The sequence below is a fragment of the Phoca vitulina genome, unplaced genomic scaffold (genome assembly GCF_004348235.1).
Source record: "Phoca vitulina isolate PV1807 unplaced genomic scaffold, GSC_HSeal_1.0 scaffold83, whole genome shotgun sequence".
Lineage (NCBI taxonomy): Eukaryota > Metazoa > Chordata > Mammalia > Carnivora > Phocidae > Phoca > Phoca vitulina.
This window is the reverse complement of record NW_022589786.1, coordinates 2785389-2856374: the sequence shown is the minus strand read 5'-3', so window position 1 is coordinate 2856374 and position 70986 is coordinate 2785389. Positions and strand designations below refer to the sequence as shown.

Genomic DNA, 70986 nt, shown 5'->3' with positions numbered 1-70986 from the left:
GTGAGGTTTTCAAGGTTCATCCGTGCCCTCGCAGGTGTCAGCAGGCGTCACGCCACGGAAGGTGTCATCCCTTCTTCCTGCACGGTGATACTCTGATGTATGGCTGTACCAACATTTCATGTATCCATCGGCTCACGGACATTTGGGTGGTTTCCGCTTTTTGGCTATTGTGAATAATGCTGCTATGAACATCCGTGCACGGGCTGTTGTGTGAACATATGGTTCCATCCCTCTTGGTTATACATCTAGGAGTGGAATCTCTGGGTCATATGGTAACTCTATGTTTAACCATTTGAGGAACTGTCAGTATGTCTTCCAAAGTGGCTACACCGTTTTATAGTCCCAGAGGCAATGTATGAGGGTTCTAATTTCTCCACAGCCTCGCCAAACTTTGTCATTATCTGGGTTTTTTTTTTTTTTTCCATTATGGGTGTAAAGCAGGATCTCATTGTGGGGCACCTGTGTTTTTAGCCAAATATATTGTTCTGGGATTTAAAAAATTCATTTCTAGAGCTTGGACTTTTCCCCATGTGATTACATGTAGATCTTTGTGCTTGTTAAATGCTATGTAGTATGCCAAGCACAGCTGGAGGCCGGTCCAGCCGATCCCTCTGATGGCTAGCTAGGTTGTCTCCAACTTTTTACCAGTACAAACAACAAAGCAATGAACATTCTCATTGTGTCTCCTCGTGCACAGAGCACACATAGTCTTAGAAGTAGAATTGCTGGGGGGGGCACCTGGGTGGCTCAGTCGGTTGAGTGTCTGCCTTCGGCTCAGGTCATGATCCCAGGGTCTTGCATCCTGGGATCGAGCCCCATGTTGGGCTCTCCGCTCAGCAGAGAGTCTGCTTCTCCCTCTGCCCCTCTCCCTGCTCATGCTCCCTCTCTCTCTCAAATAAATAAATAAAATCTTTAAAAAAAAAAAAAGCGGAATTTCCAGATTAAGGAGTATGCACATTTTTAAAAATTCTTGAAGATCTTATGAATTACCCTCTGCAAAAGCTCCACCAATTTATACTCCAGTATTCATTTCACTACCGCATGCCAGCCCTGGATATTAACCTTTTTATTGGTGCCAAAAGCCTTTTCCTCCCATTTGCATTTCCTTCATCCAGTATCAGGTTGACGAGGAGCCACATCCCAGCACATGGCTGTCCTCCTCTTTGGTGGTAGGGGGCTGCCCTTTTCGTCTCTGTGTCCTCCAGAGCTGAGAGCGGCAGCTGCTGATAAATGTGAGTGAGGCACTGTGATTTTTGCAGTCTTACATGACTAAAGTGTGTGTGTGTGTGTGTTTTAAGATTGTATTTATTTACTTGAGAGAGACAGAGAGAGCGACAGAGATAGTGAGAGAGAACATGAGCAGGGAGGAAAGGGAGAAGCAGGCTTCCCGCTGAGCAGGGAGACCAGCACAGGGCTCGATCCCAGGACCCTGGGATCATGACCTGAGCTGAAGGCAGACGCTTAACCGACTGAGCCACCCAGGCATCTCTAAAGTGTGTTCTGAGACCCTACAAAATTCTATAGTGTCTCAGTTCTCCAAGATTTCATTGTGAATGTTAAAGCTTCTGTCTGAGCTGTGTTGTCTTCTAAGCCTTAAAGAAATCAAAAGTCTTCAACTGGTCTAGGGAGAAATTCTTTAGTAACCAGCAGAATGACTTGAACACCTGGTCAGATTGGAACACTGGCATGTGTTTCAAAACAGGTCCTAGGATCCTGGGAAGCAGGTTCTTCTGCTGGAAAGTTTCTGATACCATCATCCAAATGGAACAACAACAAAAAAAACAAAAAAAAACCTTGGGGCACCTGGGTGGCTCAGTTGGTTAAGCTTAAGTGTCTGTCTTAGGCTCAGGTCATGATCCTAGGGTCCTGGGATCGAGTCCCACATCAGGCTCCCTGCTCAGCAGGGAGTCTGCTTCTCCCTCTCCCTCTGCCCCTCCCCCTGCTCGTGCGCACGCGCGCTCTCTCTCTCTCTCAAATAAATAAATAAAATAAAATCTTTAAAAAACCCAAACAAACAACCCCTAGGGGTCAGCTAAAGCCATCCCATTGTACAGACCGGGAGACGGAGGCTCCAGCTGGGGAGGTGACTTGCTCCAGGTCACACGGCTAACCAGGAGTGGAACTGTGAGTGTAGCTCAGGTTCTGATTCCAGGTCAGTGGTCTTTCTTGAAAACACCTGGAATCCGAGGAGTCCCCTCCAAGCCCTGTCCCAAGCTCAGTAAACCATGCCTGCCATTTTTTCCCTCCAGTTCTCTGCCTCTTGGGTGAATCAGGCAGGCTGGGGTGCGGGGTGGAGGCGTGGTAAAGATTAATTTATCACAGGCAGGGGATTCCCGGTTCAGACTCCATGCAGTTGGCTGGGTCGCATGTCTCCCGAACACTGTTGTTTCACTTGGCTTGGCTTGAGTTCTCACCTCCTGAGTCATTGCTTTAATAAACTGTCGCTCACAGCAGAGGGACTGTCCACATCCTCATTTATTGCCGCTACGGAAGTTAGAAGGAGCTGAGAACAAGAGTTCCTTTGAGCTCAGAGGTTCTTTCAATCTCGGCTATCATTAGAATCACTTGGGGGAACATTTTAAAAACCCCAAGGACTGGACCCCATCCCCTCCCTTATCCTGATCACATTGCTTGGGATGGGGGCCAGGCAGCTTAAAACTCCCTAGGTGATTCTAATCGAAGTCAGGTGCAAGATCCACTGGTCTACATGAGTGGTCTTCAAACTTCACCATGCCTCCAAATCCCCTGGAGGGCTGGGTGCTGTCCATCCCATAGGTCTGGGGTAGGGCCTGTGAATTTGGGTCTCTAACAGATTTCCATGTGATGTCGATGCTGCCAATCTTGGAGTTGGGGGGGAGCACACTTTGATAGCAGCTGATCTAGATGAATCTGAGTGGGCTTCTGGAGGTCCTTTCCTTCCCAGCATTCTTTCCCACTCTAGCAACAGCCCCTGACTTGTCTTTAGTGAACTACCCTACCCTTCTTCACCTCTTAGGCCATAGGTGTGAGTGGTATTCACTTTGCCTCTCAACGTTAGGAGCAGGAACATGACCAAATCTAGCCAATCAGCAGAATCTATACCCTGGCTCCAGTGAGTGAGTGGTTCAGTGATGGGCATGTCATTTAATAGAGTCAGCCCTGTGACTTTTGCTGGAATGCTTGGAAAGAGGCACTAAGTGGGCAAGATGTAAGCCTGGGGCTGCTGCATCTCACCTTTGCAGAGGAAGAGTCTGTCTGACGGTGAAGCAGTCCACGGAGAACAGAAGAGACGAATAGAAGGGCACCTGGGTGGCTCAGTTGGTTGAGTGTCTGCCTTTGGCTCCGTTCATGATCTCAGGGTCCTGGGATCGAGCCCCATGTTTGGCTCCACGCTCAGCTGGGGTCTGCTTCAGATTCTCTTTCCCTCTCCCTCTCTTTCTGCCCCTCCCCCTGCTCCCACATGAGTCTCTCTCTCAAATAAATAAAAAAAATCTTAAAAAAAAAAAAAAAGAAGAGATCAATAGAGACCAGGTGCCATGACACCCATGTACCCCCTGGATCCAGCCAAGCCCAACTCTAGACCTAAGTGTTTCAGCTACAGGAGCCAATCAATTCTTTTTCACTTAAGCTAGTTGGAGGTGGGGGTTTGCCACATGCAGCTCAGGAAGTGCCAAAACATGGGACATCTAAGGAGCCTTCTTGCCCAGAGTGGGATTCCAGCGTTCTTTCCTGGGTGCTGCTTCCATCAGGCAATGACCTTCCACAACGCCCCAGAACTGAACAGCAGAGCTCGTCATTTAGTTCCCATCCTCTGCTTGTTGATGTGGGGTGACCTGGGGGCCAAGACGGGCGGGGACTGGTCCTGAGTCATGCGTACAACAAAGCCAACAGGATATCAGCCCTTGGCTCTGTCAATAAATCCACCCATACCAGGGGGACAATAACAGCCAGCAGTGCCAAGGTGCTGACCGGGTCCCCTGCTCAAGGGCACCCACGCCAGGACAGGGCTCGCTCCTTCAGCACCAGAAGGGGCTTCCTTGCCCTTTGCTCAGGGTCTCGGTTTCTCTGATTGCAATCGAACAAACACACTCATGAGTGTTGTTGTCATGATAAAAACCATAAATGGAGCGTATGGACATAGGAAACAATTTTTCAGGAGACAAAGATGAGCTGAAAGGGGAAAATGAAGCCTCCAGTAATCACCACCCCACACTACCGGCGACAGCATTTGGGGAGCATATTCTTTTGTGTTTGTTTGCTTTTTCTATGAGGATTTCTATGAGGCAAGGTGGGGACCTGCCCTGGGGGACCCAAACTATCCTCTGAGGAAGGAATTGGGGTGAGTCTTGGAAGAGAAAGTCCATTCTTGGGGGTTGTGTCAGACAGGGTTGGTGGAGCAAGCACCAGAATTTAGAGAATAGGGGCTTTTGGGGGGAAGGACGGTGGAAGCTTATACAACAGATGAAAGACTAGAAGAGCAGGTTTGGGTTAGCGGGAATTAAGGGAACTCGGAGGGCCAAGAAGCAGGAGGTAGGAAAAGCGGCCATTGCCTTTCATCGGGACAGGGACATGGATGTTTTCGGCCGCCCCAGCACTGCCTCTGCCCAAGTAAACTATTCCCTTGCCCTTGTCACAGCCAAAGTCCAGAGAAAGAGCATTTTAGATGGTATGTTCCCCACTGATTCACCCAGGTGAGTGAATCCCTTTGACTTTAACTGGAGGAGGCCAATGGTAGGAGGATGGAGCCAAGAATTACCCCTGCCCAAGACAGTCAGGGAGAGACAACTTCCCTTAATGAAACCAGGGAGGGAAAGGGTTTCCCAGTCTCCAGGCTCAGCTACAAACCAAGAGCTACCCTCTAGTGAGCCTAGAGAGGGCAAGAGCCTGGGGCTGTTACTTCTAGGGACAGCTTGTAGCTGAGCCTGGAAACTGGCTCCAATCCGGCCCCCCCAGAGCACTGTTGGCATACTTGGGAAAATAAATCAGTTGTGTTTGAGTATCTGTGTATAAATAAATAGTTGCAACACTGGATGTCCAGGTCTTTGTGTCATGGAGCGGCCATAGGCGTGTGGGAGATGTCTTTTCCCTTCCCCAGTCCCCCTGAGAAACACCAGCAGGACCAGCCAAATGGAATGCACCTTGATCAAGAAAGTGGTCTTGTTAGGGAGTAGGGACTGCATCTGGGGCTGGGCCGATAGTGCCGTGGCCTGTGTTTCCAGGCTCCTGCCGATGGTGGTAGAGCCCTGGCACCCCACCTCAGCAGTAGGGCAAGATTTTTGATTCATGGACTCTTGAAAAGGAGTTGAGGGTGGAGGAGTTCTCCCCAGGTGGGAGACGGTTTGGAGGACTTGAGGGGACTGGGGGAATATAATATAGTGGCAGCATATGATATCCATTTAAATGCAAAACATAATGTGCTGTCACCAAAATGAGTACAATCTCAGGCCGCATTAATAGAAGTAGGTCTTGTGGAAAGAGGGAGGAGAAGTCCTTTGCTCTACTCTGGCCAGCCCATGTCCTATTCCAGGCAATTTAACAGGGATGTAGACACAATTGGTGGCATCCCCAGACCTTCTCAACAGCTGTACTGGGTTTCTCCTCACCCTCATCATCCCTGGCCCCTAGAAGCTGCTGATAATCCTCAACAGTTCCTTTCTTCCAAGCATTTTCAATTATGCAGAACTCTCCCAACTGTCCCCTGGTGAGAGTGTGCCTGGAGGATGAGTCCTGCACAGGTCAGGAATCCTGCTTTATCAGAAGCTGCAAAAACATTAACCTGTTCCCGAGGGCAAAGCTTAGCCTGTTTGGCAACTCCGGGATCACCTGGCCTCGGGAGATCGGGCATCCCCCAGTGGTCGCAGAGACTGGGTGGCCGGTCTCAACGTCTTCAAGCCCCGTGCCATGGTGTCTCTGGCCAAATTTCCCAACTTCATCTCCCATTACTCCCCTTGACACACATATGACTCAGCCAAAGGCAAGCACAGTTCAGCTTTTCAAAAACACATGCTATATTAGCTGTTTTTTTATTACAAGGGGCAGAATGCCCACTGAGACCAGGCTGACCAAGAAAGGAAAGGGAGATGTACAGGGTCGTCTGGCACCAGGCCCAGTTGGATCCAGCAGCTTAGGGTCTCTTGGTCTCCATCTCTTGGCCTTGTGTTAGTTTCATCCTCAGGCCAGCTTTCCCCTAGGAAGTTGCAAAATGGTTGCTGAAAGCTTGCAGCTCAACAACCCTGGTAGAAATAAAATTTCTCTCACCTCAAGGGTTAGAGCCCAAGGCCCAGGAATTGACTTTCTGGAGTTATTGTCCATCCTAAATCAAGTCCTGTGGCAAGAGGCATTGAATACAGTGATTGGACAGGCCTGAGTCTCCTGCCCTAGGGTGCAGGGGAAGAGGTGTCCTAAGAGCTGGAGTTAGCGCAAGGATCAGCGTGGCTTACACCACATAGCTTGGGAGTGGGAGAGGGTGGGTCCCTAAGGAACAATGTGCATTCTGTAATTAGAAGCAGGGGAAACGGGGGATGGGCAGGCAATAGCACTTGCCCACCAGTACACGTGCCCTATCCATCCTCCCAGCAACCCAGCCAACTGGTATCAGTCCAGCAGAAAGCCAGGGAAGTAAAGCCAGGCAGAGCAGCTCTGGGTGTTGGAGGGTAAGTCCTGTGTTTCCTCAGGACGTCTTATTGGCTGTGGGAGAGGACAGGAACAATGGACGGGGAAGCCACGTGGAGGATTTTGAACTTTGAAAATTGACGTTCCTGTAAGGATCATGCCTAATGAAAAGACAGATGCTTCTGGAGCATTCTGGAGCATTCTGGGCTTAGAATCAGGAACGGAGACCCAGCGAGCAGGAGAGGAATTGTGTGGCAAACAGGGCTCAACACCCTTTGTCTCCTTCTTTCCTTCTGGAAGAGCCCTGTATTGTTCAGGTGTCTGCTCAGCCCAGCTTCAGGGTGAATCGTGATTGGTCCACGCCCATTGTGATGCTCCCACCCCTCCCGCCAACCACTGGACTAGCTATAAACATGTGATGCAATTCTGACCAATGATAGGAGGGGTTTTCGGGGAACCATTTTTTCACTGATGAAAGGACCCACAGAAGAAACAGACCATCCACCTGTGCTGGTCATTGTCATGTTGTTTGTTTTTGTTTTTCCTTTTTTGAACATTTTATTTATTTGAGAGAGAGAGAAAGAGCACAAGGGGGGGGAGGGGCAGAGGGAGAAAAAGACTCCCGGATGAACAGGGAGCCCAACCTGGGGCTCGATCCCAGGACCCTGTGAACCTGACCTGAGCTGAAAGTGGCCACTAAACCGACTGAGCCACCCACGCACCCCCCGGCATTGTCATGTCTTCAAGTGTAGCAGCTATCTTGTAAACAAGAAGAAAGCCAGCTTGAAGGACAGTTGACACCCGAAGAGGACAGAGCAGAAAAATGCAAAGAACCTGAATTCTTGATTATGACACTGAGTCACCAAATTAACTTGGATCCATCCTACTTTGGGGCATCTTAGAATGTTGCCTGGGTGGCTCAGTCAGTTAAGCGTCTGCCTTCAGCCCAGGTCATGATCCCAGGATCCTGGGATCGAGCTGTGCATCAGGCTCCCTGCTCAACAGGGAGTTTGCTTCTTCCTCTCCCTCTGCCCCTCCCCCCGGCTCGCGCTCACTCTCTCTCTCTCTCTCATGCTCTCTCTCTCCAATAAGTAAATGAAATCTTAAAAAAAAATGCAGTGTAATAAATTTCCCTTACTGTTTAGGTCAGCCATATTGGAATCCTCTCCTATTGTAGCCATACACTAAGTGACTCAAATAGGCTTTGCTTATAATGAAGAGAGAGGACATTTTCAACACCAGCTGTTGAGGCTCTAGGCAAGCTGAATAACTATTCTGGGAAGTGTGGAATCCTGGATAGAGGATAAGCCTCAGCTGCGTGCCCTTGAACACTTACATTCACCTCTCTCAGCCTCAGTGTTTTCATCTGTAAAATGGGAAGAACGACACATTCATTTGTCACTGAGGTGTGGTGAGGATTGAGACCACATATACTATTCTGACATACAATTACAACGGCTATTTATGGAAGGATCACTTTTATCTGTGCATCACTGGACCAGGATCTCAGTGATGTCCAAACAATGACTTATAAGGTGGTGACACTTATCAGAATTCCTTTAGAAGCCTTTTGAAAAATCTGGATTCCTGGAATCCATCCAGGGAGCTCATGATTCAGTAGATCTGAGATGGGGGTCTAGGTAGTAGTCAGGACTCTCCGTTGCAAGTAGCAGAAAACCCAACTCAAACTGGCTAAAGCAAAAAAAAAAAAAAAAAAAAGAAGCAATGTACTGGCTCATGTATATGAATAGCCCAGGGGGATAAACTTCAGACATGGCTGGATCCAGGTGCTCATAACATGCCACTAGGAATGTTTGTCTGTCTCTCTCTGGTCCCTTGTCATCATGGTCTGCCTCTGTGTTGGCTTTATTCTTAGCCAGGAGTTCCAAGCTGACAGCTACAGCCTAGGGCCTCCGAGAAAAGAGAACATCTCTTCCCCTACGGCTCGGCCAAAATCCTGGGGCTGCCAGAGCAGCCACACTTTGACCTGGGCTGACCACTGTCTGTATTGGCTAGGGAACATGCTCGCCCCTGGAGACCCAGGGGGGTCTCCACCCAAACCACACAGGGTTGCATGTGGGGTAGGGATGGCTCTCTAAGGTGACATCGGGGCTCTCCTTGTGGAAAGAGAGAATGGGTGCTGAGTGGGCAAACACCCGACAAGGCTCAGAATCTGTATTTCTGACCAAATCACCCAGTCGGTTCGGATTCACGGGCAGCTTTGCGAATGACTGCTGGATAGATTGCTGGTTTTAGGCCTTATTAGAGTCACGGAATCCCTTTCTTCCTAGGAACTCTTAAACAGGAGCCAATAAACAAGGTTGACCCAAAAACGGCCCTCTCCTAGTGGAAGGAGGGGTTTAGAAGCCTCCGGTTATTCCCCAAGCAGCCCCTAAGGCACTCCAGGGGCTCCCCTAAGCTCCCCCATTTCTTTGCTCTCTGAGGTCCCTTTGGCTCTGATTCTCCAGCCCTGCATTTGATGCAATGGGGGGATGGGGTTAGGGGAGAGTCTCAAAGAGCTCACCTAATGCAGAGTCCGCCCCTCCAGCCCCTGCACCTGCGTTAGAAGCCCATGCCCGAGGAGCAAATCAGGGCAGGGGAGGCCAGGGGCTGGCTCAGAAGGTGCGTCAGACATGCCACATCGGATGCTTCTGGCTTTGAAAGCGTCTCCTGGCCCGAGGCCAAACAGCCTCCCGGGCTCTGCAGAGTGCTGGGCCCTGGGGCTGTGTGGGCGTGTGGCCCGCCTGCCTGCCCGGGACAGAGGGGCTGCAGACCCTGCCGCACCCGTTGTGGCCGACCGAGATGCCACGGGGACACACTGGCTGGGAGATGTGGTGGAGGATGAAGCCAATTTCACACTTTATTAGTCAGTTTGGGGCCAATTAAGGCCATCCGGAAATGGGGCTGAGGCCCCTTCTCTCCCTCCTCCCTTCGCCAAGAAGAAAGGCCTGGATGGCCTGAAACGCTTCTTGTTGAAGGAGCACTATTTTTTTTTTTTTCCTACTCAAAACCCCACAGTATTCAAACCAGGAGTCAAGATCCCTCTTACTTTGCCAGAGACTGCAAAGCAGGAGAGGTGAACAAATCCAGTGTGTGTTGGGTGCGGGGGGTGGGGGGCGAAGGGGAGAGGAGTTGAGCCGTGTTGTTTATTACTTCATTTATTTGTCTGGCATCCCTTCAACAGATGCGGACTGGGAGCCTACTCTGTGCCAGCAAACTGAGCTTGGCGCTTAGTGGGATCAACCGTAACGTCCTCAGGGAAGCCTCATTCATTCCCCCGCTTTTCACTAAGCACCAGCCCTGTAGGACCCTTTACCAGGCTCCAGGGGTGCGGTGCGAATAGGCGGACACGGCCTCTGCCCTTGTGGAGCTGACCCAGTGGGGGAGACCCTCAAGTAAAGAGGCAATTTCAACAGAGAGGGGGAAGGACCCCAGTTAGAGGTACACATGGGAGAAGCACCTGAACCAAGCCAGGAAGGCTTCATGGAGGAAGTAACGTGTCCCTGAGACTTGAAGAAGGACTTAGCAGGGTGAAGGGGATGGGGAAGGGTGTATCACTCAGATGAAAGAGCGAGTGCAAAGGAGGCCAGAGAGGGCAACGTATCCAGTTCAGGGAGAATGCAGAGGTCAGGGAGGGGAAGGGATAAACAGGGGCCACACCATGAAGCCATGGTTGGGAACCTACCCGGGAAGGACCTTCCAAAGCTTGGCTTCAGGTCTGTGTTTCTGAAAGCTGGCCCCGGCAGTGGCCTTGTGAAGAAGAGAGGGAAGGCAGGAGGAACTGGAGGCGGGAGCCACAGTCAGAGGCTGTTACAAGATGGCAGGTGAGCACGTGGGGGCCCCCCCCAGGGGCAGTGTTCAATGGCAGTGGGGCTGGTGAAAAGTGGGTGACTTTGGGAGATCCATACTCTATGGGGATTCTCGGTAGGTCAGAGGGCGAGTTCAGGGAACAGAGACGGGACTGGGAGTCAGATGAAGCTGGGTATAGAATCTGCTCTGTTCTTAACATCTATGTGGCCCTCAGCAAATCCCTGTACCTTTTCTCTCTTCCCTTCCCAAGCTTCATTCTCATGGAATCATGTTCCCAAGATGTGGGACCATGGGCCTCAAGTAGGGTTACCAGCTAAAACACAGGGCACCTAGTTAAATTTGATGTGCATATAAACATGAATAACTTTTTAGTATAAGAATATCCCATTTGGGACATACTAACACATACTTTGATTTAGGATTGAATAAGACCGATAAAATCCCTACCTTTGAGGAACTTTCTTTTTTTAAGATTTTTTTTTTTAATTTTTAAGTAATCTCTATACGGGGCTCAAACTTACAACCCCGAGATCAAGAGCCGTGGGCTCTACAGACTGAGACAGCTAGGCACCCCAAGGAACTTACTTTCTAATGGGGGGAATCAGACAACAAACAAATAAACCAGAAAATAAGAGGGAGTGATAGAGTCTGTCATGATGGTAAGACGGGGTGATGCAGGAGTGAGTGACGGGGTCGGGGTGGGGACGGCTGGAGGCCCCCCAGAAGGAGTGATCAGCAAAGGTATCACTGAGGAGCTGCCCTTCCTGGCAAGAAGTTAAGCCTGGGGCAGATCTGGGGGAAGAGCGGCCAGAGAAGGGAAGGGCCAGTGCAGAGGCCCTGAGTCAGGAACGAGCTGAGAGTAACTGAGGGATAGAAAGAAGGAGAGCAAGCGCGGCCTTGTGCAGTGACCAAAGGGCAGGGAGGTCCGTGATGCGGTGGGAAGCGGGCAGGGGCCCATCACCCGGGGCCTTTTAGGTCAGAGTAAGGAGTTGGGACTTTGTTCAGTTTTAAGCAGGGGCGTGCCATTCTCTAATTTACTGTTTTGAGGAATCACTCTGACTGCTCCGTGGAGAGTGGGCGGAGGGCAAAGGACAAGGGTGGCAACGGAGTGGCCGTCAGGAGGCCCCTGCAGGGGTCCAGCTCCCGGCGTCACCGGACACTGGAAGTGGAGCGACTGCAGGAAGGTCGCCTGGCCTCGCTGAGGGGTGGAACGTGAGGCGCTGAGAGGAGGGGCAGCAGAGGGAATCCCCGGCACTGGGCGTGAGCAACCGAACGCACGCGGGTGCCATTCCCCGGAGCAGAGGGCCGTGGGCTCTGGGGTGCTGGTGGCAGGCTAGGTACTTGTTGCCGCTGTCCTTCATAAGGAGGCAAAGAAGTATGACAGTCTCGTGGGGAGGAAGTGATATAATTCAAATTCCATATTCAATTTTATTAAAAATAACATGGTACTTGCATACGGTGGTACGTTAACAAAAAGCACACTATCATTGCGTTACGACTGCAGAAAGGAAATTTGCACCAAGAGTTTTTGGCTGGTGGCTGTGACTCTGCGGGTGGGGGTGGGACCCCAGGACTCCCAAGGGGTGTGTCAGTGCTTGGACTCTCTGTCCTGGGAGGTGGCCGGGGTGTGGTGTAAAGGAGAAGATAGATGTTGAGAGATTTTTCCCAAGTGTGTGTGTGTGTGTCATTGTGCTTGTATTTTTATTTTATGCTTGCTGTTCTGTCCCGTAGCTTTTTTGGGGGGGTGAGGGGAGGAGTGTGGGGGGGTTGGGGGGAGGAGTGTGAAAAAGAATTTGAGGTAAAAACATTTAGGAGTTTGAAAAAAAAAAGGGGAAGGCATACTCGCCAGGGCCGGCTGGATCTGCACGGGCACGGCTGTCTGCCGAGGCTCCCACCGGCTGCCGGGAAGCCTCCCCGGCGCATGAGGTAATTCAAGATGGCCGACTCCAATCACCACAGAGTATCTGAGGACGTGGTCCCAGTTACCTTCCCCGGGGAACAACCTTTGGCCTCTTAAGGCATCCACTAGTTTTCAGTTTTGAAAGTGCTCACACGGTGAGGGGATATTTTTCAGAGTTAGAGGTGGTGAAGGGTCAGGAATACAGACATTAGAGGAAAGGTGAAGGCACAGGGGGTGTGAGCCCAGAGAAAAGAAAACTTGGGCGCAAGGTCACTGCCTGCCAAGTTTGGAAGGGATCCCATGGAGGGGGTGGCTGGTGTGCTCAGGGATCCACCACTTATTCAGCACTCAAGACAGTGCATCATCAGATACAGTGCCAGATGCTTCCATGCCTTATCCCATGTCGACATCCCAACAACCCTTTGAGGTAGGACCATTTCCTTATTTGCCCACAAAGAGGAAAGTGAGGTTTTAGAGGGACGGAGTAACTTGTTCGTGGAGGTCACACAGCTGCTAAGTGTTCGAGTCGGGATTTGAACTCGGGCATTTTGCAACAGGAAGCCTGGGCCCCTGACCGCCACCACCTCTTTCTCCTTGGTCCAGTCCACTGTGCTCACTAGGTCCAATTCTGCCCTCCGATAGGGGGGTTTCAAGCAGCTCTAGGCCAGACCCCAGGGTTCAACATCAAGTCCCAGGTGCTGCAATCTTCTGACCTTGAGCCCAGCTCTTAGTCCTGTCTCCTGCCGGGATCTCTGTATCCTTATCTGGCCTGATCCCTGAGTCCCCACAGCCTGGGACTTGAACCTCAACCCAAAGACTGGGCCCCTACTGCCCCCATCTCTGACCTGACCTTGATCTCTTTCCTGCCCGGGCGCTAGAGATCGCTGTCCTCAAGTGCCCCATGGAGGCTCTGAGCGCCTGCTGCACACCTGAGGTCTCCCCCACATCCCCCATGGAGTGTGCCCTCCCACCCTCACAACTCCTTCACCCAATTCAACCCTCTTTCTTGGCCTGGCAGCTGGATCTGTGCTCCAGCCCTGGCTCTGTCCCAGGGGAGGAGCTCGGGGCTCAGTCCTAACTAGGACACCAGTGTGTCTTGTGAAATGCCTACGGAATGAGTTCTTCAGTGCTGGCTGCTGGTGAGATTTGTGTTTGTGTTTGTTTGTTTGTTTGTTTGTATGTTTTTAGCCTGCAGCACTTGAGAGCTTGCTATGTGCCAGGCACTGAATTAATCATGTCAAATGGATTCCCTCCTGGAACCCTCTAGCAGCCCTGTGAGTCGTGAATAGATGCTGCGGTGATTACTATTCATGCCCTGGTCCTTCCCCAGGCCAGAGGCTCTGCCGATATACTCAGAAGCCTTGAGACCCCAGAATCAAGATAAGCAGCCTCTTCCCTGGCCACGAGCCCCACCTCCACTTCCTATCTCCCTGACTTGGGGCTCACTGCCCCTCTTGAGATAGGACCGGACTCCAGGCACTGTGGCTGGAGGGAGGTGACCCTCTCCTGCCCATAGCCTGGCTTTGCTCTCATACAGCCAGCTGCCTTTGGGTCTCTGTCTGCCGAGGGCCCTGCAGGAACACCCTCAGCTGGCCAGGACCGGGGGCGGCCCAGCAGATTCTTATAGCCACTGACCCTGTGCATCACCCACTCAGCTGCTGTCTGCTGCTGAGGACACTCCCAAGAGCTCCAAGTAGGAGGGCCGGACAGCCTCCTGAGCCAGGGAAGGTGCGGCAGGCCTGGTGATGGGCCCCATCCTCCCTGAGGGGCAGGGGCACCTGGGAGCCCAATATTTCCACTGCCCAGTCCCTGCCTGCACCCCTAGCTACTGAGCAACCCATCAGTCACTAGCTGGTCAGAAGGAGAACCACTCTGCATTTTGAACAGAAAAATTTAATATAGGGAGGAGGCTACACAGGTGCAAGCAGACCCAAGAGCACCCCAGAGATTTGCAACAGCAAACAGATGCTCCAGTCCTCAGGCTGGAGAGACACAGTGTTACGAGTGTCCAGTATCAGAAGCTACCTGACAGGACCTGGCCGCATAGCCAGGCCTGTCCAGGGGGACTGCGGACCACCAGGGAGGGCCCTTCTGACTTGTCCGGGTGCAGTGGACAGCAGAAAGCCCTGTTGTGGGAGAGAGGCAGGAGAATCCGGGCCGCGCATGCCCGTGAGCATTGCCCTGGATGGGAAACACGTGCACCCTGACCCAGCCTGGCAGCGCCACGGATGGCAGAGCATGGAAAGTTCCAGCAACGCCTTTGGGGTGTGACAGCAGCTTCTGAGGGAAGGGCTGTGCCCAACCACAGCCAGGCCCTCGGGAGCCAGGGTCAGGGGTCTTCCTCTCCGTAGGCGAGTAGCACGTCTTGTCAGCCTCCCACATACAGGGAGAAAGGCCCTAGGAACTTCCTCCAAATGTCCTGCCATCTCTGCTAAGGTCCCCATCAGAATGAGAACTGTGTTTATTGAGCACTAATGTGCCCCGTGCCGGGGTAAATGATTTTATATCAGTTTCTCATTTATCCTTAGAAGAACTTTGTGGGATAGGTACCATGGAGATCCTCATGGGTGGGTCAGAAAATATGGCCCACATATGGCCCACAATCTAATAAAAGTTTGAAGATGGCAATAGGAACATGAGCATAAAAGGAAGCAGCTCTCCGAGAGACCCAAGGAAGGGGGATTCGTGTCTGAGTAAAGTGGAGAAACATGAAGCATTTCACAGGAAATAGAAAGATATGAAACGAATTCTTCAGAGGAGATTCTCCACCCACAACAGTCCACCCACACTCAGCCAGAAGATACAAAGGGAAGCCTGTCATGGCCCACACAATCCCTACACAGATTTCACATCAAAAAATAAAAACAGGGGCACCTGGGTGGCTCAGTCAGTTGAGCATCTGCCTGGGATCGAGGGTCCTGGGATCGAGCCCCACGTCGGGTTCCCTGCTCAGTGGGGAGTCTACTTCTCCCTCTCCCTGTACCCCTCCCCTGCTTGTACTTTCTCTCTTCCTCTCTCTCAAATAAGTAAATAAAATCTTTAAATAAATAAATAAATACAGACAAAACCCTGGTTTCTGGCTTCTCTTGAAAAATCAGAATGTCTGGCACCACTGGGCCCTCATTCTGATGTGAAATGTTGGTTGGAGCCAGGAAACTACTAGCTCCTTTGGACCGTGGGTGAGTGCTCTTGTCCAACACAGTCCCCACCACTCCCTAATGTCTTTCACCTGGTCCTTCAGCTCAACTGCGCCCCCTGCCCAGCCCCACGGGCACTTCAGGCGGACCCTCAGCGGACTGGTAGAGCCCCGCTGCCACCTGGTGGCCGGAGCTCACACTTTCCGTCATGGCGCAGCAGTGAGGCTCCTGACGTGCCGGGTCACCCATGACCATCCACACTGACTGTTCCATTTAATCCTCTCACCCACCCTGTGAGAACAGGAATTGCACCCATCTTACAGATGAGAAAACAGAAAAGGTAAGTTCAGAAATTACCGATGAGAAAACAGATGAGCAAGGTTAAGTGAACGGATTGTTCAGGTTACCTGTTCTTCCTGATATTGCCAGGAATGGGAATGGAATCCTGCTCTTTCCATAACCCCGGCCCCGGGTCCTTGCGGCTCTGTCCTGCCACAACAGGCCCTACAATGACTTCCACGCTGGAAGGGACGTCCCGGTGAGGGAGCCAGTGGCTCACTGGGATAAGCCAGGACTCTACAAGGAGGACTTTTAGAGGACAAGGCAGGCTGGGGACCCTCATCATACTTCCTTCGCATGCAGAAACCATAATACATGCATTTGCTACCTGTCTCTGGTTAAGTAGGCCTTGAACTCAGGATTTCTAAGGCCAAGGACGGGGCCACCACCATGCTGCCTCCGTAGGCCCGAGAAGGCCTCTTTCCCTTTTGCTTTCCCCAATCCCAATTATCCCAAAGAGCCTAGCACCTGCCCTGCCTCCTCCAGGAAGCCTCCCTGATCACCTCAGCCCCTAAAACTCCCCCTTACCTGAGCATCTACAAGCCTGGTCCATAGTACCACTCTGGGGCTGACAGCATCCTGCCCTGTGGTACCAGGTAACTGCCTGATGCCCGTGTGTCTTGCCTCTCCAGCTGGCGGGGAGATTCCGTCGAGGCAGGGCTTCCCATCCCCTCTGGGATGTTCGTATAAGCAATGTGCATTGAAAATCTATTCCTTGAGCCATGTGACAGAACCTTGGGGAAATTCCAGAATGAACTGGAGCTCACATCCTAAAATACGACCCTGGGCATGTCACTCCTCTACTTCAATCCTTTTGGTGGCTCTCCACTGCCCTCAATACAACTCAGAGCTCCTTCCCATGCGGACATCTCTAAGCCATCTCTCACACCTAGCACTCCTCCACACACCTTGTGTTCTAGCTCTACAGCATGTTGTTTCCCTGATGAAACATGCTTATGCCTACCTCTGGGCCTTTGCATGTGCCCTCTCTCCCACCTTCACCCAACCCAAGTTACCCGTTAAGCCTCAGCTCCCATATTACTTTTTTTTTTTTTAAAGATTTTATTTATTTATTTGAGAGAGAGAGAGAATGAGATAGAGTATGAGGGGGGGAGGGTCAGAGGGAGAAGCAGACTCCCCGCTGAGCAGGGAGCCCGATGCGGGACTCGATCCCGGGACTCCAGGATCATGACCTAAGCCGAAGGCAGTCGCCCAACCAACTGAGCCACCCAGGCGCCCATCCCATATTACTTCTTTCAGGAAGCCTTCCTTAGCTGCCCAGGGTCAGTTAGGGGCTGACCCCTCCACTGGGCTCCAGTGGTACCTGCCATTGCCCTATTCTAACACCTACACTGCATGTAACAGATTACTGGCTTGTCTGTCTCCCTCCCGAGACTGTGGGCTTTGGGAGGACAGGGCCCCCATCTGTCTGACTTCTCTGACTTCTCCCTGTATCCCAGCAGCTGAGGCCAACTCCTAGAGGCGTCAGCAGTGTGTGGGAGACCCTCCTCAAATGAACACATGAGGGGTGCCTGGGGGGCTCAGTCAGTTAAGCATCTGCCTTTGGCTCAGGTCATTATCTCTGGGTCCTGGGATTGAGCCCTGAGTTGTGCTCCCTGCTCAGCGGGGAGTCTGCTTCTCCCTCTGCCTCTCCCCACCCACCCCTCCGCTTGTGTGCACGTGAGCTCTCTCTCAAATAAGTATAGTCTTTTAAAAAAGAAAAAAATGAATGCATGAACAAATGAGGTCCCATTTTTATGAACAGTAGGTGTCCAGTGAGCACCTGTCACACTGGGGCATCTGACTATCCAATGGTTAGAGTTCCGCAAACTCCAGAGACATTTTCATCTTTGAAGTCCTTTATTCTCCGTGGTTCACGTCACTGATTCACCAAGCTAGAGCTCCTCACAGTAAGCAGGCGTTCATTCATCTTTCCTCCATACTGTAACCTTGTCCTCATGTTTAAACCTGGGCTTGGGCCCAAAAGGTTAAAGAGGACGCACCCTGTGGCAGGGAGCAAGGGCCACCCTGGGGATCAGCCTTGTTTGGTTCCCAGGCAAATACCTGAGCAAGTTTAGCATGTGGCAGCCCCGAAGTGCAATACATAAGACAGTGCAATGGCTCCGGGCATCGGGGGGGCGGGGAGGGGGGAGGCACATTACATAGAGGCCCCTGGAGAAAATCCAGGCCATTCTCTCTCTCTCAACATGCATTTTTCTCAGCCGTCGGTGACTCTGGACCTCCTTCCCTGGTCTACAAGAAACCACAACCCGTGTGCTACTGAAGACATTTGCATTTTCCCCTCATGAGATAGATGTGGTTCCAAGTATATTCCAGGTTTCTCTCTTCCTCCTTCAAGAATATCCAGTTTTGTTCAGGTCCCTCTTAATGGCACTTAATAAATATACATTCTGGGACCGACAGAACAGGCTGTCCTCTTTCAAAGCACCTTTAAAACTGCCTGTTCAAAACATCTGAGCTAGGGCAGAACTCAGAAGGGGCACATCCTAGCTTACAGCTGGTGGCCACTTCCGACCGCAGGCCTGTCTCGTCCACTACTGCGTGTCTAGGGTCGAGGTCCCCACTCCTGGTGACACACCAGAAGCACCTGGGGAGCTTTCTGAGTTCCTGAGGGCCTGGCCACACCCCAGACCGACTCTATTACAATCTTTGCGGGGGGCGGGGGAACGGGCAAGCAGCCAGGTTGAGAAGCCTGAGCTGGGGTTCTAGTCCACAGGAAATTCTCAGTAAGCACCGAGGAACCCACAAACGGATTTCCTACGTTATTATCTGCTCCCCTATGCCTCCTATTTGTATTAGAAATCTGAGTAGGAAAAAGAAAGGAAAATGAGTCAAGAGCATCTTATAGAGTGAATTTGGTGCCGGGACAGGGCCGGTGGGGACTGAGTTTCTCTTGCATGATGCATCTTCCCGCTCTCACAAGCCGAGGAGTGAGGTGAAGATCTCACGCAGGCACGTATGTATTTCTTCAAAGCCCTGGAAAGCCAGAGCTAACAGCGTTACGCACTACAGTTATAATACCATGGAGATGTTCTTGGAAATAAGTCTAAACTACCACTGGATTTTCCCCCACACTCTCCAACTTGGGTCGGTCCCCAAATATATAATTTGTATTACAGATCAGACTGGACCACCTTTTCCCACTTCTGTGAATCTTGAGATGTATCTTAGCCAAACTGACAACCCGGAGAGGATGATTCAACAGTGGCTGCACCCAAAATGGCCCCGTTGGGTCAGTCTGCCTTGAACAGGAACTGTTTTCCCATTTCCAGGTCCTAGAAAGGGATGACAATGGGTTTGATCTCACCAAGTTCGAGAGACTGGCTACCTAGAACACAGCATGGAGAAGGGTCCTGAGGTGCCCCTGGGCTGAGGGGAAAGGTCACCACGCTGATCCCCAGTGTCCGCCACGGCCCGGGCGGGGCCAGCGGCAGCACGCATGCTTGTCTGCAGCCGGGCGCTGGAGGCTGGAGCCATCCTGAGACCACTTCCGGGGGCATCCTGCTACCAGTGGCCATTTACATTTTTATCACACTTCCCAATTTACAAGGAGCTTCCCTCAGGCCATTCTCACCACAGCCCTGTGAGTTAGGTCTTTGTGGATGGGAAAACTGAGGTTGTGTCCTATGTCTAAGGCCCTACAGCCAACTGACATCACACTCACCTGCCGCCTCCAGGCCCTGAAACCACCCGGGGATCCCCCTGGCTCCCGACTTCCAGAAACAGGAAAGCAAACCAACACCAAGCTCCCCCACCCACCAGGCTGTTGATCACCTGCCGCACAGAGCTGCCTAAGCAATTTGCATGCCCTTTGTTCCCTAGTCCCGAGAACACAACAGCCTCACACACCCCACGTAACACACCCTCAAAATCTCCCGGTCCCTGGAACAGTCTCTGAATTTGCCTAAACACATTCCAGAACTGTGACCTGGCCACACCCGCTCCGAGACTCAGCCAAGAATCTCCTGAGAACCTTCCGTTGCCCACAAGCCCTTTCTCCTCAGCTAGAGAGGGCTCTGAGGGGGTTCACTGCCCAAGATAACTCAGCTGCCAGTGTGGGTCGGCTGCGGTGTCTCCTGATGCCACACGGAGGGAGTGAACCGTCAGGCCAGGCAGCTCTGGACGTGTCCAGTGCCCCCCTCCCCGCAACCCCATCGCACACAGGTAACATTCACCTGGGTGACCCACTCTGGTGGGCAGGGCTGGATGAGAGCACAGGTAAGATGGGCCATAGGCTACAGCAAGTTCTCATCGCCTTGACCTGCCATCCAAGCTGTTGTGACTTCAGATGGGAACCACCTTTTCCGCAGACCTGACGAGCGGTTCTGGCTGGAGCCTTTCATGCTCACCCATGCCAGGCACTCCTGCAAGGCCCACCCACCGCTTCTGCTTGCCCTTCACCCTACCTCGGCCTGATCTCCCCTTCCGCCCCCACAAGGTCCTAGCATCTAAGCCTCCCTGTCCCTTGGCAGCCTGGGCTCCACGGCGGGCCCCCTAGGAGGGCAGACCCCAGCCCCATGGAGCTGGGCTTGCGGCCCTGGCCAGGAAGCTGGAAGGCACATATCCCCGCTGCTCATTCACTTCCACGAGGCTCCATTCCGGGTTCCCCTTCTTGTCCTGGGCCTCCAGGACAGTCACCAGCTGGCCCGCCTGCAGACTCACTTCATGGCTGCTTCTGGCCACAAAGGGGTACACTGCCACCGCCTGAAACACATGGGGAGCGACACAGAAACGGTCAGAGCGGGGGACAGACAAACCCAGCGCAGAGACGCTCTTCTTCCTGCTCGCCCCCTGCCCCGACCCGACTCAGTCCCCAAGGCTGGGCAGTCGCCGCCACCCAAGGACATCCTCATGCTAAAGATGAAGCCTGCTGCTTCGTCTTCCGTCAGCAACACCAACTGCGTGCCAGGCTCTGTTCCAGGTGCTACTTGGCCTTGACTTTCACAGTTCTATAATTCCATTTGCCCCATTTTTCAGATAAGGAAATCGAGACTCAGAGAAGTCAAAGAGCTTATTCAAAACCACATGGCAGGGGCGCCTAGGTGGCTCAGTCGTTAAGCGTCTGCCTTCGGCTCAGGTCATGATCCCAGGGTCCTGGGATCGAGCCCCCGCATCGGGCTCCCTGCTCCGTGGGAAGCCTGCTTCTCCCTCTCCCATTCCCCCTGCTTGTGTTCCCTCTCTCGCTGTGTCTCTCTCTGTCAAATGAATAAAATCTTTAAAAAAAAAAAAAACAAAACCACATGGCAACGAAGCCAGGCCTGTCAGAATGGGTGCCCTCGGTCCACGGCTGCCACCCCACTGAGCAGAGGACATGGCACCCTCTCCCCCAACACCCTGCCCAGATCTGAGGGTGTCATCCGCCCAGGCCTGCTTCCCAACTTGGAGTAGAGACTGGGGGTTGGGGGACTTGGTTAATTTTTAGGGAAAGTAATTGAACTGGACAAAAAACTAGAGGGGAGGGCATTTATTAGGCTAATATTTCACTTCCCTGGCCTCAGTTTCATCATCTGCAAAATGGAAGTAATAACATCCTCCCCTCCAGGTAACTGTGGGAATTCAACAAACGATGTACGTCTGTGCCTGGTACATGCTCAGGGCTCAGTAAATGCAGGCTGCTCTGATTCTGTTTACCATTCCTGTTGTCAGAAGCTGGGGAGGACTGGGATGACCCCACAAGTGTGGACCCATGAACAGAGGAAGCAGCTGATGTGTCTGGGAAGATGGACAGCTGGGCTCACCCGCAGCAGGGTTCCTAGAGACGCTGCCCGCGCTGGGTGGAGCTGGGGCCGAGCTGGGTGGCCAGGCCCTCTGGGGAGCTCCTTGTGGGTCCTTTGCTGAAAGGCAGGAATGCCCAGCAGGAGGCAGCCCCGATGCACCACCTGTGGGTAATGCTCCAGGCACTGGCCCTCGGAGCCTTCCCGGGGACGTGCCGCAAGCCGCACACCTCAGATTCCACAGGCTTCTCGGCAGCCCGCACACCGCCCCCCTGAGGCTCCTGCCTGGGCCATTCAGCACCAGCCTCTGGGTTCCGCCGCTGCTCCCCGCCGCTGCTCCGGCCCTTTCTGCCGCTTACCTGTCACCGGTGAAGCCCTTTTCTAACTGGGAGCGTGGCTGCCGTTTACTGAGGCTCACTTTGGCCCCGCCTGGCCTTCCTATCTCATCCAGCCCTCACAGCGACCCCACGGAGCTTCTCCTCCCTCGAGGACTCCGTCCCAGCAAAGCCAAACCCTTTCATGGCTTCCCATCACTTTTTGTTTTGAGACAGAATTCAAATACCGTAACAGTCATCTTTTCAAAGTGCACAATTCAGTAGTTTTTAATATGTTCAAAGGCTGTGCAACCATCATTACTAATTCCAGAACATTTTCATCCCCTCAAAAAGAAACCCCACACAAGACAGCAGTCCTTTCCCAACCCCCCACCCCGCAGCCAACCACTAATCTACTTCCCGTCTCTATGCATTTGCCTGGTCTGGACATTTCATATAAACAGAGTCATACAACACATGGCCTTTTGTACGGAGTTGCATGTGACAGCACGTATTGGCCCTCCCTTCTTTTTTATGGCTGAGTAATATGCCATTGTATGGATATGCCACATTTTGCTTATCCATCCACCCGCTGATGGACATTTCAGTTGTTTCTACTTTCTGGCAATTATGAATAATGCTGTTGTGAACATGCATGTAGGTTTCCCATTGCTCTGAAGCGAAGGCTGACACCCTCGCCAAGTCCACAAGGCCCTGCCCACCTCTCTAGCAGTACCTCACCCCTACCCTCTCTCCCCGGCCACACCCCCTTCATTCAGTTCCTCATGCACCCCTCCTTTGTGTACACACACACACACACACCCCGGCCCCTTTGTGTTCACTAGGCACGCTTTCTGGGGAGCTCTTCCCACTCACAGCCTGGCACAGTCCCTTTATCCAATTAATCCCTGCTCACCCTTCAAATCTGAGAAAAAGCATCATTTTTCTTAGAAAAGCCTTTCCTGAATCTCTCCCACCTAGGGCTCTGGCATTTATCACTGCTCTAACTTTACAATGACTCACATGATTATTTTATTAATTGCTGTTTTCCCCACCCCCAGATTATAAATCTGAGGAAGGCAACGACCAAGATTTACTTTTGCTCATTATTACATCTCTCATCCAGCACATTGCCTGGCAAATACTGAATGAATGAATGAATGAATGAATCCCACTTGCCCTGCTGATACGGAGCAAGGGTTTGTTGATGTGGCAGGGATGGGAGGCTCCTTTTTCCAGGTTCACTCCTGACCAGGACACTGGTGAGGCCACTGACCAAGGCCCTGGCCTCACAGGATGGTAGCCTCTTCCAGCAGGAGGGAAATCAAAGCCCCACTCCAGGTGGCCATGGGGAGGCAAACCCCAGCCCTCTCCCAGACTCACCTGGGTCACCACTGGGACAGAGGGGACGGGGGCTGGAGTGGGCTGTGGTGTTAGGTGACGGGAGTCCTTGTGAGGCCACTCCTGCTCTTTGACCTCCTCCTGCCTGGGGGTGACACGGTACAGCTCCAGTTTCCCAGCCGGCACATACCCTCGATGTCCTACAGGACACGCAGAACGTTATCTGGCTGCAGACCACCTTCCCATCCCTTTTAGTGACAGAGGAATCAGCACCATTCAGGGATGTGAATACCTCCAGCACAGCTTCCCAGCACTAAAGAGGACCTGAAAAAGTCATCCAGGAAACTCACAAACCCACCCCTAACCAACCCACACTCACTGTTTCCAGCTTCTACTTGCACACCCCCAGTGACAGGGTGCTTATTCCCTACTGAGGCAGCCCACTCTGTTTTGAACAGCTTTGACAGACATAAGAAGTTCTTCCTTGGGCTGGTATAAACACAGCTTTCCTGGTGCTGGGCCCACTGATCCCCTTCCCCTTGAGCAGAGGCCTAGAGTAGGGCTGTTTCCTCACCCAGGACAGCCTTTTCCAGGAGGCAGCAACTGCCTTTCTCTTCGCTGAGTGCCCCCAGTCCCTGCTCATGAACAGCTACCCCAGTACTGTTCTGGTCACTATCCCCGCCCACGGCCGACACCTCCCGAGGGCTTGCTAGGTGCCAAAGCGGCATTCAATTGTCCAGTCTTCACATCAGCCCTCCAGGTCAGTACTGTTGTTTCCATCTGATGGCCGAGCCCCTGCAGCTCAGAGAGGCTCTGTAACTTCTCTGAGATCACACAGTTGGTAAAGTGGCTGATTTGGAATCCAAACTCAGTCCTCTTGACCCCAGTGGCCAGCCTGAATCCCCGTTCAGTTGTTTGTCAACTTGAGTCACGAGACTGCCCTTTCACGGTTTCTGCTGGATTTGTACTGTTTTCTTAATTTCTTTTTAAAAGTAGGCTCCATGCCTAGCGTGGAGGCCAACATGGGCTTGAACTCATGACCCTGAGATCAAGACCTGAAGCAAGATCAAGAGTCACCCACTTAATTTTTTGATAGACTCACTTTTTAAAACTTAGACTTGTTCTATTACGAATAAAATCACAGGTTTATGTATGAGTTTCTCTCATATGCAGAAAAATATTTCAATAACAATTATGATAAACTGTCTGAAGGGGGAAAACTGTCTGTGGGTCCCCTCCCAATAATCCTGTGTGACCCTCATCTTGTGGGTCACAGGCCCCTTTTTGGAACACATGGCTGGGCCATCTCCTCTTGGGTTCAAGGTGCCACCTGCCTCCTGCCCAGTTACACTGGGGCACCCAGACCTGAGTGGCACATCCAAGGGTGGGACCAGTGCATGGGAGACAGGACCACACGTCCCTCGTTCTGGATACCAGATGTCTCCCTGCAGCTGGGATCCAAGCGCGCCCTCTCTGCGTATCCACACCTTTCAGGGTGATGCTGGACTCTCTCCGTACACCTCTGTCTACCCCAACGGCCTGTGAGGTCCCCAAGGCACACAGTAAGTGCTGAATAACAGATGTAGCAATGTAAGACTCACTTCCTCTTTGTGGCATGTCACGGGCCACACTAAGCTGGCTGTGCCCCAAGCCCTGCACTTTCACCTGTGTCAATTCCCATCCTGGATTTGCACAGCCAGACCCCTGCCCACACCTGGATCTCCCCACTGGTTCCTGTTGGGGGGTTTCCCAGAGGGAGGGGAAGAGCCCATGAAGCCCCACGTACCCCCAGTGTCCACCAGCCAGCGACTGCTGTTGCCTCTGGTGTCCTTGTTTTGAAGGAGAGCCACGATTTGGCCCCGCGGCAGTGTCAGGTCCAGAGTCCCAGCCCCACTGACGCCGCTTGTCACCTGGTACAGCTTTTCGGGGCCATACCTGCTCAGGAGAGCCTGCACCTGGCGCTCAGCTCCTGGAAGGAGTGGCTGGGCGGGGGGGGGGAGGGACAAAGAGAGACACAGGTGCCTGAGTTGGCGTGTCAGAGCTGGTGCCAGCATACGCCCACGTGCTGACAGCCAGGAATCCCACGCCGATCCCACCTCTGCTGCCAGTGGGCAACAGTCTCCTCGCTAACAGATGGCTGGGTTAGAGGAAGAACACACTCTTAGGATCCAAAGGGATCTCAAAAAAAAAAACAAAAACAAAAAACAACCGCACAAAACACCCTCTCATTTAACCTCTAACATCCCTCCTAGGTCTAAACTTCCGGGATTTTCTAAAATCCTAATTCAGATTCCAAAAGTTCTCAGTTACAGAACTCTAGGATGGGGCCCTAAATTCTGGCCACAGCATCAAGCTAGATTATCCCACAGGAAAAAGCCTGGCACAGGTCTTTCGGCCTGAATGAGCAGGACCGTGAGCTTCACGCGGGCGCCAGGCGTATGGCTGCTTTGAACGCCGGCGGAGGGTGACGCGTGCAGACCCTCCCTCACGTGTGAAGGGAGTGCTAGCTTTTATTCCACAAGTATTTATTGAGCACCTACTGTTTACAAGGCACAGTAAGCCTTGTGAATGGGGTAAAAGAAACACAGAAGACAGCTTTGCCTGATGGAAACTGCCATCTAGCTGGGACGAATGACTCAGTGGTGCTGTCCATGCATCCAAAAATCTCCTGGCATTGCCTTTGTTTTCTTGTTCATTGCTTCCAGCAAAAGTATCACCAAGAAGAGACTCAGGGGTGACTGTCTCTTTTTGTAAAACAAAGAAGAAACTAAAAATGTTGAATATAGATTTACTATACACTCTCTCTCTGACTATGTATGTGTGTGTGTTTGTGTGTGTGTATATATATATAGAGAGAGATCATATTCTATGTGGTTATTTCTGGGGGGAGGTGGTGCTTGGTGTAGGAAAAGCAGACAGAAGTGCCCTTCGGGGACGTCTGGGCACAGACTCTGCCATTACCCCTACTCCAATGGGGTTCACTAGTCAGGATCAAGAACTAGGAGAACCTGATGTTTCTAAATGGGCCCTTAGGTGGAAGTGGAGACAGGGTAGCTTTTTTTCAGAATGGAGGTGTTACCCTGAGTATGAAAGCCAGCGGTGTAGAAACATTTGCCTTCTTTCTCAAGTCTGAGAGGCCCCGGGCAGAGAACAGCAGTATTCCCTGGAGGGACCAAGGGGAGACATGGGAAAGTATCACGAGGACTGCTTCTGTCCTAGGTGACCACCTCACTTCTGTGGGTTCTGAACCCTTAGCCAAAGAAGTCAGGAATTTATAGGAGGGGTGTGTGTGGGTGGGGCGGAAACAAAGGTGGAAAAGAGGGGGCATCTCTTGTCTTCCTACCAATTTGCAACACACACTGGGATTATGCTGTTCCCATTTGTTTCTCTTTTTTGTTTCTCTGTGTCTTCTCTTTTTTCTACGATCAGCATGGAATATTTTTCCAATAAGACAAATGTTATTGTGTCTCAAGTAGCCAGAGAGAGGAGCTTCCCAGGACTCATCCCAGTAGCTGCTCTGCTCTTTACTTTCTGCCCCATCCTCCCCCAACGCTGCAGGGCCCATGCCCCCCCCCCCCCACCATGGGACTTCTGGCTGGGACAGCCTCGGTGTGGGGGAGGAAGGGGGTGGCTGTGGCCCAAGGAAGAGTCCACTCTCCTCCTGCATCCCTGATGGCCTTTGGCCTTCTCTGCATTCCAGTCAGGTGTGCAGGCCACCTCTATGGGCCAGCTCTGCTGGGCTCCTTTCCTTGTCTCTCTGGGTCTCTGGAGCCCCCTTCTCCCTTCTGGGGAATCCTGGCCATCTCCCGGTCCTTCATTTCACATTTCACATGTGACTGAACGAAGAGTTTCAGGATCCTCTCATCCAGGCCTGTCCCCATGTGGGGCCCCCTCCTCCCTTCAGCTACTTCAGTTCCACTTCTGAAATATACTACCTGGGGACATCCTTCAAGTCCACTGGAAGATTCCCTTTCCTTCTATTTTAGAGAAAAATACTTTACTGCAAAGAAGGATTTGGCCCGCCAAAGTCTGTAAACCATAATGCAGCTGAAATACTGTCTCTTGCAATTAAAAATTCCACAGCAAAAATAAAATTTAAATGATTTGTTATTCCAACTTTTTATTCATCCTGAATGCTGGTATCTGAAGCCAGTTCAGTGAGATGGTGAGGAAACAGAGGCTTTGATTAAAAAAATGTGAAGTTCCAGGTTTGGGGATGCTAATGCCACTTGTCTGTTATTATGTCTAATTTCACTTAATATTCTACTGTTCTGCTCTTATGTTTGTTGGCCACGAAGAGCATGTGTGTAGGTGGTGTGAATCCCAACACCCCCTCCAGCTCACAGACAGAAAGAAGAGAGGGAAAGGGTACAAGGAACCCTGGGGGAGGAAAAGGAAAAGGAAACGGGATCGGGCCTGACCCCACTGGCAGGGGAAGGACTGGACGGTCTGCGGGGTGAGGAGACTTACTTGCACGGTGGGAGGTGGCAGCACTTTCTCAAAGTTCTCTTGAAAGGAGCGAAGCTGGTGACCAGTCTGGCCCAGTGCGTCCTCCACCAGCTTCCTGAAGGCCAGCTCCGAGAGGTGGTAGTGGGGCAGCTGGGTGGGACAGACACTGTCCTCAGAGCCATCTCCAGGAGAAAGGGGACAGAAAGACTCTGGCAGCCTACATTCTAGCCCCAGATGTGTGGAGATGGGTCTTTACGTCTTTGTCAGCAGTAGTTTTTGCCTGCTGACTGCCCCACTTGGTGTCCTTCAAGAAAGCGTCCCTCCGTGGGGTCCAGGAGTATTGCCCGCCGTGGGGCGGCAGCCACAGGGCTGGCAGGCACGGCCTCCCTCTCCCATCCACCGTGAGCAGCCCACGGACTAGACAATGAACCCAAGCAAGGCCAAGCAGAAGCCTCCCGTCAGAGTTGGTACATGAAGGCTGAGAATGAGAGGAAAACTTTTCCTTTAGATGCTGAGGCATAAAAGCAGTCTCTCCCACCGTGCAGAAAAAGGTTGGCCTGACAATGAAGCCAGCCCAGACAGGGAAACAGAACTAGGAGGTGGAGCGAAAGCCGGAGCCCTGACAACATTATTTGTACTGAATGCACCCTGCCCGGGGCTCGATCCCCTCCTGGGCCTCCCCGTTATGCAAATGAGGACGTCCTTCTTTATGCCTCAGCTGGTTTGGAACCCTAGGAGCTCTGAGTAATGCTCCATCCTGAGACCCTGGCCCTGCTAGCCATCTGCTGCATTCTTCCCACACAACCTAGGAACCAGTAAGACCCACAGCTAACAGAGACATGTCCTCTCGGCTTGTCACCAAGCTCGCTGCTCTTGGGTCTGACTCAGAGCCTTTCCCCCTGCCCCCAGGATGCAGACAGATTGAGGTTCTACCATGCAGGCCTTTCCCGGGCTCCACAGGACTGGTCCAGGGGGATGGGCCATGGGACACAGACAAAGAAGCTGGCACCAATCCCCGGCAGGCTCTGACATTCTAAACGACAGGCCCAACCAGGAAAGGCCCTCTTTCTGCTTTTATAAAGTTACCTTCCTGCTACGGGCATCCTGCAACACTCCCAGCCCCGCACATCCCAGTCTGAACACAGGGGGCCTGGCAGCCCTGGAGACGGAACCAGAGGGCGGGAAGAGGATGACAAGATCATCTAATCAGATTGACCCTCTGCCTTCAGGAAAGAGAAACGCTTCTTTTTGCAGATGGTTCAGGCTTAATTAAATTCAAAAAGCGTGTCTGAGACAGAACTCTGTACTAAATGCTTTGAAGGCCAAAAAGAATAAAAGCCTATAGTTCCAGTCCTCCTCAATAAGGAAAAACGGCTTCATCCAGCATCCCAGCTGAAGGCAGGCTCTGCGAAGTGCTTAGCACAGCGCCTCCTACGGGCTGTTGGAGTACACACGATGGGGAGACGGGCTCTCCCAGCCGCAAGGAGGGGGTTCTGAGAGCTTCACGGAGAGATTCATTCATCTGTCACATATTTGGGGAGTTCCTACCATGCACCAGGCACTGTGAAAGGCATGGGGGGTACTGGGCTGGGGGGCATTTCAGGCCAAGGAAGCAGTCTGTGCAAAGGGACGTGGTCCCACTCAGAAGCAGTGTGCTGCAAGTGGGAGCACAGGGTGGGCTGGGACCAGGAGCCACCAGGGCAGTGGCGCATGTGCATTTCAGAGGAAGTTTCATGCAACACACTGCATGGGGGTGGCTCAGCTGGGGACCACGAAGCCCAGGAGACAGCGGCTGGTATGAAGAGTGCTGGCCTGCCCTGGGGGCCAGGCCCACAGCCCCTCAGCTCTGACGCTGACATCAGAGACAGATCTGAAAGCAGCTTGGTCTTCTTCCCCACGTCAACCCCGGTCTTTTTCCCTCTGTCAACCCCCGTCTTCAAAGCTCTGAATTCAACGTTTGCACTTGCAAGTTCGTCCAAACTTCTTTGCAATCTATTTCTGCTTTCAGCAGACAGCTCTTCTAACATGCTGCCAAGCACTGTTCAGAGCCCGGGCTGCGGGACTTGAACTGCCAGGGTTCAAATCCTGCTGCCGGCTGTGTGGCCTTGGGCACGCTGTCTAACCCCTTTTGCAGTGAGGATGCTGATGATACCTACTCTGTAGGGTCAGCGTGAGGATGAGCTGGGATAACACAAGGAAGGTACACCGTACGCGCTCGCGAGGACGCAGCTGCTAAAAGTAGTAACAGCAGCGGGAACGCCAACTGGAGACACTGACTCCCGACTGCGTAGAAGGGGCCTGGCCTCTGTCATCGACTTCTAATACATTCCAAGGACGGGCCCCAAGGTCTGCTATTTTCCCAGCAGAGCCTCCTCTGCTTCTGAATCCCAGAGCCCAGGAATTGCCCGGAGTCCCAGTTCTATCCTTGTTTGCGTGATCGGATCCCATTGCTGGAGGGACAACTGGCACAAGAGAGGTCCAGAAGGTCCCCGGGGCTGCCTGCCGCGCACCTGATGGCCTAATGTCCCTCCATCCCAGCCCCCGCGAACAGCTAGCTGCAGGCGCCCTGAGGCCCCGCCTGGCTCTCCTGCAGGGGCGCCCCGGTCCCAGAGGCCTTACCTGAGCCAAGCTGCCCTCCGCCCTCTGCAGCACTTGCTGAGCAAGTTCCCTCTGGAGGCCCACGAATGTGCACAGGATCTGGCCCAGCCAGCGCATGGCCAGCTGGTTCAGCTGTGGGAGCTCGGCCACTAGCAGGGAGTTGAGGGCCTGGTACGTGTGTCGGGCCTCCTGCTCCTCGTACGTCACGCTGCCCACCTCCAACAGCTTCTCTTCCACCCTCTCGAAGTCCAGTAGTTTGTCCAGACGCTTCTTGATCAGGTTCTGAGGGCCAGCCAGGGCTTTAGCCAGGCTGCACAACGGCTGCCACACCAGGCCTTTCAGCCTCTGCTTCTGCGGGGAGAGAAGAGCTTGGGGTTGGGGAAGGAAGTGGCAGAGGCCAGGCACTGGGAGAAGGGGTTTTGGAGGGAGCTAGGACCGGGCTGTAGTCCCACGCCCGCCGACTCGCTGTGACTTCTTGCATGTTATCTAAACTTTCTGGGCCTCAATGTGCCCATCTGAACAATGGGGACAGTGCATGTATGAGCTTAGCAGAGGGCCTGGCACTTCCTAACATCTGTGCACAGCTCTTAAAAGATTTTGTAGAGAGGGGTGACAACAAACACAGTCTTTGGGGCTCAGATCCCATCTTGCCACCGACCATCTGAATAACCTGGGAAGTCACCCTCTCTGATCCTCCACCTCTCACCTGCAGAATGGGACTCTTAACAGCATCTACCCCCTAAGCTGTGTTGTGAGGATTAATGGAGATGAAGAATGTAAACGGCTGAGCAGCTTATCTGCCTGGCAGATAGTGAGGCACAGCAAACATCAGCTGGGGCTATTTTTATCAGTAAAATGCATTAATAATAATCTCCGCCCTGCAGACTACTCTGGGCGGTTATGGATACGACAATCATACAAAGGGCCTGGCTTCTAAATATTATTCCTTTTTTTTTTTTTAAGATTTTATTTTTAAGTAATCTCTACATCCATCGTGGGGCTCGAATTCACACTGAGATCAAGAATTGCATGCTCTACTGACTGAGTCAGCCAGGAGGCCCCTAAATGTTATTCTTTTTTTTTTTTTCCTAAATATTATTCTTACCAGGCTCTGCCACCTGCCTCACAAAGAAAGGAGAAAGGAAAAGCTCCACTCACAAAGTGTGGGAAGGCCTGGAGCTGGAGGTCTCTCATCAGGCTGCAGTACTGTACCACAGGCCCGCCAGGGATGTCCAGATCATATTCCTGGGGCCTGAAGCAGAGGAAAGCCTGGACCCAGAGCAAATCAGAGACAGCCAATCAGGACCCATCATAGCCATCTCATGCGCCCCCTCCCCCCGCCCCCCCCAGAAGAGGCTGTCCAGGTTCTCTGCACACCCACCATGACAGGGAAGCACGCAGCCTATTCCATCCTTGCACAACTTGGGTGATTAGAAAGTTCTTCCTTAGACTAAACCAACATCTTTCTCCCTATTCCAGTGCTGCTCAAACTTCGTGTTTGCATAGCACCTCTGTGATTTTACTGCCATGTCTATATTCCACATATTCTATTTTTTTTTTTTTTTTTAATTTATTTATTTGAGAGAGAGAGAATGAGAGAGAGCAAGCACATGAGAGGGGGGAGGGTCAGAGGGAGAAGCAGACTCCCTGCCGAGCAGGGAGCCCGATGCGGGACTCGATCCAGGGACTCCAGGATCATGACCTGAGCCGAAGGCAGTCGCTTAACCAACTGAGCCACCCAGGCGCCCCTCCACATATTCTATTAATACTTGAAATCAACAAACCATTCCTATTTATATCAATGTATTTTTTAAAATCACCTTATGACACTACCATAATGGGAAAACCAGCAATAACTGCCACAAATAGGCATGTAAGAATAACTGCTATAAAAACAAACAATGTCATTAAGTTCTGTCTGGACATCCCTGCCTGCAGAAGGCTCCCAGCCCAAGACTTGCTCTGCCTGTGTTAAAGACATACCAGCAAAAGCAGCTTCTCCTGTGCTCAGAGGATTAAAAGATGGAGTCACGTGCTTGCTGTGGGATTCCATGTCAACAACTGTGTTGTCACGAAAGCCTGCATCTGGGGGAACATAACCTAATGCTTCCAAATATCTGTCCTACCCCGTAAAGCCGGATGGGTCTTCCACGTGCCTCTGCTTTCTCTCTCATGGCTTCTCCATCCTCTCTTGCGCGGGCTCAGGGAGCTGCCCTTCCCGTCTTGCTGCACTGTGACAGGATCCTGCTGCCTTCTGCCAGGGGGCCCAGGGAGGAGCCGGAACAAGCAGAGGCATCTGCCCCACACAGAGGGGCCTGCAACTACGGCCTCCTGCGTTTTCCACAACTCCCCTAAGACCACCCCAAATCCCATTATCCAAAGAGCCCGTTATCATCTGACCAAGCTGCTTTGCGCAAATGGACATGACGGAAGACAAAACCACAGAAAAGGGACGGAATGGATAGAATGAGTCAGCATCGATGACAACAGTGAAGGATTTTGGCACAAGGAAAATGATGTACCGGATGGCATGCAAACTGGTGTTCCTGTGGGCTGAATTCAGCCTGTAGAAATGTATTTTCTTGGGCCTGCATAGCATTTAGGTTTTCATTAAATTCGTTGCTCACGTGGACATACCATGAGATTTCATCTGAAAGGTTTTTTTTTTCCCCCCCTAAAATCAGAACTGGCTATGCTGAGTCTACATTCCCAAACAGCAACAGCTTCTCCAAGCCAAGTAACAGCTGCCCCTTTAGATTTTATTCATCCATGCATTCAGTCAAATTCTAAATATCAGTATGTATTTAACTCTACTGAAAAGTTTCGTGAACAGCCTGTTAGACACTTGCACATTTCACTCAATATTATTACCTGCCTGACTTTCTCAGGCACCTGAGTGTGTCACCTGCTCCAGGTGCCAGACTGGCACGGTCCCTCTGGAGGGCTCGGACCCCAGTGAATTTTAACCCCACTCAGTGGGAACCTCACCCCCTGAGAGCTCAATGGGCTCAGAGGCTGTGGTCTGGGGAGTGCTTGCCTGTGGCCCTTCTTCTGACCCGCAGCCAGTGACCTGGTGACCTCTTCCCTTTGGGTTCCTGCAGCTGATGCGTTTGCCAGCTTGTCCGATGGGCCCCGCACGCCTCCTGCCTGGGGGACCCAGCCCAGCCCAACCATTATTAAGGGCAGGATCCTCACCTCCAGATTATCTAGGTAAACAGCCACGTTGTTCTTCATCTCGGTCACACACAGCGACACCCAGTGGAACCTCTCTTCTAAATCATCAAATTCCTTGTCTTCTGTCTGAGAGGAGAGCGACGTTTGTGGGAGCTGAGAATATCCATGCCCAGGGAGAGAAGGGAATAGCGTACGCCCCCATCCGCGTCCCAGGCTCTCACTGGGGACCACCTTTACCACAGCCCTGCCCATCAGAGCCAGTGCCTCCAGCCCCAAAGCTGAGTGGGCCGGTTAGAGGCAGGGAGTGCTGCTTAATGGTTTTGTACTCAGATCATGGAATCAGATACACAAGCATCCGAGTCCTGGCTCCCTAGCTGTGTGACCTTGGGCAAGTGTTTTACCCTCCCTGAGCCTGTTTTTTCAGGTGCAAATGGGGTAATAAAAACACCTACTTTATTGTGTCGATCAAATAATGCCTGGGGTAGAGTAAGTACTCTATCAACCTGAGCTGCTCCTAGTGGCTTTTCCAAGCTGGTTCTTTGCTCAGACCCAGAGATTAGGTCTCCTATCTGCATACAGGATACTCAGAGAAAGAGCACACAGGACGCAGTGGAGAGAGCCCTACCTGGCCCTTCAGAATCACGTGAGGGTGCCGACTCGGCCTCCTCCTGGCGGCGCAGTGCTGAGAGGTCACCTCGGTCCCTTGGTGCCTGCCTCCTCATCTCTGAGAGGACTCTATGCCACCTGCCCCATCCACTGCCCAGTTCTGCCCCGTGGAACGGCTGGGATGCCACCCGTCCTCCGCCTGTACTCACCCTGGGCACGAGCCCCGCCTCCTGCTTCAGCAGCTGGCTCAGCCGGGTGGTCTTCTTGGAGAGGGTGTGCGTGTTGAGGCGGGCCAGCCGCTCCCGGAGGGTCAGCTGCTCCACTTTGGTGTACTTGGAGGCTGCACCAACAGAGGAGAGGGAAGGCACGGGGACCAAAGCTGACCCAGGGAAGCAGGCATCCCAGACACCCCTGGCTAGGCGCCCGCTTGGGCCCTTTTCTCAAACATCAGCAGTACGCCTGTCTGAACGGCCGCTCGCAGAGGGAGAGCCCAGGCCTTGCTGCAAGGTGTGAGCCCTGGCTACACGGCTACCCGCCTGCCCAATTTTGGCAAGGCGCCACTTGTTGGGCCTGTTTCCTCATTCATAAGTGAGACCAGCCACCTTATACGGTTGCTGGGAGGATCACATAAGATAGTGGGTCTGAATGTACTTTCTAAAGAACTCAGTGAGAGGTGAGTTGCGTGAGGCTCCTGGGCCAGTGTCAGCCAGGCCAGGCTGGGAACCACACTCCCCCACTCGGGTGCAGGGCTTTCCACTGATCTGTCACCCCGGGCCTGAGTCTGAAAGCCAGCTCTGCCTCTCACCAGCTCTGGGATCTACAGCAAACGATTTAAGCTTTCATTTGACCTGACTGTGAGATGGCGCTACCAGGGCCAGCCTCTGAGGGTGACTGTAAGGATCAAACCAGATAATGAATGAAAGATGTGTCACAGGAACTAAATTATCACTATTATACCATCTAGATCATGCAGTTGAGTTTGCTCTCTACTTGGGACGCTGCTTCATTTTCCAAACCTTTCTGTTTTGACAACCTGAGAGTTCCCCACCCACTAGCTGTCCTTCCCAAGGTGTATTTATATATACTTGGCTTCCTCCGTATTCATTTCTCCTCCACAGTATAGCAGCCATGTGGTTTGCATGGGACTGATCTCACTTTGGTTCAAAAGGTGGGTGCTAGCTGAGATAAGCCAATTCATAGAGTCCCAAACCCCTGGCCACAGTGATTGATACATTAGCCGGGCCCAAGCCAATTAGCTCATGGCATTCCCCTAACCATGGTAACTGGTTCAGGGTGAGCACATGACCCAAATGGGTCCTTTCAGAATGATGCTCCAATCTAATTTATGACTAAGGGGAGAAAGGCCCTGTCTTATCCTAGAGGGTATGGTGTGCAGATGTGAATCTTAGAATGGCAATAGTCATTTACTACTATGAGGGAAGCCAGCCTGAAGATGAAGCTGACACACAGTAAAGAGCAGAGATAAGAGAATTATTGGGAAATGGAGCCATCACCCTGATCAAACCCTACCTAAAGTCCATATTGCCTCTGGACTTGTGGTTACATGAGCCACTACATTTCCTTTATTAATGAAGATAGTTTGAAATGAGTGTTCTTGTAGCTGGAAGCATTCTCACTGATATAGTCCCTAAATTCCCCAAGTCCTTACCCACTTCCTTGCGCCTCTTGTACTCATTGATGTTGGTGTTCACGTCCTGGAGGGCAGAGACAGCCCTCTGAAGCACAGGGTAGGCACTGGCATCAGGGACTGTGTTCTCCAGGATTTTCTGCAGCAGCAATGGGTACTTGGTAATCCTCTGCAGAGGGATTACCAGTAAGAAACTGAGGCCAGAGGGCCCAGCTTGTGGCCTGAGGGAGAAGGCTGGCGTTAGGTAGGGAAAGCCCACCATTTCGGGCAACAGGAGTCCTGGGCTCTAGGCCCAGCTCTGCCTTTTAACTCACTGTGTGCTCTCAGGCAAGTCACCCTCCTTACGTGGTTCTCAGTTTCCTCATCTGTAATGCATGAGGTCTAGATGCTAGACAGGCATGGCTAGTTCTCATTGTACCCCTTTTCTGGGCCCTGGTTTCTCATCTGTACTAAATGCAATGGTCAGTTCTCTGTCCTCTGCTTCCTTGGCCTCTCAGCAGCAGACACAGCTGACTAGTCCCTGCTCTTGAAACACTTTCTTCTTTTGGCCCCAGAGATGCCCTTCATCCTGCTTTTCCTGCTCCATGGGCCATTCTCTTGGCCTCCTCTGCTGGCCTCGCTCCAATGCCAGAGCGCCTTGGGCCTTCCCTACCCTCCACTCACTCTCTTACTGACTTCATTTAGTCTGATGGCTTTAAACACAGCCCCAACCCAGACCTCTGTTTCCAGCTTCTGTCCCGAGCTCCAGACTCACACAGTCAACTGCCCGTGTGACATGTCCATGGCTATGTCCCAAGCACAGCTCTGTATGCTGGACATCCATTTGAGATTTCATTCAGTAAAATGGTTCTGTGGCTTTAAAAGTTGAAAGTTTAAAAAAATAATCACAGGAACTTTATATGTTTATAGAGATGCATTTAAATTATTTAAGGGTAGGGCGCCTGGGTCGCTCAGTCGGTTAAGCATCTGCCTTCGGCTCAGGTCATGATCCCAGGGTCCTGGGATCGAGTCCTATGTCAGGCTCCCTGCTCTCCAGGGAGTTTGCTTCTCCCCCTGCTCCTCCTCCCACTTGTTCTCTCAATCTCTCTCTCAAATAAATAAAATCTTAAAAAAAAAAAGTATTTTTTTTTTAAAATATAGTTAATGGTAAAAAGTCATGATATCTATTATTTGTCTTTAAACAGTTTAGCATAAAAATAGATGAAGCAAAATATTAATACTGGTTAATTTTAGGTAGTGGTATATGTTTGTTACATTCTATTTTTCTCCAGGTATGAAAATTTTCACTAAAAAAAAGTAAAAAATAAAACAAAACACAAGAATGAGTAGTGTCAAGATCCCCTCCAGATGCACTATTCGATGAATGGATGACTTTTTCCAGTCCCTTTCTTGTTGATATCAGGGATTTGCAGAAAAACTACCCAAATCAATGGCATCTGGGAAGAGGCTCCCACAGTTTTCCCTTGATCATGACCAGAAGCCCTCAGACCTGCCTTTCAAGAAGCCCACGAGGGTTTTAAATCTCAGTGTCTAAGCATGCCTCATCCAAGAAGACTCACAGATGCTGCTCACAGCCCTTCTCTGGCCCCCTCTCCATGGTACCCTTGCCTCTTGCTCTTCCTCCTAAGGAAATATTTCCAGACCAAATGTCCAGGAAAGATCAGTCATGAGGCTAAGAATAGGTAGAGCAGGTGGGTGCCCCCTCATTAGCTGCGGGGGGCTGTGGGGGAGGCAAAGGTAGGATTACCTGTCAGGACATGCCTACGTTGACCATCTGCTCTCACCACAGGTTTCCTAGCACTTGGCTGACCACAGGCAGGGGAGATGGAAAAAGTCACCAGATATTTGCAAAACTCTGTCCTCTGGGCTTACTTTCCATGGGAAAGGGCCAACTGCCTCATGGGGACAGCTGTCCACAAATAAGAGCACAGGGCATCTTCAAAGAGAGGATCACAGCTCTTCTCCACAATTATCAAGGAGTCATGATAGAATTACAGCAGCCTTTTACGATTACAGCTTTTCTAAGGTAATCTGAAGGAAAAAAAAAATATATATATATATTTTAAAGTAGGCCCAACAAGGGGCTAGAACTCACAACCCTGAGTTCAAGACCTGAGCTGAGATCAAGAGTCAGATGCTTAAGTGACTGAGCCACGTAGGCACCCCCGGAGAAAATTTTTTAAGTGGCCTTTCAAACAGGCAACAAAAATTGAAAGATAATCCCCCACCCCCAAAAAAAGGAGAGGGGAAGGGAGGGGAGGGGAGGGGAAGGGAGGGGAGGGGAGGAGAGGAAAGACCAAAGCAAAGCAAAGCAAAGCAAAGCAAAGCAAAGCAAAGCAAAGCAAGACAGATAATCCCCAGAGCTGGGTGGGTATGCGGAGACAGGCCCGCTTACATTTTCTCAGTGGGAGCCGTGATTGGTAAGATCTTTTTAAAGAGCAGTTTGGCAATTTGTAAAATGTACAAATCCTTTGTTCCATCAGTCCCACTCCAGAAATCTACCCACAGAAATGTCAACTCAAGCGAGCAAAGATAAAGGCAGAAGTTACCAGCAACTCTACTTATCACAGTGAAAAACTGCAAACAAGCCAGATACCATCAGCAGAGGGTTGGTTAAACCACCGTAGTCTGTGAGCTGCCTTGGAAAGGAACTCTGTGCAGCCATTAACAAGAACATGGTAGAACTATTCCTAGTGTTGTGAAAAGATATTCATAGCCATAGTTAAGTGAAAAAGTTGCTGGGGCACCTGGGTGGCTCAGTCAGTTAAGCGTCCGACTCGACTTCAGCTCAGGTCATGATCTCATCAGGGTCCCGGGATCGAGCCCCACGTCGGGCTCCCTGCTCAATGGGGAGTCTGCTTCTCCTTCTTCCTCTGTCCCTCTCCCCTTCTTGTGTCCCCCCTCAAATAAATTTTTTAAAAACTTAAAAAAAAAATAAAATGAACGAAGATTGCCCATAAAGGAAAACAAAGATTATTTGCCTTCCCCAAACACTGCCTCAGCCGTCATTCTGAGATAGTGGGTGCTTTGTGTGGGACTGATCAGCCTCTGCAGGGCAGCCTCTTCCCCACTGATAGCTGCAGAGCTTCCTGCCTACTGCAAGGGCAAGCCTTTGATCCCGTTGGCCCGCAGGTGGGAGCTGCAGTAAGAGACAGGATAAACTGAACACCCTACCCACTCACCCACCCAAATAAAAGGGTAGCAGGCAGCATGCATTTTGGAATCACAAAGAATCTGATTAGATAGTCTCATCCATCCTAACTGGATAAGAAGAACCACTTACTACTGGCTGGTCTGGTGATTCTAGTTCGGCTAAGCTCCAGAAACAGTCCCATGATCATAAGCACAAGAAGGCCAGGATTACTGTTTCAAGAGAGAGGAGATAGAAAGCAATGCTGGCAGGAAGAATGACATTCCTGGGGCAACATTAGACCAGGGGCTCTCATCGAGGGCACGGTGGAAACTTGCAGGCACTGGGCTGCTCCGGGCACTTAGTGGGCAGGGACCAGGGCAGCAGCCATCTGCAAGGACTAAGCACTAGAGTGCTAAGTCTCCTAGGTCCCTCTGGATGCGCACAGGCTGAATGAGTGCCTCAAAATGTGCTGCAATTGCAAGAGCGGAGATGTTTTTGTGACACTTCGACTCCATCCAGTCACTTACCATAGCACTGCAAATTATTATGATGCTACCTTTCATAAACAAGACCCAGATCATCTACTAGAACATCATACATCCTACTTCCTCACTTCCTCTGCCCCCCAGAGCGTAATGTTATCCCTATGTCATTTATGTTGTTGTTTGCTTCTTCTTATCATACACAAGTAGGTCAAATTTGCTCTCATTGCTACTTGTCATTCTAGGGCACACACATTCTCTGTTCTTTCCTTTTTTGATACGTGTTACGTGGAATGGCTTCTGACTTTTCTTTCCTTGAATCCAAACTTATTTATTATATGTAGGTGCCAGCATCTGATTCCTTCATTAGATTTTCTAGGGTAGTGGTGCCCAAACATCAGCACACTGAAATACATATTACTTTATTAGACATTATTTTCCTTTTACTTCTTTTTATTACAGTTAAGCCATTAAATTTTCTTTCCAGTTCTGTATACAGGTAGGATATTTATATGTATTTCGAGAATATATGTCAGGATAATAATTTAATGTTTGTTATAAAAAAGGAGCATTGAGGAGCACCTGGGTGGCTCAGTTGGTTGAATGTCAGGCTCTTGATTTTGGCTCAGGTCATGATCTCAGGTCATGAGATTGAGCCCTGCATCGGACTCCATGATGGCCGTGGAGCCTCCTTAAGATTTTCTCTCTCCCTCTCATTCTGTCCCTCTCCCCTACCCCTCACTCCCTCTCTTAAAAAAAAAGGGGGGGTGGTGCCTGGGTGGCTCAGTCGGTTAAACGTCTGCCTTCGGCTCAGGTTATGATCCTGGAGTCCTGGGATCGAGCCCCGCGTCGGTATCCCTGCTCAGCGGGGAGCCTGCTTCTCCCTCTGCTGCTCCCCCTGCTTGTGCTCTCTCTCTCTCAAATAAATAAATTCTTAAAAAAAAAAAAGGAAAAAAAGGAGCATTGAAACCACTAGAGCTGAGAGCCACAGTGTGGTTTCAGAGAAATACAACCCCTGCCTAGTCAAGACAAGGATCATAGCTGGGGTTTACAGAATGTCACTTGGGTACAATTGAGTCCAAACTCCCATGAGGTATAGTTATCACTCCCCCTTTACACATAAGGAAACCAGGTTCTGAGTCATGAAACGGCTCTGCTCAGGTGAGACAAGGGCACAGCCGGATTCGCCACTGGGCAGTGTGGCACCAGAGCCCATGGAGGCCAGACTGGTCTGGCCGGGAAAGCCCAGAGTGTGGAAGGCGTGACAAACCGCAGCCTCTGTGCCAACCAGGGCCCCCCAACACTGCTTCTAACATGTCTGAGCTAGATGCCAGGATTTGGCACCTGGGAGATGTTATATCAAAGCTTCTGACTTCTTTTGAAAAATCAGAGGATCTGGCCACAGTGAACTCATATTCCTACATGGCAACTGAGGCGGATGGTTTGTAAAATAGGGCTGTAATTACTCTGCTCACAGTATGCACACCCTTTGTTGTGGTGGCTGCTGTATCCACTTTGAATAGGACCCCAAAGTCCCTCCCCTTGAGACGAAGGGTCTATTTTTCCACCCCTTCGTTCTGTCACAGAATGTCAATTCCCAGCCAAGACCTCCAAAGGCCTTCCCCTGCCCTCCACCTCCCTTTTCCCTCCCTCCTGCTCTCTCCCTGTCTCAACCCTGTGACCACCATGTGAGCAAGCCTGGGCCACCTGCCAGATGATGAGAGGCTGTATGGCCAGAGCTGAGTCAGCTCACGTGTCTCAGATACACGAGAGAGCCCAGCCAAGATCAGCAAAGCTGACCTACAGCTGATCACAGGCACGTGAAGGTGCTCAGCCAGGGCTAGAAGAATCGTTTACTGAGCCCGGCTATATTGCTAACGTGCAGGAGAGTGAGCCAAATAGATGTCTGTCTTAAGCCATTCTGTTTTGGGGCAGTCTGTTACACAGCGAAAGCTACTCGATAGAGCAAACATCAGCAGAAGCAGGGCTGCAGCTGCCTCTACACGGGGTCTGTTGGCTCTGGTTGGCCACAGTCTCCACTGTTCCCTTTTGCCCCACACCTGCCACCCTGCTTCCCTCATTTTCGTTACCTGCCTCTCTCATATTGAAATGTATTTAGTGACCCTTGCAAAAGCCTAAATTTGTAAGACTCTTGGAAGGATGAATCAAAGGGGTAGTGAATGTAGTTTTTTTTGGGGTAGAGGGGGCCAGGACATGGGTAACTGAAAAGGAGGCTTCAGGGGGTTGAGGGGATAGGCAAGGGAGAGGAGGAGGGGAGATAGCAGGAGCTCCCACAGTAGATAACATCATCTTCAAAGATCTAAATCTACACACTCTTTCTCTTGGGTGTAAAGGGAATGTCTAAATGAGATAAAATAATAGTAGCCTCTCATCCTCCTACACTATTCTGATTTCCAGAAAATGACCTTCATCTATCGCCATTTGGGGAGCTTGTCCTGGGGAAGATAGAAGCCTTTTTGAAACAGAAAAGAAGCAGAACAATCCCAGGCAAGGAAATATAAATGACTATTAAATATACAAAGAAATGACCAACTTTAATCATGAGAAGTAAATGCAAAATGAAACCACACTGAGACACCATTTGTCACCTCTTTCAGTTGCAAATATTCTAAAGTTTAGTGACACACTCTGGTGAGGCTATGAGGAAACAGACATGCACACCTTGCTCATGGTATAGCTTTTATAGAAGGAAATTTTGCTATATTAGCAAAATTATCCATACATACTTTCTTTGACCTAGCGAGTCCATGACTGGACATTCACCTTACAGAAACCCTTGCACCTGTGGGGCACCTGGGTGGCTCAGTTTGTTGAGCATCCAGCTCTTGATTTTGGCTCAGGTCATGATCTCAGGGTCATGAGACCAAGCCCCGCATTGAGCTCCACAGTAAGCATAGAGTCTGCTTGAGATTCTCTCTCCCTCTCCCTTTGTGCACACTCCCCCCACTCATGCACACACTCTCTAAAATAAATAAATAAAACCTTAAAAAAATACTTGCACTTGAGTAAAATGACATATGCTCATGAATAATCACTGAACACTATCTGTAATCTCCAAAGAAAAGAAGCACATCAATGTCCATTAATAGAGACCAGTTAAATAAACTGGGGAGCAGCCATGTGGTGGCAGAACATGCTGTTCAAAGGCTCACACATGTATGTATTGAAATGGGAAGATGTCCAAGATATATGGTAAGTGGAAAAAAGATACAAACTTTCTTTAAAAAGGCAGTAAAATGAGAGCATGTATTTGTATTTGCTTCTATATGCATAAAGGAACTCTGCAAAGATTCACAAGCAATTTACAAGTGGTTAGCTTGACTTTGGGGCTGAGAGTAGTATTTGGGTAGATGAAGGGACAGGATTAGGACAGGACAGGATTGTGCTGCATAAATTTGGATGTTTTAAAGCTTCTGAACTACGTAACTGTTCTCCATTCAAAATTTTAATTTAAAAAATATCTGTTCTACACATCTCTATCTAGAGCTTCTACCCACTGGTGCTAGCTCTGGGTGGTGAGGCCAGCCAGGGCAGCTTTGATCCCGTTTCATGGGGCAGTTTTCAGCTCTCTGCGGAGAGGCCTTCCGAGGTGATCCGAACCTGCCTCATGCCACTGTGCCTACAGCATGTGGTTCCCCACCAGCTCACCACCCTTCCCTTGGGAGACATGAGTGCTGTCCACCGAATGTTTCTGCTTTTCCACCTCTGGACACCCAGGCCGGGTGGCACACCCTGGCCTCTGGGCAGTTGGACAAAGTCATGGGATTTGTTCTGGCCCATGAATTATGAGAAGTGATGAACATCCTTTCTGGTCTGGAGCACCTGATTACCAGCATCAGACCCCCCAGAGCTCTCTCTCTCTTTTTAAAAGATTTTATTTATTTATTTGAGAGAGAGAGAGAGTGAGAGCATGAGAGGAGAGAGGGTCAGAGGGAGAAGCAGACTCCCCGCTGAGCAGGGAGCCCAATGTGGGACTCCAGGATCATGACCTGAGCTGAAGGCAGTCGCTTAACCAACTGAGCCACCCAGGCCCCCCCCCCCCCCCCCCGGAGCTCTCTTGCCCTTTGCCACAGTTACTGGCAATAATCCAGAGAGTGGCTGCTCTCTGGAGTGAGGATGACACAGAGAAGAGGCTCAGGTCACCCGCATTGGAGCACAGGAAGGTATAAACCTCTGTTACTGGAAGCCACCGAGAGTCGGGAATTGTGTGTCTCTGCAGCCTGACCTGACTGAGACACTCCTGCAGCAGCATGAGCCGCACCAAGGAGGGGTGAGACCTGGACAGCTCCTGACCCCAGGGTCAATGGCAGCAGGGGGGCGGGCTCACTGGTCTGCTACTCACACCACTGCCTCGATGATGCTCTGAATCTCTCGCTGCAGCTCTGGCTCCCTCCGGTAGGTGTCAAGCAGCAGCAAGGCCTGGTCGTAGCTAGCACAGTACACCTTGTAGACTCGCTCCAACTCTTCGTGGCATTCCAGGAATAAGTTACCTGATGGTGCAAAAGCAATAAGGAGCCCTCAAAGGCATGTCTGCACGTCCCCTCACTTGGGACATGGAGGTGGTGAGTGAGACAGCGAAGCCCTCAGCTCGGGAGGGAGACTAGACTGATAGGCCTAACCAGTTCCGTCACTCTGGGCAAGTTACCTCTTCTTCCTGAGTTTCCATGTTTTCATCTCATTTCAAAAGGCTGCCATAAGAATTATGTGACAGAATGATGCAGAGCTCGGGCTGGTGCCCTGGGAGTCTTAATAAAGTGTAGCGATATTTACGGCAATAATATTCATAATTCTTATATTTGTACAGAGCTTCACAGTTCACAAAACATACTCGTTGTATCTTTACAATCACCCTGTGTGGCCAGTACAACTTCAAACCCCTGGTCTACCAGGGGGTAACAAAAGCCCCTGCCTGATGGAGCTTACATTCTCGTGGTGAAGCCAGACAATAAGTAAATACATTACATATGTCAGAATGTGATGATACCAAGAATCAAAACAAAGCATTAGAAAGTAGAAGATCTATGTAAGGAAGGCCTCCATGAAGATGTGCATGTTTATCAGAGACCAGAAGTACCTGGCCCTGGGCATGCAGAGTGGAGGCAGCACTCCAGGCCTATGGAAGGAAAATGCAAAGGGCTTTAAGCCTGAGGCAGGAGCGCACTTGGCATAAGGGCAACAGCAAGAAGGCAAGAATAGCCAGAGCAGAGTAAACAAGGGCACAAAGAAGAGAAAATAAAGAAGAAACTGCAGCCAGATCACACAGGGCCTCTAAGTAGGTAGGTAAGATGGAGTAGTGTTTGGATTTTATTCTAATGGTGTCAGGAAGCAACCAGAGGGGTTTGGGCAGGGATGATCTGCTTTCTGTTTTAAATAGATCACTCTAGTGCTCAATTTCAGCAGCACATATACGAAAGTTAGAATAATATGGAGAAGATTAGTGTGGTCCCCGCACAAGAATAATAGGCAAATCTGTGAAGCATTCCATATTTTTATTTTTTATTTATTTTTTAAAGATTTCATGTATTTATCTGACAGAGAAAGAGAGAGCACACAATCAGAGGGAGCTGCAGAGACAGAGGGAGAAGCAGGCTCCCCACTGAGCAGGGAGCCTGATGTGGGGACTTGATCCCAGGACCCTGGGATCATGACCTGAGCCAAAGGCAGATGCTTAACCAACTGAGCCACCCAGGAGTCCCACATTCCATATTTTTAAATCAGAAATTTATAAGATTGGTTACCTGCAGCAGGTGGATGGGATAGGGTGGAAAGAATGAGGGAATGGGATAGGGTAGTAGGGATGAGAAGTGAGCACGGATTGGATGGACTGAACTGTAGGTATCAGTATGAGCTCATGTTTTTAAATATATAAATACAGAGATAGATAGATATAGAAAGAAATGTAGATAAGTGTATATGCATACATTAGTGTGTGTGTGTGTGTGTGTGTGTGTGTATTTCCCAGCTCTATTACCTGAGAGGGCCTAGGAACAATGACATCCCAGGGGCAAAGAGCACATCTACAGCCTAGAGCTTGGTGTCTAAATACCATTCCCCCCAAACAGGAACCAGGGCTCCTAGGAGAAATGGTTGATTCCAAGGATGGGGCAGGGAAATACAAGATGAGCCGGGAACATCCTGTAGTGTCAGAAAATAAGGATGTGCTCAAAAATTGTTGGAGGCATACCAAAAGGACACAGGAACCAACTTGAAGGAGTTCTCGATGGCCAACACTGGTACAATTTGAACAAGAAAATAAATAATGATAGTACTGGATTCTGACTCATGGAATAAAGTAAATGTTTAAGAGTCCATGGTGTCATAAATAAATAATTGAACAAATGAATGGGCATGAAGGGACAGTTCTTGCTTATAGAAAAATTGCAATTAATAAAGGTAGAAGGAATAAGTGAAATTGAAATTACCATGAGAACACCAGTAATAATTATTGCAGGCAAGAATCACTGATGGATGCTAAAACTAATGGGTAAAAGTTTGAGATGAATTAGGACATTTGCATAATATCAAAGTTTTTCTCCATAAGCTATTTATTAATAACAAGTGGGAAAAATAGTAACTTTATAGTGGAAAAACACAGAAGATATTACCTTCTATCAACCATGTGATCAAAATTAACATTATTCTAAGTAATAACATATAGCAACATCACGTGCCCCTGTTCTGAGGCACTAAGAAGGACAGGACAGTGGCTATATTGCCAAAAATGTATAATGTCAATTTAAGAATGAAAATAATTTTAATTTTATAGATATATAAAATGTTTATAAAATATGCACTTTTATAATTTATAAAATATAGATCGTACATAAACTTTTATAAAATCTATAAAATCATTTTAGTTTTAGTAACTTCAAACTTCAAACTGAGGGATATACTACAAACCTGGCTCAGACTCTTCAGAAGTGTTATGGTCACAAAAGACAGACAGACTAAAGAAGCCAAGAGAACATGCAATAAAATGAACTGTGGTAACCTAGATTGGATCCTGGGCCAGAAAAAAGACATTTGTAGGAAAGCAGGCAAAATGTGAATAAGGTCTTTAGAGTTAATAGTGTTGCAATAATGTTAATTTCCTGGTATCAACAATTGTACGATGGATATCTGAGATGTTAAAGTTAGGGAAAGCTAGATCAAGGGTTATACAGGACCTCTGTACTATTTTTGCCACTTTCCTATAAATCTAAAATTACTTTAAGATTAAGAAAGTTTAAAAAGAACTTTGAAGACATTATGCTAAGTGAGAGCCAAACACAAGAGGACAGATATTGTATGATTCCACTTCTATGAGTTTACCGAGAGTGGGACTATATGAGAGCTCCCTGTACATTCTACTTACTTTGTCTGTAATCCTAAAAGCACTCTAAAAAGTAAAGTCTATTAATTAAAAAAAAAAAAGATCTATACTATGTTGAGACTAAACTAGGGGTCAAAAGTGGTTACAGGAATGGCTGTTAGAACACTACCTCAACTATCCATAAGAGTCTTTGGTTGTCCATCCAGGGGGAAGTGGTGAGGATAAAGAGAAATGTATTAGCCATTCAAAAGGGGGTGGGGAGCTGTGGACCCCAGGAAACCCAGCAGACCCTACTGCCTGCTGAAGCTTCAGGCTGGCCTCTGACTTGGACCAGACCCCGTCGGACACAGGGGATGGTGCGTAGCCCAGTGTGGTCCAGCTTGCAGCCACCCAGACTGCCACCCAGGACCAGTCCTCTTCCCCAGTTCTGATCCAGCCGACCCTCAGAGAGAGCGCCTCAGAAGAAGCCCCCAGAAAGAGGGAGAACAGAGAAAAGAGGACACGAAACTATAGCTAGGGAGAATCTGCATGCCAGGCATCAGCCAACGGCAGAGACCATCCCTGCTAAGAGACAGCCTGGGCGTAGCCTTGAAATCTAGGGCGGTTCTCACATTCTCCTTAACCCAGGTGCGTGTCAGCAGGAATGTGACTGATGGCAAAGAAACTGTATCATAGAGTGGCCAGGGGCAGAGGAAGGCAAACTCCCAGGAAGCACAGCTATCCACAGGGGCAGGAATACCAGGAATGCAAAAGGAAAGACTTACTTCTTTTCCTCTTGCCTTATGGTCACAGACCAGGCTAAACAAGTCACAGTAGTGGAAAAGTTACTCTCAGCATCAAAAGAATACCTGTAGCTGGGATGAATCAGAAAGATGAGAAAGAGAGTCAAGATGGTCAAGAGTTAGGGCTCTTGACTGCCTGGTCAAGCTGTGTGACCTTGAGGAAATAAATTACTGAACTTTTCTGAGCCTCCGGTTTTTCTTTAGTAAGATAGAGACAGTAATGATAGTAATCAACAAGTCACAGCACTGTGAGAATGAAAGAGCTAGTCCGTGGTACTCAGAGTCGCGGCTGGCACGTTTCAAAGAGGCAGAAACTGAGGCTCAGAGGCACGAAGGAACTGGTGGGGGGCAGAGCCTGGCCAGTCAGACTCCAAACCATTAGACCCGCACCGCCCAGATGCAGTACTCACCAGCTACACGTGGCCTTTGGGCACTTGAAATATGAGAATCTAGACTGTGATGTGCTGTCAGTATAAAAGACACCGGATTTCCAAGACTTAGTACAAAAAAAGAAGTAAAATATCTCATGAATAATTTTTATATTGATTACATGTTGAAATATTAGTTTGGACATATTGGGATAAATCAAATATATCATTAAAATTAATTTCACCTGCTTCTTTCATTTTCTAAATGGAGCTACTCAAAAATTTTCAATGAAATGTGTGGCTCGAATTATATTTCTATTGGACTGCACCATGGTGCCTTCTGGTGAGACAACCCGGAGTAGATACTCCTGTCAATGTCAGAGTTGTGTTGGACTCATTCGAAAGGACAAGGGACCTAAGTCACCTGGGAGGAAAAAAAGCCTGTTAAAGACAGCCATGCCTAGGGGTGCCTGGGTGGCTCAGTCGTTAAGCGTCTACCTTCGGCTCAAGTCATGATCCCAGGGTCCTGGGATGGAGCCCCGCGTCTGGCTCCCTGCTCAGCGGCAAGCCTGCTTCTCCCTTTCCCACTCCCCCTACTTGTGTTCCCTCTCTCGCTGTGTCTCTCTGTCAAATAGAAATAAAACATCTTTAAAAAAAAAAAAAAAGACAGCCATGCCTGAGGTCCAAAAATCTTTTAAAATGCTGGGCCTACAGGATTGGGAGAAGGGCTTCCCTTGCATAGGAAGGCATGGGGGCCGGATCAGGAATACAGAGCTGGCAGAAGCCAGGGCAGTCTTGACCCAGCACACAGGGCACCAAAGAGAAGAGCCATGTGGATTCTTTGTGCCTCTTTTTGGCTAACCACAAGGGGCAGAGGATGAGGAGGCTATTTTCTGTAGACTCTGTGAAGGTCAGGAAATAGGACTGCCAAATTAGAGGCGAAAAAATACACAACTGAATTTTAGTTAAACAATGAATACATTTTTAGTATAAGTATGTCCCAAATGTTGCATGGGACATACTGATACTAAAAACGTATTCATTGACAGGGGTGCCTGGGTGGCTCAGTCAGTTAAGCATCTGCCTTCGGCTCAGGTCATGATCCCAGGGTCCTGGGATGGAGTCCCGCGTCGGGCTCCACACTCAGTGGTGAGTCTGCTTCTCCCCTTGAGAATTCTTGTTAATTTTGTGTTCACCTGTCTTGTATAGGCAACAGTGACTCATCCACATTGCTGTTTCAATAAGGAACTCTATTTTTTTTTTTTTTTTTTTTTTAAAGATTTTATTTATTTATTCATGAGAGACAGAGAGAGAGAGAGACAGAGGCAGAGGGAGAAGCAGGCTCCCCGCGGAGCAGGGAGCCCGATGCGGGACTCGATCCCAGGACCCTGGGATCACGACCTGAGCCGAAGGCAGACGCTTAACCGACTGAGCCACCCAGGTGCCCCAAGGAACTCTATTTTCAAGGGAATAATAAACACGTAACACACAGGCTCTACTCCATGGAAGCTGCTTAGTCCACAACTGACAGCACTGGCTACGGGGACCGACAGCCAAGCTCAGATCCTGGCTCTGCCACCAGCCGCGTGACCTTGGCAGGTCACATCTCCTCTCTGTGCCTCCGTGTCCTCACCTGTAAAATGAGGTAACAGCATCTACCTTTCAGGGTTGTTGTGAGGATGAAATGAGTTAATACATGGACATTGGAACAGTGCTAAGCATTTAGCAAACACTCAGAAAGTGGGCTGTCTAAAAAATATCTGTCCTTGCTATTTTTAATCCCCATCATCATTCATGTCTCAGGAAGGGTAGACTGGTGATGTAAAGGCCAGGGAACTTGGGTGGGCCCTGTGCCGGGTGCCCTCCCCTCCTCCTCCCCTTCTCTACTCGGCACCCCTACACCTTACCTGCCTGACTCCACTCCAAAACCTCTGACCCTGAGGTTCTGTCAAGTGACCCAGGGCAACAAGTGAAAAGAGACGGAGGGACACAGGTGTGAGGTTTATACCCACGCGTCCCTCCTCCTTTATGCTCTAGAGGGTCCTCCTGACCATTCCAGAATGAGGACACTCCCACCATCGCTCACCGGGGTGACAGTAAGGCCCCTGCGGGTCTCACGCTTCCACGCTTGCCATTCCCTCACAACCCACTGTCCACAACAGCCAAAGAGGTCATCAAAAACATAAATGGGACCACATCACTCTCCTGCTCAAAACCGTCCACTAGTTTCTCATCACATTCTGAATAAAATCTGAACTCCTTACCATGGCCTAGAAGGCCCTACATGATCTGGTCCTTCTCCACCTCTTCCATCTTATCTCCTAACACAATCCCCTCACAAACTCCCCTGGAGCGACACTAGACTTCTTTCTGTCTGTCCTTCAAACATTCTAGGTTTATCCCTGCCTCAGGGCCTTTGCATAGCCATTCTCTCTGCTCTCCCTTCACATCCCATAGCTGTCTCCTTCCTAATATTCAGGTCTCAGTTCAAATGTCCCCTTCTTAGGACTACTCTCATGCCCAAAGGTTACTACATTTGTTTCTTTTCTTCAAATTCTAAATTATTACCTAAAATTCTCGTTTATCTGTTTATTGTCTGTCTCTCTAACTTGCCAAGCCTTAAGAATGAGCACTTGGACTCACTTGATGCTGTGCCCCAGCACACAGCATAGTGACTGGCAATGCTCAGCACATAACTAAGCCTAGTAAGTAACTAAAGGCTCAGCGGGGTCACTGACCAGTTAGTCCCTCCTTGTCTCTGGGCCCCGGTCTCCTCTTCTGTAAAGTGATGGGATGGGCCTGGATATTATTTGATGGTCCTACCGGCTCTGACATGCTGTGTTTCAGGGATTCCCCAAAACAAACTCCCATTGAGCTGCATTTCCCGGGAACTCTGGGGACAGTTCAGCAATGCCCACATGCTGAGGACAATTCCACGGGAATCCAGGGCTGACGATGGCCTTGTCTTTGCTCACCAATCAAGTGCACTTGTTCCTCCTTCCTGGATGCCGTCTCTTGCAGATCATGAAGAAATCTGCTGTTCACCTCGATGACATCATCGATGTTTGAGAACAGGACATCCAGATCTCCCTGGGGCAGCTAGAAGGGACAAAGAAACCATAGGAGTCTCTGGGAGCTGAGAAGAGGGACTTTATTTGCAGGCTTTGGAGATCAGTCCAGAACATTCACACCTTCAGGGTCCTATTACTCCTGGGAAGATTTCCCCAGTGGAATGTTTGCAAGGCTTTGAAAAGCCTTATAACTTAGGTATAAATTAGGTGTTCTCATTACTCTACAAGAAGAGAGAAAGAGACGGAGGGCTCAGCATGGAATGAAAGGGGTTTTAGCCTAGATCTGCTGGCAGCCATCATGTTTCTTGCCTCAGTTTCCCTATCTGTCATATTAGGGTGGAAAGCTGGACTTCCTTCCAGCTCTGACATGCTTGGCACCCACCACCATTACCTTGAGATGTGTTCTGAACTCCAGCTACTATAAACTGGCCATACCACTGCAGGACATCTATGTATGTGCATGTGTGCATACAGGAGATTGTGTGTGTGTGTGTGTGTGTGTGTGTGTGTGTGTGTGTGTGTGTGACTACCCTGGATGCACAATCAAGTAGGAAAGCCTAACTGTAGAAAAATCTCTAGAGTACGCTCTTATTTTTGTTAGAATAAGTAACAATCTAGTTGTTTGTTTAATGCCTATAGAGAAAAATCCTAATTTCTGGAGGTTAAAATATGAGAGGACATTCACCTTCCACATTTCCTACTTGAGTATTTCCTTCATTCATTCAAGAAACACTAATTGAAGTCTCTGATTTATGAGTCCAGAACTGGGGTTATATTGAACTAAACAGTCTTTGCCCTAATGGAGCTTACATGCTAAGGGATACTTTACATTTTATAGAGAGAGCCTGTATGATTTTTGAAATCAGGAGAAAAAAAAAGATGTAAAAACCCATCATAGTGATAACTTCTTCCTGTTGCCATCTCCTAAATGAGACAATTAGAATATAGGTCAGTTTAAGCAATCTGCTCTAAATTTGATAAAGGGCTACTTTATCCATTAGCTCACTTAATTCTCTGAGGTGACTATTCCTCTCTCCATTTACCAGATGAATAGGCTAAGGCGCCGATGTGTTAAAGGCCTTGCTGAAGGCTGCATGGCCAATAAAGGGAACTACCCCGGCTTACATCCAGGTGACTTGCAGCCACCACACCTTCCCCTCTATCAAGCCCGCCCCTGGAAGAGAAGCCAGGACCCACGTCTGCCCTATCACGGGAGGCTCCGTGCAGCCCCAGTACCTGCTGCAGGGAGCTCCGGATGTCGGAGGCACAGAGGCGGAGCATGTGCAGGTAGGAGAGCTCAGTGTCAATGAGCTCCCTGACAGCCAGCCTCTGATGCAGCAGCAGTCTCTCCCCAGAGACCCGGCCTTCTCCGTCGGGACTCCCTGTCCTGGAGGATGGCTCATCAGTCCCAGGTTCAGCCATGTCAGCAGGTTCTAGGAAAGGCAAACACATCCCGACTCACTTCCGGGAGCTCTACTGGAACCCGCTGTCTCTAATCCAAAGACAACTACTCATCAAGCGGCCTAAAAACATCTCTAGCTTGCACACTGCAAAATGAACTGTGTATCAGCATCTGTGGGCAGTATCTGAACAATCTTAAAAGGTAGAACATGGCTCATAATTGTTGACATTTTCCAGGATTCAGATAATGTGCTTGCCTAGCTTTTCTTCTATTTTTCCCCCAGCTCTTGACCCAGATTTATTTGGTTCAGCCAAGTCTCTCCCACCCTCTCTCCCAGGGGTTCCCTTCTCTCTACCCCCACTACCCCACTCAGGCCTCACGACCCATCCCCTGGGCTCTTTCCACAGCCTCCAGGAGCACCTTTCCAAGTCTAAAGCCCTCTCCCTCTTGCTGCCACCCACGCCCATGCATCCTGGAGGTGCTTCCAGCTTAAACTTCCTGAAATAAAGTTTTTTTTTAGATTTTATTTATTTTATTTGACAGAGAGATAGAGAGAGAGCACAGATAGGCAGAGCAGCAGGCAGAGGGAGAGGGAGAAGCAGGCTCTCCGCTGAGCAAGGAGCCCGATGCGGGGCTCGGCCCCAGGACCTTGGGATCATGACCTGAGCCGAAGGCAGACACTCAACCGACTGAGACACCCAGGCGCCCCCTGAAATAAAGCTTTTGATCTTGGCATTCCATGCTGTGAGGCTTGAATGGCTCCCTGCTTTTCTGTGGTCTGGCTCCAAGCTCATTTTCCCTTCACAGACCATCTTCCAGCTAAAGAGAGCTACATGTTTTCCTCCAGGCCTGCATGGTCATTTCCTGCCTCTGTGCTTTTGCACCTGCTGGGCCCCCTCCCATGTCTCTACCCTTGGACATTCATCTTCCCTTCCTTTTCCTGATACTCCCAGCCAGATGGACTTCCCATCCCTGAAACTCCCACAACCCCTTTATCTCTAGGCTTAAAAGTCAAGTGACAGTACTGTGGACAACATGGCCTGAAAACCCTCCCTGCTACAAAACATCCTAGACATGCTGGATCAGGTATAACCAACTTCCTCTTCATAGCCCAGCAGGGCTTGCAAGAGAGGAAAGGAAATAGCAGGGTCCCCAAACAGAGAGAACTGGAAAGCAGAGCAGGAGCAGCTGAGCGGACGTGGCTGGGGCCCGGAGCAGAGGGGTGGGAAGGGAAAAGGGCATCACCAAGTTCAGGCAACCAGGGACTTGGGCGCAGATGTTCAGGCAGGAACAGGAGATAACCTTCTTTAGAGAACTGGGGCCCCCAAAGACTCCAATGAAATGGTGAATCAAAAAAAATGTCCCCCACTCACACAGAAGATGAAGTCCTCTTGGCTTGGGTCCTACATGAGGACAAAAAGTCCCCTCTGAAAATTCATAAAAACAGGCCGGCCCTCACTGGGTTTTAGGTTCAAATTGATACTACACATGTGGCCCAGGTAACCCAAAGCTGAGAAATCAACAAGAACAGTTCTGGACTAATGCTACTCTGAGTGCTCATAGAAATAAAATGTCTCCAGCAGCTAACCCTGTCCTGAAGATGAGTTTGCAATCCAAAATTACAAGAACTCCACAGCAATGAGCAGGATTAGACGCCAAGAACATCAGAGAGTCAAACTATCAGGTAAAAACTAAAATAAGCAGGGAAAAAAAACCCCATATTATAAAAAAAATAAAGACCTGTATGATTTTGATTTTTTAAAGCACCAAGCAGAACATATAGAAACTAAAAATTAAGCCTTTGAAATTAAACACTGAAATAGGCAGATCAAACAGATATCTAGAAAAGAGAAATAGCAAAAGGGCATACAGATCTGAAGAAATTATCCAGACTGTTAAACAGAGAGAAACGCATGGAAAATATGAAAGAGAGTTTAAGGGATCTGGATACTGAAATAAGAAGGTTCATGCATCAAATCTGAGTTCTAGAAGGCAAGAATAAAGAAACTGAGGAGAGGCAATATGCAAAGAGATAACAGTAAGAATTGTCCAGAATTTATAAAAAATATGCATTCTTAGATCCAGGAAGTACAAGTCCTTAGCAGGATAAGTTTTTAAAAAATCCACACCTAGACACATTGAGGAGAAATTGCAGAACCTTGAAGGCCTAGAGAATTTATCTTTGTACGTTCCTCTTCTCAGGAAACTATGGGAGAATGCGCTCCACCAAAATAAAGAAATAGGAAAGAGGAAGACATAGGGTACAGGTGACTGGTGATTTAATGTGAGAGGGGCCAAGGAAATCCCCAGACAGGGGAAGGAAAATCCTAGGATTGACCATTGGCTGCAGGCAGATGGCAAACAGTCTACAGTATTTCAGAAGGTGCTAGAACGTCTTGAGAACAGATTTATTGAATTGGTAAAGAATATGGTACATCTTTAGGGATAATCACACAGATCATACATACAAAACTAAGAGACAAACCATCGAACAAACACAAAACAATTGTTAAAAAAATTGTGTAGAAAAAATAAAAGTAATTGTATGTTACTGCCTGGTTCAGTTATAAATACGATTTACATACATTATAATGCAAGTGATCTAAACAGTATTATGTATAACTATACTGGGAGAATAGGATAATGGGGGGGCATATATGTGTTGTAGAGGGGGAGTAAAAAACCCACTAAATCCTCATTTCCGCAGCAGAAGGTCAAAGAACAATACCTAAACCAAAAGCTCAACAAACAATGGTACCTGCACGCTCTTTAAAGACATGGAGGGACGCCTGCATGGTGCTGTCAGCTGAGCCTCCAACTCTGGTTAAAACAGAATGACTTGTGTTCTCTCCAACTAAACTCCAGCTGATACAGGTATGGACAGGTAATTGACAAAGGAAGAAATTTAAATGGCTAATACACAAATGAAAAGATGCTCAGTTCACTAGTAACTAGGCAAATGTGAATAAGTAAAACCACAATGGGGGCACCTGGGTGGCTCACTTGGTTAAGAGTCAGACTCTTGGTTTCGGCTCAAGTTGTGATCTCAGGATCATGGGATCAAGCCCAGCATTGGGCTCCACGCTCAGCATGGAGTCCACTCGGGACTCTCTCTCCTCTCTCTGCCCCTCTACCCTGCATTCGCGCGTGCTCTCTCAAATAAATAAATCTTTTTAAAAAACCAAAAACAAAAAAACCACAGTGAGATACCATTTCATGCCCATCAAATTGACAAAATATAAAAATGTTGCTGAGACTGTAATGAACGGGAAGTCTCATGTACGGATATGGTAATGTGACTTGTTGCAACCACTCCAAAGAGCAATTTGGCAATAACTAGAAAAGTTAAAAATGCTCACAGTGTCAAGCCAATCAGTTCTACTCCTAGATATATCCTACCTTTAAGAAACTTCACCGATACACGAGGAATGGAGACAAGAATGTTCACTGCAGCACTGCTGATAACGACAGGAAATTAGAAACAAGTTAGATGTCCATAACAGGAGAGTGGGTTATTAACTTGTAATATATCCATACCATGGAATTCTCAGCAACAGTGAAAATGAACAAACTACAAAATCATGTATCAACATGGGTAGCCTGACAAACACTGTAAAGAAAAAAAAGGGAAGTTCCAGAAAGGTAGATAGAGTAGAATACTATTTTTTTAAATTCAAAGTATGTAAAACAGGGGCGCCTGGGTGGCTCAGATGGTTAAGCGTCTGCCTTCGGCTCAGGTCATGATCCCAGGGTCCTGGGATCGAGCCCCGCATCAGGCTCCCTGCTCAGTGGGGAGCCTGCTTCTCCCTCTCCCTCTGCCTCGCTCCCTGCTCATGCTCTCTCTCTCTCTGTATCTCTGTGTCTCAAATGAATAAATAAAATCTTTAAAAAAATAAATAAAATAAAATATGTAAAACAATGCTAGATAGTGTTTAGAGATATATACATATGGAGCACCAGTATTAAAAATTTTGTGGACATGATTAACAATAAATTCAGGATGGTAGCACCCTCTGGAAAGGGAAGCAGAGAAATGGAATTGAGGACATATCAAAAGGGATTTAATGGCATCTGAAGGTGTTTTGTTTTGAGTTACATTTTTAATTTTGAGATAGAGATTCACATGCAGTTATAATAAATTAATACACTGGTTCCATGTACCCTTTACCCAATTTCCTCAATGGTAACATCTTGCAAAACTCTAACACAATCTCACAAGCCAGGATACTGGCACTGATACAAGCAAGATAGGGATCATTTCCATCACAAGGATCCCTCATGTTGCCTTTTCACCCACTTCCCTCCATCCCCACCCCATCCTTAACCCCTGGCCGCCAGGAATCTGTTCTCCATTTCTATAATCTGGTCATTTCAAGAACGTATGTGAACGGAATCATTACAGTGTGTAACCTTTTGAGGACTGACTTTATTCAATCAGCATAATGCCCTGGAGATTCCTGTAAATTGTTGCATGTATCAATAGTTCCTTCCTTTTTATTGCTGAATATAGGAGAAGTTTTATTTGCTTAAAAATAATGAAGCACATCGGGCAAAAATGTTAAAATTAAACAAAGATAGGCGGTGAGAACGTGGTATTTGTTTCATTGTTCTTTGTTCTTTTCTGGATGGGTAAAATATTTCCTAATATTTAAAGCGGCACACGTCCCATTCAAACATGGACTTGGTTATTTAGGGTAATTTAGGACCAGGCCTCAGATTCCTGGCCAGACACTAAGCGCTTAGAGATAAGATGGGCACCCATTCACCTGGTTCCTTCACTATTCCTCACAATACTGATGATACTTGCATATATAAATGGTCCTTTGGGAGGGACTAGTAGCAGCAGAAGTTTCTGTCCTGGGCCATAAGCACTGTGGATCAGATGATCTGTAAACTGAGCGGGGAGAGCAAAGGGCCTAGAAAGATCCCGGAATGCATCTGTCTAGTGCACCGCTCTATTCCAGCTCTTGAACACTGTGGCCTGCTGACCTGTCCCTGGCCTGAGTCGCTGACACTCACCACCCTGTGCATAGGTTCTCTAGAAAGATCCCAATAGGCTTTCAGGAGAGCTACTCAGAACTGTTGCTAAATAAACAAAAAGCATACTTTATAGAGAACTGCTAAATATTTAAAATAGCATTAATTTGCCCTTAGGTTAATTGCAAGCTAGACCTCCAAGCAGGCCCGGCAAAACCTCTCTCTGTAACAGCATTTTGTTATCTTATAGTCTGTATAATGGAAAGAAACACACTTTTATTTCTTTAAAAATACTATACATTATTTGGCAATGAAAAGGACTGAAGTACTACGGATATGTGCTCCAACGTGGATGAATCTTGAAAACATTATGCTAGGTCAAAGCAGTCAGTCACAAAGGACCACATATTTTATGATTTGATTTACATGAAATGTCCAGAACAGGCAAATCTGTAGAAAAGTAGATCACTGGGATCCTAGGCTGAAGGGATAGGGTATGGAGTGTGGTGGCTACTGGGTACGGGTTTCTTTTGGGGGTGATGAAAATGTTCTAAATTTATTGTGGTGATGCTTGCACAACTTAGTGAATATATTAAAACCACTGATTTGCCCACTTTCAGCAGGTGAAATATATGATATGAATTATAGCTCAATAAAGCCATTAACCAGGAAAATATTATATAGCATTAGCTGCTGGCAAGGATGCAGGAGAAACTAGATCGCTCATACATTACTGGTACGAATGCAAAGTGGTACAGCCACTCCAGAAAACAGTTTGTCAGTTTCTTTAAAAAAGAAACATACACTTACCAGCAATCATACCCCAGGGCATCTATTCCAGAGAAAGAAAACTTATGTCCATACGAAAACCTGTCCACAAATGCTCATAGAAGCTTTATTTGTAATAGCCAAACTGGAAACAAGCAAATGTTGTTTTAATAGGTGAGTTTAACCGTTGAATGTTTTAGGGGCACTGACTGGCTTAGTCAGTAGAGCATATGACTCTTAACCTCAGGGTCATGAGTTCAAGCCCCATGTTAGGTGTGGAGCCTACTTAAAAAAAAAAAAATTAAAAACAGGCGAATGTTAAAAAAAAACAAAACAACCGGTAGATCCAATACAACTGAATACCCAGAAAGAACAGGGAATGAACTATTGATAAACTGCAATAACCTGGATGGCTCTTGAGGGTATTATACTCCCTGAAAAAAAACTAATCTCAAAAGGTCACACACTGTGATTCCATTTATGTCATGTACAAAATTACAGAGACAGGGAACAGATTAGTGGTCACCTGGTTAGGGGTGAGGGTGAAGGGCAGGTCGGTGGGACTATAAAGAAAGAACACCAGGGAGGGACGCCTGGGTGGCTCAGTCGTTAAGCATCTGCCTTCAGCTCAGGTTGTGATCTCGGGGTCCTGGGATCGAGCCCTGCATCAAGCTCCCTGCTCCGTGAGAAGCATGCTTCTCCCTCTCCCACACCCCCTGCTTGTGTTCCCTCTCTTGCTGTCTCTCTCTCTGTCAAATAAATAAATAAAATCTTAAAAAAAAGAAAGAAAGAAAGAAAGAAAGAAAGAAAGAAAGAAAACACCAGGGAGAACTTTGTGGTCATGAAATAGTCCTGTGTCTTTTTTTTTTTTTTTTTAAGATTTTATTTATTTGAGAGAAGCAAGAGAGAGTGGAGGGCTAAATTGATTTTAGTTCTAAATTTCCTATCATGGGGACGCCTGGGTGCCTCAGTCAGTTAAGTGTCTGCCTTCAGCTTAGGTCATGATCCCAGGGTCCTGGGATCGAGTCCTGCATCCGGCTCCCTGCTCAGCGGGGAGCCTACTTCTTCCTCTGCTTGCCACTCCCCCTGCCTGTGCTCTCTCTGACAAATAAAAATTTTAAAATAAATAAATAAATTGCCCATCATGGGACATGAAAGAGATCCCAGGACTGCACATGACTGGACTACAAGGAAAGCCACCTTTCCTAAGCTTGTCCTCTGAGACAAGCCTCCTTATCAGGCCAGACCAGGAAATGGAACAGGGACACCCAGCCTGCTCTCCCAGGCTTTTGAGCCGTACTTGTCCAGAGAGAGCTGCAAAGATAGTGGATAAGTTAAGCTATGTAATATTTTGTTTAACTTTTTATTCTGAAATACTTACAGACAGGTATAAGACTTATAGACTTATTCAACAGGAAGTATCAAGGACAGTACCAGAATTTCTGTGCACCCTTTACCAGGGTCCTCCGATGGTTACCTATTATTTAAATATAGCACAATAACAAAACCAGGAAATTGGCATCGGTATACGTTTCGTGAATGATTGTTTTATGCCATTTTATCACATGTTAGATTTGTGTAATCACCACCTCAATTAAGACAAAGCTAGGGGCACCTGGGTGGCTCAGCTGGTTAAGCGTCCAGCTCTTGATTTTGGCTCAGGTCATGATCTCAGGGTGGTGGAATCAAGCCGTGCGGTAGGGAGTCTGCTTGGGATTCTCTTCCTTCCCTCTCTCTCTGCCCCCTCTCAAATAAAAACAAAGGAATCTTAAAAAGAAAAAAAAAAGAAGAAGAAGAAGAAGAAAAGAAAATCAAAGGGAGGAAACGCCTATAGAAAGAAGAGTGGCCACACTGGGGTCCTGCCTGATGTGCCTGGTTTATAAAGACATATACAATAGTCAAGGAGAAGGGTCCTGTACAAAGAGCTTCCAAAACTCTAAAAACCCAGAAGGATCTGAGATTGACAAAATTATAAGAATAACTTCCAAAGCTCTGCCCCGACTATGATTGCCATGTATATTTTAAGATTGATGTTCAGAAAAAGTAAGAAATAGGCACACTCTTTGATGGCTTTGCTTTCCTCTTCTTAGCCCTACACAGGGACTTCAAGAGGCATTGTGAAGTCTTGGAGCCCACACCCCAGAGCCAGAAAACCTGATTTCAAATTCTCATTCTGCAATCAATTGGCTGGCTTTCCTGGGATAATTATTAACCTTCTTTACAGGGTGGTTATAAAATTTTACAAGATAATCCATGTAAAATATCTAACAGAGTACTTGGTACAAGATAAGTTCTCAGTAATTGTAGCAGTTGCTTTTGTTACTACTACTATTAAACTGTAAAGGATAGCATTACCATGGATCCAATGGATCAAGAAATTGTCTAATGACACTTGGCTAATCATATTCAAGCAGATGGTGAAAACAGGTGATCATGATGATAATAATAAGTAATAGGAATGACACACCAGAGCCTGACTCAGAATGCAGCTAACACCAAAGAAATGGAGCTAAGGATTGAGCCCTGATGACATTACTCAGTCCAGCCATGATGGAGACTGACTGTCTTTGGATTTTTTAGAGTGGGGGGAGAGGGAGAGAGAGAGACTCTTTTTTTTTTTTTTAAAGATTTTATTTATTTTGACAGAGAGAGAGAGACAGCGAGAAAGGGAACACAAGCAAGGGGAGTGGGAGATGGAGAAGCAGGCTTTCCGCTGAGCAGGGAGCCCGACACGGGGCTCAATCCCAGGACCCTGGGATCATGACCTGAGCCGACTTGGTCACCCAGGCGCCCTGGAGAGAGAGACTCTTAAGCTGACTCTGACACAGGGCTCAATCTCACAACCCTGTGATCATGACCTGAGCCAAAATCAAGAGTCAGACACTTAACCGACTGAGCCACCCAGGCGTCCCTGCCTTTGGATTTTTTTAGGAGCCAATACATTTTCTTTCCCCACTCCTCTTTGGCCTTAGCCATTCTGAGCTGGGTTACTGCCATTTGAGTAAAACAGATGGCCCCTCAGCCTTTAGAAAGGGAAAGAGACATCATTGGGAGTCAGCATAGGTTAGCAAAAAACAAAAACAGAATAACAGGTCGTACCAGACTATCCTCATTCCCTTACTGAAAGGCAACTAGGCCAGTAGATCAAAAGAATGCTGTATGCTAGTGTAACTGGCTCAGCAAGGTGCTGATGTCTTTCTAAGGAGTCTCTCTAAGGAGCAAGACTTGGGTGATGGAGGCCGAGAGCTAGGGGTGGGGGTGGAGGGGACCATAGGACAGTAATATGAACTAAAAACTGATAAAACTAGGGACGCCTGGGTGGCTCAGTCTGCCTTTGGCTCAGGTCATGATCCCAGTGTCTTGGGATTGAGCCCTGCATTGGGCTCTCTGCTCAGCAGGGAGTCTGCTTCTCCTTTCCCCTGCTCTTGAGCCCTCTCTCTCCCTCTCAAATAAGTAAATAAAATCTTTTAAAAAAACTGATAAAACTATACTATTCAAAGAATGTTGATCAGGGTCAACCTCTGGGATCTGCCCAGTTTGATTAAGGATATCCATCAGTTCTTTCAGTGCTTTCCATCTCCAAGACCACATGAGTCTAAACCTCTACCACCTGTCTCCTAGACTAGTGTAACAGAGTCCTGATTGGATGCACAGCAACAGAATGGAACAACAGAATGGAATGGTGTTTCAAAAACATGAAACTGACTGCTTTACTTCTCTGCTTGAAACCCAGACAAGTTTTCTCTGATTCCCATTCCCCTTCCAAATAAGCACTCCTTTCCCCCAGTAATTATTTTTCTTATCCTATTTGTTTTACTGGTTTATTCAATAAAGGGTAAGCTCCACAAGGGAAGGGATCATGTCTATATTTTTTTAAAGATTTTATCTATTTGTCAGAGAGAGAGAGCTCGCACAAGCAGGGGGAGCTGCAGGCAGAGGGAGAAGCAGACTGACTCCCTGCTGAGCAAGGAGCCTGATGCGGGACTCAATCCCAGGACCCTGGGATCATGACCTGAGCCGAAGCCAGACGCTTAACCGACTGAGCCACCCAGGTGTCCCTATGGATCATGTCTACTTTATTCACCAACACATTACCTAGTGTCTATTTAGATCAAGCACATGGTAGGTGCTCAATTAATTGAATGAATGGCATGGATAAACACTGGCAGATCAAATTGCCAATGACACTGTAACAAGTGGAGGTAGACTAATATAATCATACACAACTCTTAAGAGCCACCAGAAAGTTTAAGATCAGGGGAGTGACAGCAACTCCCCTTGAATTTTATATAAGTGGAATTATAGAGTATGTACTCTTTTTGGTCTGGCTTCTTCTCCTCTTTCTTTTCAGCAAAATTATTTTGAGATCTATCAATGTTGTAGCAGTTCATTACTTTTTAATGCTGAGCAGTATTCAATTGCAGGGACATAGCACAGTTTGTTTACCTATGCACTGGATAAACAATTGGTTGTTTTCTACTTCTCTAATTCAATAAAGCCAGACGTAGGGATGAAATGTCTGGATCACATGACAGGCGTATACTCAACTTTTTAAGAAGATGTCAAACTTTTAAAAAGTGGTTGTACCATTTTACATTTCTACCAATAGTGCATACAAGTTCTAGTTCTTCCACATCCTTATCAACGCTTGCTATAGTCAGTCTTTTTAATTTTAGCCGTCCTCATAGGTAGGAAGTGACATCTCAATGTGGTTTTGATGTGCATTTCCCAATTATCTTGAGCATCTTTTCAAGTGCTTACTTGCACCCATATGTTTTCCCTGGACATCATGGTTTGTTCAAATTACAAAAGAGGCTCTTACTCATTACATAATTTAGACAAACAATAAGGAATTTATAAGAAGTATATAGTCCCCCACTACCAATCCCCACCCCCAACACCCACACAGGTAACCAAAGGTGCATAAGAATCACTGGGAGCACTTGTCAGGCATGCAAATTCTTGCCTCCACACTTGAAGATTCTGATTCAGGTGGTCAGGGATGGAGCATATTTCCACAAGCCCCAAGGTGATTCTTTTTTTAAGATTTTATTTATTTATTTATTTATTTATTTATTTGACAGAGAGAGAGAGAAAGAAAGCGAGCATAAGCAGGGGGGAGCAGCAGAGGGAAGGGAGAAGCAGACTCCCCACTGAGCAGGGAGCCCCATATGGGACTCGATCCCAGGATGCTGGGATCAGGACCTGAGCCGAAGGCAGACGCTTAACTGACTAAGCCACCCAGGCATCCCTGTTACTAGGTGATTCTGATGCAAGTAGTCTGCAGATAATTTCTTGGGAAATTCTGCTTTTAATCTCATCCTACTAAGAAATGTTGAAGGAATGAAGGCAGCAAGTCTGGAGGGAGAAACATGAAAGGGGTCCATGGGCTGCATTCAAATAAGGAAGAGCCTTGGCCTAAGAGAGTATGTTTGCTCTATGTCATCCTATGGAGCCACAAATGTTTAGAATCTAAAGGTCAAATTAGAGAAAACTTTTTAGGAGTACCTGGCTGGCTCAGTTGGTAGAGCATGCGACACTTAATCTTGGGGTCCTGAGTTCAAGCCCCATGATGGGTATAGAGCTTACTTTAAAAAAACAAAACAGGGGCACCTGTGTGGCTCAGTTGGTTGGGCGTCTGCCTTTGGCTCAGGTCATGATCTCAGGGTCCTGGGATCAAGCCCCATATTGGGTGCTCTGCTCAGCGGAGTCTGCTTCTCCCTCACACTCTCCCTCTGTGCTCTCTCTTTCTCAAATAAATAAAATCTTAAAAAAAAATTTAAAAATAAATAAATAAAAAACAAAACAGGGATGCCTGGGTGGCTCAGTCAGTTAAGTGACCGACTCTTGATCTTAGCTCAGGTCTGATCTCAGGATCGTGAGTTCAAGCCCATGTTGGGCTCCCCATTGGGCGTGGGGCCTACTTAAAAAAACAAACAAACAAAAAAGCCAACAAAAAAAACACAACTTTCTAACAGAGTTAATGTGAAACAAAATCAGGCCACAGAGCCAGGAAAGGGAAGGAACTTGCCAAAGTCACTGAGCTTGCAGAAAGAGGACTTCTCTGGGTTGAGAAATGACTGGGTCAAGGGGAGGCAAAGAGGGGGCAAGAGACATCACACACATACACATTCTCTGTTTCTGAGGAAAAACTCCTTTATAAACACCTGGAGAGGAATGTAACCCACCAGACAGGTAATGTGTGTCTTAACCCAAATTAAATAGCAGCTATTTGCCCTAAGCCATATTTCCCTGACTCTATTTGCAAGGCCTAAAATGGCAGAGAAAGGAGACAACACAGTATTTTGTTTTTTGGTTTTTTTAAAAGATTTTATTTATTTATTTGACAGAGAGAGAGAGAACACAAGTAGGCAGAGTGGCAGACAGAGGGAGAGGGAGAAGCAGGCTCTCCGCTGAGCAGGGAGCCGGACGTGGGGCTCGATCCCAAGACCCCAGGATCATGACCTGAGCTGAAGGCAACCGCTTAACCGACTGAGCCACGCAGGCGCCCTGACAACACAGTATTTTGTAAGAGCAGTTCTTTTTATAGGCAAGTAGACCTGCCCAGGCCCTGTCCTCATAATTTTGGATCAGCAGATTTTAAAACTCTTAAGCCTGGGGCGCCTGGGTGGCTCAGTCAGTTAAGCGTCTGCCTTGGGCTCGGGTTGTGGTCCCGGGGTCCTGGGATCCAGTGAGGGCTCCACGCTCAGTGGGAAGTCTGCTTCTCCCTCTCCCTCTGCCCCTCCCCCCCCTTGTGCGCTCGCTCGCGCTCTCTCTCTCTCTCTACATAAATCAAATAAATAAATAAAATCTTAAAAAAAAAAAAACCTCCTAAGCTTGTCAATAAACAAGCAATAGGCTTTGGACAATCAAGCTCAACAAATGCCATTTTGCTTCAGTTATAGCACTCACACACACACACCCCCATTGGTTAAATAAAAAGCCATTTATTTGACCTAGAACACAATCAACCAAGGCTCTGTTTACCACGACAAGCTGCTGATCCAAGAGGGATGAGAGCCAACTGCTAGCAACTCCTGTGCCCTGGCAGAAAGTCAGCTGAGCCCCCATCACCTGGCAAGACTGGGTGTTGCCCAGGTCCCCACATACGCCCTCCTCTTTCCCCTCATTTAAAAACAAGCTATACAGGTGCTGGTTCTGTTTAAAAGAGGCAAGCAAGGCCCAATAAATAGTCCTTGTTAGAATGTCTGGTCGCTTCTACTGTCAGCATTTCACCTTAGGCCAAATACTGATGTGGTGCGCTGTTGCACTTTTATTTAGATGATCATCACCAACATCTGTGCTGTCGTTTGTAAGTCATTATAGGGCTCACTTTATAGTTTCATGTTTGTAATTTTTTAAATTTTGTGTTTTATTTCAGAGACAGACCAATTTTTTCCAGGTCATCATCCTTCCTAACTGGCACAGCTATGAGCCACTGGGTTCTGAGCGCCAGCACATTCACTGAGCACTCCCTACGTGCGACACTGGGCTCGGCATTCATTCCCAAGTCTGACAATAACCTGAAGGATGGGAGCGCCTGGGTGGCTCAGTCGTTAGGCATCTGCCTTCGGCTCAGGTCATGATCCCGGGGTCCTGGGATCCGGCTCTCTGCTCCGCGGGAAGCCTGCTTCTCCCTCTCCTGCTCCCCCTGCTTATGTTCCCTCTCTCGCTGTGCCTCTCTCTGTCAAATAAATAAGATCTTTAAAAAAATAATAATAATAACCTGAAGGATGAAGCAGATAATCTTATTTCTATTTTACAGATAAAACCGGGCCTTGGACTGAAATGAATACTACACTATATAAATGAACTAATTTGAATTTAAATAAAATCTTGAAAGAAAAAAACCCAAAAAAACCCAAAAAACTGGGCCTTGGAGAGGTTAAACGATGTGTCCAAGATCACACAGCTAGAGGGGTCAGGACACTGTCTGGACTGACAGCCGGTACTTGCTTCTTTCCCGCCTGCCTCCCTTTAAAAGAGCCCGAGGGCCAGCCTTCCGTCATTTCTTACCGCAGAATGCTTCATGGCAAATCTGAAACTGTGCAAGGCTATGTGTGAACCCCTCTGTGGGGAGGGTCCCAGATTTCTAAGGGGTCCAGGCTCCCAAGAAGGTGAAGCCCGTGGGCAGGATGCTGTTTCTCTATTCCCCTCCAAGTTCTGGGCGCTCACTGCGCGGGGAGCACTGTAGCCCCGGGGGAGCCCGACAGTCAGGCTTCTGGTCCCAGCTTTGACACTACTTTGCCCAGGGTCCTTGGCCAAGGCGGCTCAACATAGGGACTGCAAATTTCCTTTCTCTTTTCCTCTGGCCTGTAGTCATAATTATATTTTCCTTGGCAAGGATTCTTTAATATTGTTTGTATTTATTTTCCCATTGTTTTAACCTATGGGTTCTTATTAAAAGTCACCCCAAATCCTACACCGAAGCGGGCAGGGATAAACAAACCGACGCAAGAAATAAGTTTTTCTAGACCACCTTACCTCTCTGGGCCTTAGCTCCCCACCTGTAAAAGGTCACGTGGATCAGGTTGCTCGCATTTCCGTCAGGCCCAGGACACAAAGCTCGACCGCGCCACCTGGGACCGGGGCGTCGCGGCCCCCGCGCCCCCCCCCCCCACCTCCCCGCTCGGCCCGGGAGCGGCGGCGGCTTCCCCGCGCCCCTCGGCGCCCTGCCCGTCCACCCCGCCCCTATCGCCGCGCACACTCCCCGCGCGGAGCCCGGGCGCCGGGGACCCGCCGCCGGGGCGGGAGGGGCGCCCCGCTCCCCGACACGCGCCGCACCTGGGCCTCGGCGCCGCGGGTCCCACGGAGGGCGCGGGCGGGCGCGGCTCTGCCCACGCTGCGTGCGTGCGTGCGTGTGCCGCGAAGGGGCGGCCCGCTCGCGCGCCTTTGTCGATTGTCTGCGGCCAGGTTGTTTTCCACTCGCTGCTCCCGGGACCGGCCCGGCCCGCGGTGGCCCTGGCCCGCCGCCAGCGCCGAGAGCGGCGGCGGCTCTGAGCGCCGCGCCGCCGGGGAGGGCGGGGGGCACCCACCCGTGCCTTCTCGTTCAGCCGCCTTCTCGCCCGGGCTCGGCACCCCCAAAACACCGGCCAGCGCTTAGGCCACCCGGTGGGAATGTTGACCTCTGGGTCACTGAAAATCTGTATATCCGTGACCCTGCTCGAAGCACCAGATTTTAGGGCGGGACCTCGATTTCATTCCCAGGGTCCGCTGCCTAGGACTTCTGGGTTCTTACCCAGCTCTCCCATGAGCGCAGTCTTAGACAAATCCGCCAGTCTCCCTGCACCCCAGTCTCCTTTCCTGTGATATAAAGTATTCGTCCACTCTCTCCCTGCTGTGAAATGGGACAATGTTCTAGGCCCTAAGTACCACGGCAGACAAGGTCCCCGCCCTCTTGGGGGGGGGGTGAGGGTGGTCAGACATTGAACATTGACATAGAAAAGTGAAAATTGCTATGAAAAAGTTTCGTATCAGGGAAGGCAAACCTTGTTTGTGGGGTCAGGAATCGACTAGATTAACTTTCCTAAATCTTCTCGGTTCTAATTCTTATTCTCGTTATTAGGGCTTAATATTTATTATTATTAGTGATAGCAATAGTAATATTGCTTCCTAAGTGCCAGGCGCTATACTAAACATTTTACTTGTGTTTTCTCATTTATCTCATTCACAACTTCTCTATAAAATAGGCATGCTTCTTAGCATTACTGTTACTATTATCCTCATTTTAGAAAAACTGAGGCCAGAAAAATGAAAGTACTTGCCCACTGTTAAGTAGCTACTAAGTGACAGGACCAGTATTCGAATTCAGATGGTTGGAGGCCTCCGTCTCCTCCGTTGCTTAACCACTAGTCTACACCCATAAAAACATGAAGACCAGGGGCACCTGGGTGGCTCAGTCTGTTAAGCCTCTGCCTTTGGGTCAAGTCATGATCTCAGGGTCCTGGGATCAAGCCCCCCCTCCAGCTCCCTGCTCAGAATGGGGAGTCTGCTTCTCCCTCTGCCCCTCCCTACCGCTTGTGATCTCTCATGTGTGTGCTCTCTCTCTCATAAATAAAAAAAAAATCTTTTTAAAAAACCCCCCAAAACCAAAAAACATGAAAACCAAAATGGGGCTGTGTCTTGAATGTGATGGATGAAAACAATAGAAGGGGAGAGGGGTGGTTTAGTCTGTAGACAAGAAAAGCAAAGGAAGTTGAGAGCATTCTGATCCATGGAACAGACTTCATGTGTATGACCTGAGAAGTCACTAGCATGGGGAAATCTAGAAGGCCCACATTGCAACATGTAAGGAAGAACTTCTCTAACAGAACATTTCAAAAGTGGCATCAGTGCCTGGAGAGAGCGAGCACCTTACCACTAAAGGTCAACATTGAACAATGTCTGAACACTGCAGGGCGCCTGGCTGGCTCTGTTGGAAGAGCATGTGACTCTTGACCTCGGGGCTGTGAGTTTGAGCCCCACACTGGGTGTAGAGATTACCAAAAAATAAATAAATTTTATTTTTTATTTTTTATTTTTTTAAAGATTTTATTTATTTATTTGAGACAGAGAGAATGAGAGAGAGCAAGCACATGAGAGGGGGGAGGGTCAGAGGGAGAAGCAGACTCCCTGCTGAGCAGGGAGCCCGATGCGGGACTCGATCCAGGGACTCCAGGATCATGACCTGAGCCGAAGGCAGTCGCTTAACCAACTGAGCCACCCAGGCGCCCCAAAAATAAATAAATTTTAAAACAACAAAACCCCAAATATAACATTGCATGTCAACTATACAATAATAATAACAAAAAAAATTTTTTTTAAGTCCGCATTCAAGGGATGCCTGGGTGGCTCAGTAGGTTAAGCAACTTGCTCAGCGGGGAGCCTGCTTACCCCTGTGCCTGCTCCTCCCCCAGCTTGTGCTCCCTCTCTCTCTCTGACAAATAAATAAATAAATAATCTTAAATTTTTTTTTTTTTAAGTCAGCATTCAAGCAGAGAGGCTTATCAGGAATGCTTCAAAGAGGGATGCCAGAGGTGTGTGGTAGACCCTCACCAAATGAACACATGAGGGGCGCCTGGGTGGCTCAGTTGGTTAAGCATCTGCCTTCAGCTCGGGTCATGATCTCAGGGTCCCGCAGCAGCTCCCTGCTCAGCAGGGAGTCTGCTTCTCCTCCTGCAGCCCCCAACTCATGCTCACAGTCACGCTCTCTCTCTCAAATAAATAAATAAAATCTTAAAAAAAAAAAAAAAAGGGATACTTCAAAGAAGAGTCCCATAAAAGATTGGTTTAAGGATCTCTAGGTTCCTTTCCCATTCTGTAGGAATTCTAAAGGGAAATGGAATCCTAGAGTGGTTAAGTGACCTATCCAAAGCCCCCTAGGGAGTGAAGACCTGACCCCAAAGCAAGGCTGATTCTAAATGGACTTCCTGTTTGTGGGAAGGATCTTGAGTGTTCAGCACCTCAGTTCTGCTCCTGTAAGGTGTGTGTGTGTGTTGGGGGGGGGGGTGTGACCAGTCTTTTCTTGGGAGTATGGAATCATCTGCTCTGCCTGTTTCACTTTACGTTACTAATGTGTGCCCTTCTTCCTTGCTCGTGTTGAGTATTCTATGATTTCAGACACAAGTGCCAACACTCCCAGGGCAATTGCTATATTACTGGGGTTCCAGCGGGAGCAGGGTTCCATGCCCCCAAGAAGTATTTATTTGGTAACTTAAGGAAAAGGAGACAAGCTGGCTAGTATTTTCACTTGAAACAGATGTTTCTTAGATTCTGTTTGAGAACTCTGGGTTATCTTGAATTAAATTCCTAAAGTACTAACACTAGTGCCCCATCTCTTATCCTAGTCACAAATACTTTGATGGGTAGCAATCTAATGGCCAACTTCAGAAAAGTCATTCTTTTCTAACTGGAAACCTCTAACAAAGGAAACCAATTATTTTGGGGGGGGATTGGTTTCTAGAACATTTACGAAGAAATGGACATCACGTTGCCCCCAGTGACGCAACTCAAAGATAGAGTTCCTCTTCACTTCTACCCTCCACAGAGTGATCAAGTTTTAAATTTCTTTTTTGAAAAGAAAATACATTTACCTGGTTCAGAATCCTAAAGTATACTGTGAGGTCTACAGCTTATTGATCTTTGGGCTCCTCTCAGTGCCTGGCATCTTGCCTTGTATACAGTAGGTGCTGAATAAGTTTTTATTGACTGGGTGGATGAATGAGTGTGAATTAAGAAGTTGTGAGAGACAGGGGCGCCTGGGTGGCTCAGTCGTTAAGCGTCTGCCTTCGCCTCAGGTCATGGTCCCAGGGTCCTGGGATCGAGCCCCGCATCGGGCTCCCTGCTCGGCGGGAAGCCTGCTTCTCCCTCTCCCACTCCCCCTGCTTGTGTGCCCTCTCTCGCTGTGCCTCTCTCTCTGTCAAATAAATAAATAAAATCTTAAAAAAAAAAAAAAAAAGACGTTGTGAGAGACAGAGGAAGAAGTTGGCTTAGGATGGGACAGCAGACATTGTGCCTGAGATGAATGGACTTCAAGGGAGCCCAGATAGAACTCCCAGGCCAATTGCAAATTTGACCACGACTTTATCCAAATATCTGCACTAAAAGCAGTGACATCAGGGGCACCTGACTGGCTCTGTTGGAAGAGCTTGCAACTCTTGATCTTCGGGGTCGTGAGTTCGAGCTCTACCTTGGGTATAGAGATTACATCAATAAATAAAAACTGAAAACAAAAAATCTTAAAAAAATAAAAAAGCAGCATCAGACTCTTGAGTTAAGCATTACTTAAAGACTGTGTGCCCTCCCCCCCAAAAAAAGATTATGTACCAGCCTGAGTCTTTTGGTTGCAAGCAATAAAAACTAATTCTGGTTGACTGAAGCAAAAAAAGGAATTTATTGAAACAGTATTGAGCTCAAAGAATCAATGGACAGGCTGGAGAAGCAGGCTAGGAATACAGGCAGGCACAAAGGGAGGCTGGGGGGCCGGACCCACAGAGGAAACACACTGCAGGAAGAATGCTGCTGTCGGACACTGGCAATACATGGAGGAT

General features: G+C 48.8%; 1 protein-coding gene and 1 non-coding gene across 11 annotated transcripts; one reads left to right on the top strand and one right to left on the bottom strand.

The window, feature by feature from the left end:
• Positions 1 to 17449: 17449 nt before the first annotated feature.
• Positions 17450 to 66838, bottom strand: ARHGEF37 (Rho guanine nucleotide exchange factor 37). 10 transcript variants are annotated; one of them, XM_032395283.1, is made up of 14 exons: positions 66743 to 66838; positions 55613 to 55671; positions 52048 to 52244; positions 50716 to 50839; positions 43621 to 43768; positions 35664 to 35863; positions 34204 to 34334; positions 33410 to 33514; positions 31373 to 31483; positions 30236 to 30565; positions 27638 to 27766; positions 24954 to 25149; positions 23210 to 23367; positions 17450 to 20502 (listed from the first exon to the last, which is right to left on the bottom strand). In XM_032395283.1, the coding sequence occupies exons 3-14, from the start codon at positions 52231 to 52233 to the stop codon at positions 20293 to 20295; spliced, it is 2028 nt and encodes a 675-aa protein (XP_032251174.1). In that variant the 5' UTR covers positions 52234 to 52244; positions 55613 to 55671; positions 66743 to 66838; the 3' UTR covers positions 17450 to 20292. The 10 variants fall into 10 exon arrangements, with proteins under 10 accessions (XP_032251174.1, XP_032251175.1, XP_032251173.1 ...); XM_032395284.1 differs by having other exon boundaries at positions 55613 to 55668; positions 66743 to 66834; XM_032395282.1 differs by lacking the exon at positions 66743 to 66838 and adding an exon at positions 66443 to 66583.
• Positions 44662 to 44769, top strand: LOC116626171. Its single transcript, XR_004298186.1, has one exon. It is a non-coding gene; the product is annotated as a U6 spliceosomal RNA (small nuclear RNA).
• Positions 66839 to 70986: the final 4148 nt, after the last annotated feature.

Coding starts and splice junctions, on each gene's coding strand:
- ARHGEF37 (XM_032395281.1), bottom strand. CDS start 52,263: ATGTGTTTGCCTTTCCTAGAACCTGCTGACATGGCTGAACCTGGGACT. Junction 30,566..31,372: donor TCCAGGCCTTCCCACACTTT/GTGAGTGGAGCT, acceptor CTCTCCCCGCAG/AAGCAGAGGCTGAAAGGCCT. Junction 25,150..27,637: donor TGCCACCTCCCACCGTGCAA/GTAAGTCTCCTC, acceptor CCCCCCGCCCAG/CCACTCCTTCCAGGAGCTGA.